We start from the raw sequence: 72089 nt of genomic DNA, 5'->3' as shown, positions 1-72089 counted from the left end.
AAATGCGGCAGGTTGCTGCAGGAAAATGGTGTTGCGATAATCGCTGAGCGCCGTTTGAATGTCACTGTCACAACTAAAGCACGTTTGATCCGTAGAGATGACATGCGGGAGGACGCACCGTAGACGGGCGTCAAGAATCCGGGTAAAAATCATGACGTCAAATTTAACATGGTCAACGGCCGATAGTGTCCAACTCCTTTACCCCCGGACTGCGTGGGGAACGGGATAGGAAGGCTCTCTTTGAAGAGTCAAAATTTATCAGTTCTTGATACGTCGATGTCCGTCATGAAACCATGATGTCGTTGAACAGGTGGTAAAATTACAGCAGAAGGCCGCCAGAACCTGGGGATTCATTTGCCGCTCCCTTACGAAGAGCCGGCCGAAGTGGCCGAGCGGTTCTAGTCGCTTCAGTCTGGAACCGCGCTACCGCTATGGTCGCAGGTTCGAATCCTGCCTCGGGCATGGATGTGTGTGATGTCCTTAGGTTAGTTAGGTTTAAGTAGTTCTAAGTTCTAGGGGACTGATGACCTCAGAAGTTAAGTCCCATAGTCCTCAGAGCCATTTGAACCGCAGTGGTTAGACACTGGACTCGCATTCGGGAGGACGACGGTTCAATCCCGCGTCCGGCCATCCTGATTTAGGTTTTCCGTGCTTTCCCTAAATCACTCCAGGCAAATGCCGGGATGGTTCCTCTCAAAGGGCACGGCCGACTTCCTTCCCCATCCTTCCCTAATCTGATGAGACCGATGACCACGCTGTCTAGTCTCCTTCCATAAAACCAAGCAAGCCATTTGAACCTTATGATGAGCATCGTCGCTGTGAGAATCTCCGCAGCAGCCCTGTCGAGGATTACAGTCAACAAGTGGGGGACGTCATTCATAACTGTGCTGTCTTGTTCCTCTGCCACAGAGAACTGTTTGTAGTGATCCACAAACACACCTGTGATATCTTTCTGAGAAGTCAATCGGCGGCCATCTGACATGTCGGGGGCGTGAGACAGCGTTTTCCGACATTGCTGTTTCTCTCGAATAATACGATGCGTGGAAGGGCGTTCTCTTCGTATCCAGACTTGACATCTCGCACAAGCTATTGTTCCTCAAGCCAGCGACACATAATCGAAATTACCTTCGCCTTAATCTGTTAAATTTCAACATTTCATTGAACATAGGGGGCATGGCCTGAGAGCTCGCCGGGAAAGATGAAAAATTATTCCGTGGTATGTGATCGCCATAGCATTTTGTCGCGACTTTAATTCATCATCGAACAGCATAAAGCAGGCTTGGTGCAGTCGTACAAGCGCCGGAGCGTTGAAGCATATGCTGGGAGGCATCTCACGCAATTGTTCCACTTCGTCTCTATGACATGCCCGCATTCTGCATCCTTGAGATGGATGACAATCAGCTTTCACGGGTCTCGACAGGACCACTCCCTTTGCCACTGGAAGGAAACAGTATTATGGTCGAAGAGGGCTGTAGGTCACAGTTCATCGTCAAGCGTGGCAGTTACAAATCCTTGGGAAACATAGACATGGTCAAGAAGTTCGCTGAATGGCTGGCGACAAACATATATCTAGCCCGATCACCATGCGCTTGGTCAAGTATCGGTGAGGTTCAGTTCGTGCACTATCAGCTTGAGTTCATGACATGAAGTAAAATGGGGATGTTGGTCCTTTTGGCATAACGGGAAATTGAAGTCTCCGCCAGGAATAATATGGTCTTAAGGGCTCACAGATAAAGGGGCGTCCTCTTCTGAACAGAATCACGACCGTTCCCGTCGCTTGGCCATACCCGTGGGAGCGTAAACAATGATGATTCGCACACCATGGAAGGTCACAACAGCACCACTAGCCGATGTTAGGTAAGCCATTTCATCTATCTCAATGCCTTCTTTTAAAAGTATATGGCCGGCCGCGGTGGTCTAGCGGTTCTAGGCGCTCAGTCAGGAACCGCGCGACTGCTACGGTCGCAGGTTCGAATCCTGCCTCGGGCATGGATGTGTGTGATGTCCTTAGGTTAGTTAGGTTTAAGTAGTTCTAAGTTCTAGGGGACTTATGACCATAGATGTTGAGTCCCATAGTGCTCAGAGCCATTTGAACCATTTAAAAGTATATGAGCCGTGGTAAAAAAAATTGCTGTTTTGTGTGAAGCAGTCGCCCTCCGTTTCTGGCGGTGGTGCCGCTGTGGTGATCGAAGTTTTTGGTGTCTCCCTCTGGTTGGAAAGCGGAAAGGTTGCCTGTTCACGTGCATTTAAGGGGCGCTATCAGCTCGGGAGGTGGTCAGTCGGAGTGAGGCTAGGTCAGTCTCGCGTCACCAGTTGCTGGTCGGTCTCTCGTTTGCATTTGCGCGGCAGTTAGTGTCTGTCTGTCGTCGGAGTGCTAGTATGTCCGTCCTTTGGATCAACTTTAAAGCCAGAAAATGAGAGTCTTGCCACTCCGCCAGTAACAGAACTCAGCTAGTGGTCGCCCGGTCGGGGCTGAGTTCCTGCATCTGAGTCTGCGTGTTAGGCCGCCAGTCTGCTCGAGTTGCTCGGGCAACGGTCATTGGTGGTTGGATCGGTCGGTTGGTTGGTCGCGCACTGAGACACGAGATGACGTGTCCACCTTGAACGTCGGCGCATGTGAGGTCGCCACGTGAGTCCAGTGGGCAGCGCCGTTTAGAAAGGGGTAGTGGCTTCGCGGTTCACACGAGAGCAACAGGAGCGAAACCACGACATCGGGCTGGCCGGGGCGAGCTGCGACGCCGTGAGACTGGAGATCGGCGCGCCTTCCTGCGTCCGTTGAAGCGGCTGGCAGTGGACGGTTCGGGAGAGCGTTGGGGGTGCTGTGCCAGGTCTTCGCCAGAAATCGCAGTTTATTAGAAGTCATTGGAGATATGTTGTTTCATTTACTTGTTTTCTTGGTGAGGTCGCCAGCCGCTTGTTTTGGGATCGTCCCACCGTTCTTCTCCGTTTGCCCAACCACGGGAAGGTGATTATTTGTGAATTGGTTGGTCCGTTTTTCCCTTGTGTAATTGGGGAGGTTTAGAGCAATCTGCGGTTCGGGTTGTTTATTAACCCCCCCCCCCCCCCCCGGTCAAAATGCCGTGCGTTAATAGCTGCCTCTGTCATGTTTCTCGGATACGGTGTTAATTTATAGAATTAAGGTAAAGGCCGAATTCCTGAAATATGTTTTTATCTTGCCTATCTTCTTGTGAGGCGGTATATGTGTAATGTAGTGTATGTTGTGCATTTTATATAAGTTTGAATTTCATGGGTTTTATTTAAATAGTTATTTTGATAAAGTTGTCACCCTTCCACCGTAAGAGCCCTTTAAAAAACAAATTGCACTTTTGGTGGCAAATAATTTCTTAGTGTGAGTGTTTGTACCATTTACGTCCCTCTTACGGGGTGCATAGTTAATGTGTTTGTGTGAGTTGTTAAAATTTTTAGTTTAAAGTAATCTGGTGTGTTGCAGATTTGCACCAGTGTAGTTTTTCAGAGGTCGTTGTGACCTACTGTTAAAAAAAAATTTAAAAAAATTTTAAAAATGTTATTCTGCCTCTGAATAATTGTACCTTAATATTTAGAGGATGCTTTCTGATTTTAATTTTAAATCTGTTTTTGAAAAGGCTTTTAGGAATAAAATTCACATTTGTTAAAGGTAATTTTATTTTCCATCAGCTACTTCCTGGCAACTGCTTCCACGCTCACCTAGTGTGATTAAATGTGTTAATGTTCTTGGTGAATCGCTAGTAAATAAAGTAAATTCCTTAAGAAAAGATTTTGAAAGTAAATTCACGGTTCAGTATACCCTCTCCACTGCGATCATGAACACACGGTGTGAGATAAGAAACATAGCTGTACAGAAACCTCTCTAGGCGAATTTAGCGCTGGAGGGCAACATCGAGGTCCGGCGCCCTCAACACTTCACGGAGTAATTGTAGTTTGACAATGATTGAGCTAATCCTGCAAGCCAGTCGCGGAATTGTGGCTGCTGGGACGCTCATTGAGGTAGGAAAAGGAGCAGCGCACAGGAGTGTCATCCCAGCGGGCGGCACATTCCCATCTACAAACCCCGTCGATTAGCAGTTATGGGTCGGAGCAGCAGCATTCGCTGCTTTCACAACAACGAGTGGTGCATCTTCTACACTGTCAGACCACTCAGAACTGCGTGGACTGTGTGCTTCCAACAGAGCGCCTATCGAGTCTGATGGGATTGTGTCTGCGGTGGGAGAGTGGCACAGGCTCAGCTGCTATCCAACGATGATGGTTTTTACCTCCAACGGTGGGGACAGACTTGTGTTTGGGAGGTGATCTCGGTAGGTGCGATCCTCATCGTCTTGAGATCGTGTTCTGCAGGTGTCAGACTGGGAGGTCCAATGTTTCCGACGTCTCTTCGGAGACTGTTGCTTGCGCAAGTGAATTTCAGTGCCCGAGGAGACTTAGGGATTCTGAATATCAGGCTCAAAGGCACCAATTGACATAACCATAGATTTGAGGTCCATCCCCTGCGCCAGAGACTGCTCGCCACCGCGCAGGGCCGACGATGTAGGGAGGTAGGTGCGTGGGGTGGTAGGGGGGGGGGGGGCAAGGGCTTATTGGGGCGGTCGTAATCAGCTCGTCCCCAGGCGGCAACTGTGTGAGTCTGTATTGCATACAGATGGAATCAAGGCGTCCTTGTCGGCCACATCCCAAGCACGTCTTTGGCTGGCCATCATAAATTATAAATGCACGACATTCGCCAATACATAAGTAGGGTGGCACATGTTTGGTTAAATCTATACTGATCTGCCACACTCCACTGACAACCGGATACGTGGTAAATTGAGCCCAATTTTGGGCTGTATGGCTAACACCTGCCTATAGAGGCAGAATTCAGATACAACCACCTCTGACTGCACCTCAAAATGGAATTCAGATACATGTATCGTCTGCAGTCTAAGCCCCTTATGTTCCACAGTTATGTCACCAATGTGTCCATCAGAATGACGTAATTTAAGACCACTTCTAGTTGACCTAGAATCCTGTCACATATTTCTTCATTAATCAGTTTCACATACACCATGATGCTCACTACAGATTAGTGGATGCCAATATCTTCATCTCTGATAAACTGTTAGATTTCAAGTGCATTTGGTCGAGCATTTTCAGTCGAAAAGGTGATCTGCAGTAGCGATTTTCTGTGGGCATAAGGCATTCTCTTGCTAAGAAAAGATAGCCCGTTAACATGGGAGAATCACGTAAATAACTCCATCCACGAGCTGCGCGGTGAAGACGTAGACAAGACGTCCATGCCGCTCCCCGGCCGAAGGGCGACTGACGGATCTGAACCACAGCTGGGGATCCTCCCTGTCCCAGGTAGATAACGTTAGACTGAAGACGTCTGTGGTCCTCCAGCCGCTACAGATTAGCTTGTTTGATTGGCAACCTTATCTGAAATTCTGCTACAGCAAACGATGGACGAGGATAGGGAAATCCGTATTTGGATATCGAAAACAAGCACAAAGTAATTCTGTTCTTCCAGACACTGACAGTGAAACCTACAACATGCTTGGAATATATTAAATTTCATTCACATTACTTGTATACCCTTTATTTACATAGCTTAGAAACGAGTTATTAACACAGATCCGAACACCCTGTCACTTCATATGTCAACTATATTACATGTGATGTCATACGGAATGCACGCTGTGTTCTTCTTCTTTTGTATCTACATGAGGTCGGCATGGTTATTATTGGATTTGACATTGGTAATGTTAGAGGGTGGCCGGATGCCCTCCCTGACGCTATCCCTTTTGCCCCTGAGACGGAATTTATGTACCCTAACGGTTTGGGCATAGTGTTGCCCAGGTGAAAGTGTGCGAATGTTATCTACATGTTTGCGAATCTTGTAACTGAGGCGGGGCGTGGGTACCAGCCTGATATTTACCTAGTTGAATGAGGCAAACCTACTAAAAAGCTACATCCAGACTTGACATCACAGTGATCTTTGTCGTAAATATGACGGACGATCCGATGACGGCGCGCCTTACGCAAAATGCGCAGCTATCCGGACCGGACCTGATACACACTATCCCATCTCTTAATCATAACGGTGAACGTGTCAGTGCTAATGTCGCATGTGTAGTATATAAAGAAGAGTGTATGTTTGTTTGTTTGTTCGCAATTCATACAAATCTACAGTTTTATTCCGATCTTGATGAAATTTTTTGCACACTTTACCTTCAAGATGAGAGGACAATCATTGTCTACATACGATTTCGTAATATGACTTGAAACATATACGTACTTAATACACAAACGTGAATCTCTGAAAGTTCTTTGCCGATTTACTACAAATTTCTTTTTTTTTTTTTTTTTTTTTTTACTTTATTGTTATTTTGACACCTGAACAATCAGGTAGGCTGGCAGCAGCACAATACGCCGCTCTTCAGCCGAAGAGAGTACAAGGAGATAAACAAAGAAGAGACATCACTTAGAAAAACGGCGGGAAAAAACAGGAGACACAAGAACATAAAAGCACAAGAAGCCGTTCACACTTGATGACAATCCACACTACGAACTGTAGACCCGACGCACAAACACTGAAGAAGACGATGGCACTGGTGAACAATGGAGCGTGACGGCGAAACTGAACACTAAACATGACGGCACACACGATACACTGATGGCGGTGATCTCCGGCGCGCGAATGTCCACTGAGCGTGTGCGAGTCCGGGGACCTGCCAAGAGGGGAACAGTGGTGTGGAGGGGGAGAGGGGAGGAAAAGAGGATGCCATGGCTTAGGAGACGGGGACAGGAGGAGAGGAACAGGGGAGGGGAGGCCTGGGGGACGAGGGGGGAGAAAAGGAGGAGGGAGGGAAAAGGGAGAGAAGGGAGGGAGGGTGCCCAGAGGAGTAAGTACAGGAGGAGGGCGGGAGGATCAAAGTTGGTAGGAGGGGTAGATGGAGGGGAGGTGGGCATCATCAGGGAGAGGGAGCTGGCGGAAGCCACCTTGGGAGAGGGTAAGGAGGGTGGAGAGATGGAGACTGGGCGGGACGTGGGAATACAGGCGCGGCAGCGGGCGGGGGTGGGAGAGGATCAGGGAGACGAGCGGGTGAGGAGGATCAAGTTTATGGGAGGTGTACAGGATCCGTATCCTTTCAAGGAAAAGGAGGAGGTGGGGGAAGGGGATGAGATCATACAGGATCCGTGTGGGGGAGGGGAGACGGATGCGATAGGCGAGGCGGAGAGCATGGCGTTCCAGGATTTGGAGGGATTTATAAAAGGTAGGGGGAGCGGAGATCCATGCTGGATGGGCATAACAAAGGATAGGGCGGATGAGGGATTTATAGGTGTGGAGGATGGTGGAGGGGTCCAGACCCCACGTGCGGCCAGAAAGGAGCTTGAGGAGACGGAGGCGGGAACGTGCCTTGGCTTGGATTGTCTGGAGATGGGGAGTCCAGGAGAGGCGACGGTCGAGGGTGACGCCAAGGTACTTAAGGGTGGGAGTGAGGGTGATGGGACGGCCATAGACGGTGAGATAGAAGTCAAGGAGGCGGAAGGAAGAGGTGGTTTTGCCTACAATGATCGCCTGGATTTTGGAAGGATTGACCTTGAGCAACCACTGGTTGCACCAAGCGGTGAACCGGTCAAGATGGGATTGGAGAAGGCGTTGGGAGCGTTGCAGGGTGGGGGCAAGTGCAAGGAAGGTGGTGTCATCGGCAAACTGGAGAAGGTGGACGGGGGGTGACGGCGGTGGCATGTCCGCCGTGTACAACAGGTACAGAAGGGGGGAGAGGACGGAGCCTTGGGGCACACCGGCGGAGGGGAAAAAGGTGTAGGAATCGGTGTTATGGATGGTGACATAGGAAGGACGGCGGGAGAGAAAGGAACCGATCAGACGGACGTAGTTAATGGGAAGGGCGAAGGTTTGGAGCTTGAAGAGGAGACCGGAATGCCATACGCGGTCATAAGCGCGTTCGAGGTCAAGAGAGAGGAAGATTGCGGAGCGACGGGAATTGAGCTGTTCGGAAAGGAGATGAGTGAGGTGAAGGAGAAGATCGTCGGAAGAGAAGGACGGCCGAAAGCCACACTGGGTAACGGGAAGGAGGCGGTGCTGGCGGAGATGCTGGTGGATGCGTTGGGTGAGGATAGATTCGAGGACCTTGCTGAAGACCGAGGTAAGGCTGATGGGACGGTAGGAGGAGACGGCGGACGGCGGTTTGCCGGGTTTAAGGAACATGAGGATACGGGAGGTTTTCCACAGGTCGGGGTAGTAACCGGTGGACAGGACTACATTGTAGAGCCTGGCCAGGGTGGAGAGAAAAGAGATAGGAGCTTCACGAAGGTGACGGTAGGTGACACGATCGTGACCAGGAGCGGTGTTGCGTTTTGTGCGGAGTGTAGCAATGAGATCCAGTGTAGTGATAGGAGTATTGAGGTCCGTGTGTGCAATGTTGTCCAAGTAACTACAAATTTCTATACAATTCCCTAATGAACATATTTTTTTTAAAAAATATGTAGAGCAGAAATATTGTTTCAAACATCTCGAAAAGTACCTGACAGATTTACTTCAAATTTCTACATTCAGTGAAACAGTGAACAAAGTTAATGAAAAATTAAATGCCTAACAAACGAATTATATTGTGGTAAACTGACTGTAGTTATTATCGTGACAATAAATTACAGCGGAGATAGTACCATCAGAAGACACTAGATCGCGGGACGAGCAAAAGCTCGAGAATTTGACAGAAAAATGGTTGCCAACTCTTATTTCCTGATTAGTTGTCGTTGTTACTTATCACATATATCCTGAAGATATCTTATTCCGTTTTTCACTGTTGTTTGTACCACACAAGTGCTAAGGTTCAAATGGCTCTGAGCACTATGGGACTTAACATCTGAGGTCATCAGTTCCCTAGAACTTAGAACTACTTAAACCTAACTAACCTAAGGACATCACACACATCCATGCCCGAGGGAGGATTCGAACCTGCGACCGTAGCGGTCGCGCGGTTCGAGACTGAAGCGCCTAAAAACGCTCGGCCACTTCGGCCGGCCCAAGTGCTAAGGTAGGTCGAGGATATAGTACCAGCAAAAATCACTAGATCGCGGGCAGATCAAAAAATAGAACAGAGCCCGAGATTCCCCGAGCTGTGACGCAAACTGTTCGAACAGCCCTACTTGAAAACTGACTGGAACAATAGACGTTACATTTTAAAGTAATGGCAGTTTCCAATGCGATCATGCGCTTTGTATTCGCTATGAGTATCAACAACGCACAGGGCCCGTCACTTTGTTTGGCAGACATTAATCATCCTGGGCAACGCCATACACTGCAGCTAGTTTTAAATTAAGCAGTCGAGAGCAAGTGCATCCCACCCCACCTGCCGCCGTGTTTCCTCTATAATGCTGTGTTAAGTGCGTGTTCAGTGTTGTGCGTCCCTTGTCAGTGTTGCGAACGGACACCATACTGTCGCTAGGTATGTTTTTAAACTGTTGCGAACAGAAACCAGACTGTCGCCGTGTTTTTTAACTGTGCCTGTCTATTTACTATGTGTTTTAATCAGCGTCATCGACCCTTTGTTTTTATATTCTCTTCGAAATTTTTAGCCTTGTTTCAGATTTAATCTGTGGCCGTTTTATCGCCTGTTTTTATTTTATGATATATCCTAATTTTGTCTATAACTTTTTCTGTAGGCTGCAGAGCGGCATATTACGCTGCTGCCAGCCCCCACTCCCCTCCCCCTGTCCTCCGGAGGGGAATCGAAATCCAGTTAAAGCAATTGCACTTCTGTGTTTAGTCGCGGCTCCTGGAAGGAGAATAACAGTTGAAAAACTACGCTCACCACACCCAAGATAAAAGACACTTTTAAGAGATTAGAAATTTTCACAATAAATGGGCGCATTCGGATGAGTGTGTAAGTGCTTGCGTGCGTGCCTGTGCGTATGTGTGTCTTTGTGGGCGCACTTCCATGAGTTTTTGTGTGATTAAATCAGCAGCCTTTCGATGTGTTTGCAGGTGTCTTCCTTTCTTCTCTGCATCTGTCTCCTCACAACGGAATATGTGAAACAAAATTAATCACTTGTACACCCGTGCTAAATAAATGATCGGCATCACGACATGACGCAGTCTGCAATCCAGAAGGACTGTATGGAAACTGTATTACTGAGCGAGAATGTCTTTCTCTACAGTTCTTATCTCCCTCGGTGTTTCCATTAGCAGTTTGCCTACTTCAGGATACTTTACAGCTGATTACCTACTGTTTCTAGTGAGGGTTTCGATAAACATCCAATACACACCACACTTAAAATCCTTTTATTTATAATTTTTTCCTATATATGACTTACAACATACTATCGTAATATACGAGGTGTAATGGGTATAATTGCAGATATTTATGTTGGTGACTGAAGACGGTGTACTAAACAACATTACATCAGTATTTACGTCATTTGCAGACTAATAATTATAGCTATTACAAGTCACATTGTTTTAGGTTGGTTAGTGGCTCCCAGTGCATGTGACAAGAGCAAGCCATTAGTGTTTATTTTCCCCTGGACAGCAGATCGGGTGTTGAAGTGTAAACACATGGGTACAGAACGGTTAGTCTATACTGACAGGCGTAGTCCACTTAGTGGTACTGTACGACTGTGCAGAAAACATCGTGTGTTAAAGATTGTGACGCATTTATGGGGAGACTGTCCTACACAGAGAAAAAGACAACGGACTCACTGACGTTTGTGCATATTAAGGTACCACACACAAAATGTCTGCACTTATACCTAGTCCAAAGTCGGAGAACAGAGTGTGTTTCTTTCTCTGAAACAAATAAATTCACCGTGCTTCTGTTGTCCATGTCAGTAGCAGAGTGGAGCTGGCATGGTTGCTCATCGCGTTCGATCATCGGACTAGCCACTCTCTATAATTACACTCATGCTCATAAATTAAGGATAATTGCAGAATGTGGTGCCACACAACGTGGCACTACACAAAACTGGCTCTAACAGCATAGGCACATAAGGAACACACACGACACAGATCTGGAAGTCCACAGCATTGGTGATAAGTTGAGAAAACCGTCCGGAAACACATGTGCTACAAAACGACGCTGTTTCTTGCACATATATCTACATCTACATCTGCATCCATACTCCGCAAGCCACCTGAAGGTATGTGGCGGAGGGTACCCTGAGTACCTCTATCTGTTCTCCCTTCTATTCCAGTCTCGTATTGTTCGTGGAAAGAAGGATCGCCGGTATGCTTCTGTGTGGGCCCTAATCTCTCTGATTTTATCCTCATGGTCTCTTCGCGGGATATACGTAGGAGGGAGCAATATACTGCTTGACTCTTCGGTGGAGGTATGTTCTCGAAACTTTAACAAAAGCCCGTACCGAGCTACTGAGCGTCTCTCCTGCAGAGTCTTCCACTGGAGTTTATCTATCACCTCCGTAACGCTATCGCGATTATTAAATGATCCTGTAACGAAGCGCGCTGCTCTCTGTTGGATCTTCTCTATCTCTTCTATCAACCCCATCTGGTACGGATCCCATACTGCTGAGCGGTATTCAAGCAGTTGGCGAACAAGCGTACTGTAACCTACTTCCTTTGTTTTCGGATTGCATTTCCTTAGGATTCTTCCAATGAATCTCAGTCTGGCATCTGCTTTACCGACGATCAACTTTGTATGATCATTCCATTTTAAATCACTTCTAATGCGTACTCCCAGATAATTTATGGAATTAACTGCTTCCAGTTGCTGACCTGCTATTTTGTAGCTAAATGATAAGGGATCTATCTTTCTATGTATTCGCAGCTCATTACACTTGTCTACATTGAGATTGAATTGCCATTCCCTGGACCATGCATCAATTCGCTGCAGATCCTCCTGCATTTCAGTACAATTTTCCATTGTTACAACCTCTCGATGCACCACAGCATCATCTGCAAAAAGCCTCACTGAACTTCCGATGTCATCCACAAGGTCATTTATGTATATTGTGAATAGCAACGGTCCCCGACATCACTGTGGGGTATGATCACCATGCACACGTACACACGCCGCACAACGGGTTGGCATACTCTGGATCAGGTGGTCGAGCAGCTGCTGAGGTATAGCCTCCAATTCTTGCAGCAGTGCCTGTCGGAGCTCCTGAAGTGTCGTAGGGGTTTGAAGATGTGCAGCAATACGTCGACCGAGAACATCCCAGATGTGCTCGATGGGATTTAGGTCTGGAGAACAGGCAGGCCATTCGCCTGATAGCTTCTGTTTCAAGGTACTCCTCCACGATGGCAGCTCGGTGGGGCCGTGCGTTATCATCCCTCAGGAGGAAGATAGGACCCACTGCACCCCTGAAAAAGCAGACATACTCGTGCAAAATGACGTCCCGATACACCTGACCTGTTACAGTTCCTCTGTCAAAGACATGCAGGGGTGTACATGCACCAGTCATAATCCCACCCCACACCATCAAATGACAACCTCCATACAGGTCCCTTTGAAGGACATTATGGGGTTGGTATCTGGTTCCTGGTTCACACCAGATGCGAGAATCACTGTTCAGACTCATCCGTGAACATAACCCGGGACGACAGTTCCAATGCCCATGTACTGTGTTCTTGACACCAGGGCTTACGGGCTCTCCTGTGACCAGGGGTCAGTGGAATGCACCTTGCAGGTCTCAGGGCGACTGAGGATGGCAGAGCGGTCGGTCGGTTACGATTGGCACATTTGTGGTCAGAAGGCCAGGTGCTTCCCTTTCCTTTTTCCCGTGTCAGTTACTTTGATTCGGAAATGTTATGTGGTTTTGATTCCTAATCTGCAAAAGTCCTCTTGTTTCAGCGAATGTTTCTTAATTGCGGTGCTTTTCACGTCGATACACGCGCTCTTTATCACAACAGTTACTAGCCTATTGATTCTATTTGATAGTTCTTCCAAATATTCGGCACTGAGAACTGTGTTATTCGAAAGTCATAATAGTGGCATATTTTCTGTTTGCTTAGTTAGCTCAGTTTTGAAATTTTGCTTCCTTTGCTGCATCTTCAGCATACAGATTTAACCTCGGAGACTTTTTAAATCATTCTTATTGTTAGTGATCGTACTTGTAGAATAGTGTAAAGTGAAGGTCAATCACATTTAAACATACATGCAAACGCATCGTATTTTCATGACACACTGATGGAGTAAAGGCACCAATCTGTAGATAAAGAAGCGTGCTAGCACTGAACATGAGAACAGTGAGTCCATAACGGCTTTATTTGAGGGAAAGAGAACCCAGTATGGTTTTTCGAGCGTCATAGCTATGAGGATCGATGGCCGCTTACTCGCAAGCCACGACTCGTAGAAATTGGTGGGAACTGGGCCTTAAGCACCCACTGTGCTGAATGGCATTCAAGATGTGCTCAGCAGTACTGTGGTCAAGTGACTTGGAAAAACAAGGGGAGAGAGGGGGGCGGGCCTGGGGTATGGGGATGAGAGAAGTACGGTATTGTACAGTGGTGAAGACTACTGACGTTGCTGTGTTCGCAGTATGGGTGCAGATGCTATCAGCCAATTTTCTAATAATATTATTTCGTGTCTTTTGTTTCTGACCAACATTTTCAAGATGTACATAATAGGTTAGGGACCTATTCAGCGTAGTGTCTAGATATATGGGATGTACGTTGTGTTTGGTGGTTAAAGACACTTTCATCTGAGCAAAGTTCTTCTTGATGTTGTACCATGGACTGTATAAAATAAAACATACTTTAAAATATACAAATTATAAAACCGGCGTTTCGGATCTATTACAGTGGCCTTTCTCAGGGCAGAACTGGTTTTACTCGAAGAACGGTGACCCTATTTATTGCATACTAACGGTGTCACTACGTCATATGTCTGGAAATTTATTGCCCCTAAATTTCAGACATCACCTCTCACCGCTGACAACACAGTGGCCGACATCATTCACATAACGACCGATAGCAGCGACGTTTGTCTGGAGTTGTCAATGCTAATAGATAAGCAACAATGCGTGAAATAATCGCAGAAATTAATGTAGACCGCATGAAGAACGTAGCCATTAGGACAGTGCGGAGAAATTTGGCATTAATGGGCTATGGAGCAGAAGAAATTCGGCGTTAAGGGGGCATGGAACAGACGTCCGACGCGAGTGCCTTTGCTAACAGTACGATACAGCTTGCACTGCCTCTCCTAGGCTTGTGACCATATCTGTTGGGTCCTAGACGACTGGAGAACCATGATCTGGTCAGATAAGTCCCGATTTGAGTTGGTAAGAGCCGATGGTAAAGGTCGACCGTGGCGCAGACCCCACGAAGCCATGGACCGAAGTTGCCAACAAGGTACTGTGCGAGCTGGTGGTGGCTCCATAATGGTGAGGGTTGTGTTTACGTGGAACGCACTGGGTCCTCTGCTCCAACTGAACCGATCATTGACTGGAAATGGTTATGTTCGGTTACTTGGAGATAACCTGGCGTCATTCATGGACTTCAAGTTCCGAACCAATGATGGAATTTTTATGGACGACAATGCGCCATGTCACCAGGTCACAATTGTTCGCGTTTGATTTGAAGAACATTCTGGACAATTCCAGCGAATTATATGGCCACCGAGATCGCTCGACATGAATCCCTTCGAATTTTTATGGAACGTAATCTACAGGCCGGCCGTTGTAGCCGAGCGGTTCTAGGCGCTTCAGTCCGGAACCGCGCGACCGCTACGGTCGCAGGTTCGAATTCTGCCTCGGGCATGGATGTGTGTGATGTCTTTAGGTTAGTTAGGTTTAAGTAGTTCTAAATTCTAGGGGACTGATGACCTCAGATGTTAAGTCTCATATTGCTCAGAGCCATTTGAACCATTTTTTGTAATGGACAGGTCAGTTCGTGCACAAAATCCTTCACTGCCAACGATTTCGCAATTACGGAAGACTATAGATGCAGCAGGGCTCACTATCGCTGTAGGAGGCTTCCAGCGACTTGTTGAGTCCATGCCACGTCGAGTTGCTGTACTCCGCAGAGCAAAAGTAGGTCCGTCACGATATCTGTATTTACCCCACAACTTTTTTCACCTTAATGCAGTATATAATACATAGGCATGACGACAGGGAGAGCGTAGAAAGGGGCTATTCGTGAACTATCCATCTAGTCAATGGTTTAAGACAGTCTGAAAATCAGCACTTGGCTTCTGATGAGTCTGCTTTCTTCCTGGTGTGCGCGTAAATGCACTAACAGTCCCTCTGCAGCTGTCACCACAACGTGCCCGGTGAGACTTCTGCCCCGTGACCGCTCGCAGCCCGACGGACTGGGATAGCCGACAACCAGGACGCCTGGAGTTTGTAGACATCCTCTCTATTAATTATTTTAATAATACCTATTATTTTCTCAGCAATTTCAGTATATATTTCGGAACAAAATTCAGATATTTTTATGTCGCTTCAACAAATTACTCTGTCTTCGTCATAAGCCTAGACACTTTATTATCACTGATCATTATTATAAAGCATTAGAAAATGGCCATACATATATCTAATGCATAAGAAGTGTATTACAAAAATTTAATTAATAATGGTTTGGCAGATGTTAACATCTTCGCAGAAGCATAATGTCATGACATGTCCAAAAATGTACGTATTCTATGTGATTATTGTAAACGCACATTGACAGGTTGATAATTTACAGTAAATGAATCACATTTATGTACATAATCAAATAGTTGTGCAAGCAGCAGAGGGCAGCTGTGGCCGAGCGGTTCTAGGCGCTTCAGTGCGGAACCGCGCTTCTGCTACGGTCGCAGGTTCGAATCCTGCCTCGGGCATGAATGTGTGTGATGTCCTTAGGTTAGTTAGGTTTAAGTAGCTCTAAGTCTAGGGGACTGATGATCTCAGATGTTAAGTCCCATAGTGCTTAGAGCCATTTGAACCATTTGCTAAGTCACAAAGCGCTTAGAGCCATTTCTGCAAGCAGCAAGGAAGCATATAAAAAGAAGTTATCTAAGATACACTTGAAAAACGTGGCACGTAGTCCTAATATCTAAACAGAATGGGAAAATTTTCGCATCTTATAAGAGATCCCATACAATCAAGTAGTGTCTGTTTTAAAATGCAAACTGATCATTCAACACATTTTTGAATTTAGGTAGGAATGTTTATATATTTCAAACTAATAATCAAACAGAAAGTACGGCTACAAGGTTTCGGTGTCCTGGCTGCTAGCTCTCCCACTCCGACAGGCTGCGAATGGTTGCGGTGCAGGAACCTCCCAGGGCGTGAACACAACAGCCTAAACAAATAGCTATATAGGTAGGAACGGTCAGTATATTTCCGCGAACACTGGGAACAAAACACGTCTAACAGAAGCCGAGCGCTGATTTGCAGAGAGGTAGAACAGCCACAAGAGAGCATTAGTGTTGTTCGTGTTTAGTGTAGTTACCGGGACTAGTGTATATAACAAACGTGAACATCGTGGTCACCACAATGATGCCGCATACTCGTCTGAGACAGCATTATCAGCACATGACAGGATTTGAAAGGTGCCTCACAGAGGGTCTCCATTTGCCCGTCTGGTCGAATGGTGCAAGATCCACATTTTTGGAGCATTCAAATGTTGAAACGACGCCCCATCTGTGAACAGTACTGTTGCACTGAAATTACGGTTGACACTTTCACAAAAGAGTACCCGTGCAGGAGCATCAACTGCTGATAATGCCTGCACACGCTGTAAGTGGTATGGATACAGCTGGTTCTAGTGTACTCGCGAGACAGTCATGTGGTCAACACTCAGTGTTACAGCTACACGTTTTGTACTGATACTAGGGTCGTCGCCAACTGCATGAACAATTACCGCCTTCCGTTGCGGTGTCCTCGTCCTTCTTGGCGTCCTTCAGACGTGAGGATCAGGCTTAAATGCCCCATGTTCCCTAGGTCGGCGTTCAATGGCTTCAAACGTTTTCCTATCGGTCCACCTCCCTCCTGGATACGCTTTATCGTCAGCTAATCCATACATCAAATGATCTACCATGTCTGCATTTGTGTGTACTGCCATTGCAAGAGCCAAGTCTGTGATCAATTCTACGTAGTGACTCGAGTGCTTGCAACGGCCGTACTGATCCGTGGAACAACTGATGTTACTGTAAACAAGTAATGACGTACGTCGCATGGCAACAGGGACATATAAAACAAAGCACTGGCGGTGCACAACCTAACCAATAGTGTATGTTCCCCATGATTCGAAGGTTCTGTTCTTGTGTGTTACCCATGGTTAATAATTTGGGTGAAAGTAGTTGTAACACGGAAGCAAAGCGTTTCCAGACTCACGATCGTATAACATAATTTCTTTGTCTACTTGTGAGGAATGTGTCCCGCAGTTTGTGCATTATCGTTACACCCTGTATATACCCTACCAGGCTAGGTGACAACACTAAAAACGAACAAACTAATGCACGCTGCTAACCGTTCTACCTGCCACAGAGAGTTCCCAGTCTATAATTATTTACATACCCGCCGATGGAGCAAGCGTGTGCGAAGCTACTTTGCCATCCGTCCATGTCTTTTGGAGGCTTCACTTTTTTTGCCAGGCTGTGTAAATACAGGGTCTTTCTGCTGTCTCTAGCGATGTCGTTTTATGCAACCTGCAGTTTTGTACAGTATTTAGCCCTCAAAAATCACGCACTAGATTTTCATATTCTCTGACCCACTCCGCGAAAAATATTGGTCCTACAGAAAAAAAATGAACGAAACCTTTTTTTAGCAAATATAATGTAGATAAATTTTGTACTGGGCTCCTTTGTCACTATTGGCCGTAGTTTTAGAGTTATTCAAGAAAAACGTACAAAAGTGACCTTGAAACGCACCCACTCCTCCACACTCAGCTCCCATGGCCACTCCCTCCTACCGCTGTACAAAGATTCGCAACTACACAAAGTATTTCGCACATTCGACCGTTTTTGCTCTTTATTGGCTGGCCTTATTACGCCACCGGTTTAGTCGAGCGCATAGAAACGATAAAATTGACGTTTGTGTAAATTTTGCCTAACAATATTGAAGAATTGCGTCGCTGTATTCGTCAGGGCTTCTCACTATGAAATTACTGTGCTCGTAAGGGTCAAAGAAGTTAGTTTTAGCGTAACGTGTACGAAAGTTGTTTTTCTTTCATTAGTCTCACCGGCATGCTTAAATTATTAATGTTAATGAAACAGTCGATTAGGCTGGTGTCGTACTAGCTCAATCAAGAGAGACCCAAAAAAGGAAGAGCGACAATAGTTCGTGTAGTCGGTAAGTTTCGTACAGTGTTTGGAGGGAATGCTATGAACAAAGTACTGGAAATCCAGTCTGATGAGGGACGCGTTTGGGGGTGAAGTTGTGCGTTTGAAGATCACTTTTGTACGGATTTCTTGAATAACTTGACAGATAGGCAAAACAGGAATTGCGGTTTGCATAAAACGACATCGGTATGGGCAGCTGACTTAGCCTGTATGTTTATATAAGGCTCGTGAGCGCAGATGGTATTTTAACTGAACGCTATTCAAAATGGTTCAAATGGCTCTGAGCACTATGGGACTTAACATCTGTGGTCATCAGTCCCCTAGAACTTAGAACTACTTAAACCTAACTAACCTAAGGACAGCACACAACACCCAGCCCTCACGAGGCAGAGTTATTGCCATGCTTAACATTGAAGTGTGCAGTATCATACTTCAGCCCAGTTACATATTTTGCAAAAAATAGTTCAAATGGCTCTAAGCACTATGGGACTTAACATCTAAGGTCATCAGTTCCCTAGACGTAGAACTACTTCAACCTAACTAACCTAAGGACATCAGACACATCCATGCCCGAGGCAGGATTCGAACCTGCGACCGTAGCAGCAGCGCGTTTCCGGACTGAAGCGCCTAAAACCGCTCGGCCACAGCGGCCGGCTACATTTTGCAATCGACAGGCATGTTCCCCAAAATCTTTAGGCTTGTGATCAACCCTGTTTAACCACTAGAAGTGTGGTTACACTACAAGCTCTTTTCATCACATTTTTACTTTCGCAAGCGTAGTCACTGCTTTGAAAGGAACGACTGTGGCCTCCCAGATCCTGGTAGGCTGCACCAGCACTTCCCTCGTGGAAGAAGATGGTCCGCTGATTACACGGCGGCTGCCGCTACCTGCTGCTGCAGCGACTTTCGAGCGCCCAGCTACTGGTTAGTACGGCTATCCATCCCATTTGCAAGTGGTGCCGCTCACCTACCACTCGCCAATTACACAACGGGCCTTCCCGCACTGCACCGTGACTCAGCTGCTGATGCTCCGCTTCGTTAACTGTGGACCATCTCCACTTTCTCTTTCCTGTGCGAAGGAAGGCCGCGGCTCAAACAGACATCTGCTTCATATAATAGCAGTCTAACAATGTACGCATTAAGTTGCAGGTGTTGAGTGCAACAAAGACGGGTTGAGGAAGTATATTAGGGACTGTACATCTCCATGAACTGCTAATTGTACTTCAGCGGTTGAAACGCTGCAAGGCTGGTCACCCTGACGCTTAGTGGGATTTCCTACAGTGTATTCATACCATTTTCGTTCATTTTATGGCCTTTTTTTAAGTTGCTACTACAATTTAAATTTCAGTAACTCAGTTCAAATAAGTTTTTCGCTGTGGATACGAGATATGTCACGCCTTGCGTGGAATATCTCTAAGATGTCACTTAAAAAAATCGCTTTTGTCATTTGAAGCACTCATTTCTTACAGGGAGTCTTCTAAAAGGAAGTTACGCAATAGAATTGCAGGCCAAATAACTTTTAGTGAATACTGCACTACACTGCAAAGCTACACAAATACATGACACTATTTTTCAACATTGTCACCAAGTGTCTGCAGACATAGGTCGGAAAATTGTACCTCGACGATACAAATCCGCTCCTTGATCATGGAACCATTCGAGAATCGCTGTATGAACGTCCTCATCGTTGGAAAATCCCTTTCCCCTCAGATGTTTTAAACCTGGAAATCCCAAGGTGCAAGGTATGGACTTCACACTCAGCATTACCAACGTGTGTGCTGCCTTGGTCAAATTGCTCCCATCTTTTCACTATGGCGGGATGCTACACTGCATTTGGCCCTTATATCGTCAATCTGTGTGCAATTTGTTTTGCCACAGAAATCGTACCATCCCACTTATTTCAACTTTAGATTACATTTCCAGTTGCCATGTCATTTCAATCGCACATTCTGTTGCACCTGTTATACGCTATGTGGTCATAAGCATCCGGACACCCCCAAAAAAACACATTTTTCATATTAGGTGCATCGTGCTGCCACCTACTGCCAGGTACTCTGTACCAGCGACCTCAGTATTCATTAGACATAGTAAGAGTGCAGAATGTGGCGCTCCGCGGAACTCACGGACTTCGAACTGGTCAGGTGATTGGGTGTCACTTGTGTCATACGTTTGAACGCGAGATTTCCACTCTCCTAAACATCCCTAGGTCCACTGTTTCCTATGTAATAGTGAAGTGTAAACGGGAAGGGACATGTACAGCACAAAACTGTACAGGCCGACCTCGTCTGTTGACTGACAGAGACCGCCGTCAGTTGAATAGGGTCGTAATGTGTAATAGGCAGATATCTATCCAGACCATTACACAGGACTTCCAAACTGCATCAGGATCCACTGCAAGTACTATGACAGGCGGGAGGTGAGAACACTTGGATTTTATGGTCGAGCGGGTGCTCATAAGCCATGCGTCACGCCGGTAAATGCGTAAATGCCAAACGACGCCTCGCCTGGTGTAAGGAGCGTAAACATTGGACGATTGAACAGTGGAAAAACGTTGTGTGGAGTGACGAATCACGGTACACAATGTGCCAATCCGATGGCTGGGTGTGGGTATGGCGAATACCCGGTGAATGTCATCTGTCAGCGTGTGTAGTGCCGACAGTAAAATTCGGAGGCGGAGGTGTTACGGTGTGGTTGTGTTTTTCATGCAGGGGGCTTGCACCTCTTATTGTTTTGTGAGGCCCTATCACAACACAGGCTTACATTGATGTTTTAAGCACCTTCTTGCTTCCCACTGTTGAAGAGAAATTCGGGGATGGCGATTGCATCTTCCAACACGATCAAGCACCTCTTCATAGTGCACGGCCTGTGGCGGAGTGGTTACATGACAATAACATCCCTGTACCGGACTGGCCTGCACAGAGTCCTGACCTGAATCCTATAGAACAACTCTGGGATGTTTTGGTACGCCGACTTCGTGCGAGGCCTCACCGACCGACACCGATACCTCTCCTCACTGCAGCACTCCGTCAAGAATGGGCTGCCATTCCCCAAAAAACCTTCCAACACCTGGTCGAACATATGCCTGCGAGAGTGGAAGCTGTCATCAAGGCTAAGGGTGGCCCAACACCATATTGAATTCCAGCATTACCGATGGAGGGCACCACGAACTTGTAAGTCATTTTCAGCCATGTGCCCGAATACTTTTGATCACATTGTGTAGTGCAACAAAACTGTCTGCAGGAAACTGGGAAGATGTGCCCTTTTTTGATACTGTGACACTCGTATTGTGCAATGGTCTTAGTTTGGGACGGAATGAGTGACTCACAGGCTGAGTCCCTATGTATCTTCTCGAGATTAATCCCGCCAGTAGCAATTGAAGTAAAAATCGGATCGTTTCATCAAATGCTGAGCGAGGAAATCAGTTTTGAAAACGTTTCAAAAATACAGTTTCTGTCATGTCAAATACTGTTTTAATCCGATACCACAACATATCCTCAAGCCGAAATTGTTTTTTTATAGTTGATAGCAGAACCCTGTTTCAAAAGTAGTTGTTCTTAGTGGGAAAAAATAACGACATGAAGTGAAGCAGCGAGCATTCTATCAAACAGTGTAATTTGCTGACAACTGCGGTAAAAACCGTTTTGTTTTTTACTACCAAATGGCAATTAAGCAGTCTTTATACTAACAGCAACAGATGAAAGCCACAAAGTCGCGTGTCTTAGTTTACTAGCAGTTTCGACTGTTGCTGACGATCAGTCACATAACGCAGCTGCGACCGTGAAACCACAAGCATTTCCACGGCACTCAGACACTTTCTTTGTGTGAATAGGCCGTAGAAACATTATTACAGCCAACTAGTTAATGTCACGTACCAGCCTCCACAGACGATGTCAATAACACACACGAGTGAAGTAGCATCCCACCCATAAAAAGCCATTTCGAGTCCTGAGTGTTGAAGAAACTACATCGCCGTACTTACCCAGCAGTCAGAGAAAATGTGCTGACTTACATACCTCGATCCTCTGTCTGAGTGCCAATATCCCGGTTTAAATTTCAGACTTCTCCACAGTATCTCACGAATTACGGTCTGTAACATCCTTTATGACGATTCTATCATTGGATCGGAACGTTAAATTCAGTGACCGATTCACATTGTGTGAGAGTGTTGTGTGTTGTTTTGTGGCATAGGGCTCTACTCGCTTCCTTTTGATTTCTGTAATTATATGAAACAACACAGGCAAAACACTACACTGCAAAATCGCACTGGGGCAAAGAATTTCAACACGAATGAAGCTTTATTTACACATTATCGTCGCGCATCGCTTTCTATTCGTTGACCATTCTTCTTGGCGAGTTGACACATTCCTTCCAGGTTCCAGCTTCTCATTCCTCTCTTCTTCGTTGAGGAGCCTGTCTCCATATTCACTTTGGTCATTTCTTATCATCCCCTTCTAGACTGCCGAGTTAGAAAAGTTGCTTTCTTTTCATGGAGTGAATGATCACTTCGGTAACTCTCACAATTTTACATGCTGTTTTATGCTTTGAATGGTCCATCGTGGAAATCACATAATTTCTTCTCTTATTCAGCTTACAACGTACCCACTACTTTTAATAATGAAGACACAATTAACGATGTACCCAGTATGCTGTAGAAAGTAGCTGCCAGGTACACAGTGTGTAACTACTGTCTAATGTATGTATGAAATGGATAGCGGTATGTTGCGAACCTAAACTGGTAACGTGACACAACTATTTTGAATAACAAAACAGATGGCAATTAACAGTCTCCAACGCCTGCACTGCACGAAAATAAGGGAGATGAGAGGGGGCACCTGGCAATACTGTTCTTAACACATTTACTCCGGCGCTCACACATATCATCAGTTAAACAAAATCGAGACACACAAAATAATAATGACCGGTTCAGAACACTTGACGAAATTATTTTTATCAACAATTATTATGGATTACAATCAGAGTCAAGATAGGTACGAAGCCCACGCCTACCACAGTAGTAAAAGTTTATATGCCAACTGGCTCCGCAGATGACGAAGAGATTGATGAAATAAAAGATATTATTCAGATTATTCAGATAGTGAAGGGAGACGAAAATTTAATAGTCATGGGTGACTGGAACTCGATAGTAGGAAAAGAAAGAGAAGGAGACATAGATGAATATGGAATGGGAGTAAGGAATGAAAGAGGAAGCTGCCTGGTAGAATTGTGCACAGAGCATAACTTAATCATAGCTAACACTTGCTTCAAGAATCATAAGCATTTGTAGACTTAGAGATAGCTTTTGACAATGTTGACTGGAATACCCTCTTTCAAATTCTGAAGGTGACAGGGGTAAAATACAGGGAGCGAAAGGCTATTTACAATTTGTACAGAAACCAGATGGCAGTTATAAGAGTCGAGGGACATGAGAGGGAAGCAGTGGTTGGGAAGGGAGCGAGACAGGGTTGTAGCCTATCCCCGATGTTATTCAATCTGTATATTGAGCAAACAGTAAAGGAAACAAAAGAAAAATTCTAAGTAGGAATTAAAATCCATGGAGAAGAAATAAAAACTTTGAGGTTCGCCGATGACGTTGTAATTCTGTCAGAGATAGCAAAGGACTTGGAAGAGCAGCTGAACGGAATGGACAGTGTCTTGAAAGGAGGATATAAAATGAACATCAACAAAAGCAAAACGAGGATAATGGAATGTAGTCGAATTAAATCGGGTGATGCTGCGGGAATTAGATTAGGAAATGAGACGCTTAAAGTAGTAAATGAGTTTTGCTATTTGGGGAGCAAAATAACTGATGATGGTCGAAGTAAAGAGGATATAAAATGCAGACTGGCAATGGCAAGGAAAGCGTTTCTGAAGAAGAGAAATTTGTTAACATCGAGTATAGATTTAAGTGTCATGAAGACGTTCCTGAAAGTATTTGTCTGGAGTGTAGCCATGTATGGAAGTGAAACGTGGACGATAAATAGTTTAAACAAGAAGAGAATAGAAGCTTTCAAATTGTGGTGCTACAGAAGAATGCTGAAGATTAGATGGGTAGATCACATAACTAATGAGGAGGTATTGAATAGAATTGGGGAGAAGAGAAATTTGTGGCACAACTTGACTAGAAGAAGGGATCGGTTGGTAGGACGTGTTCTGAGACATCGAGGGATCACCAATTTAGTATTGGAGGGCAGCGTGGAGGTTAAAAATTGTAGAGGGAGACCAAGAGATGAATACACTAAACAGATTCAGAAGGATGTAGGCTGCAGTAGGTACTGGGAGATGAAGAAGCTTGCTCAGCATAGAGTAGCATGGAGAGCTGCATTAAACCAGTCTCTGGACTGAAGACCACAAAAACAACATAGAATTAGAGCAAATTAAAAAATTCTATATGTAGTAGGTTTTTTTTTAATTTTCCCAAAGGAACATATGAGAAAAACAACGGATCCATTCAGCTTTTAAGAACAGACTGGTCCCACAGTATTACAACACTTATTCAGTTAAGGAAGCAGCTCTCTTAGAACGCATGGAAAATGATGACTTCCGTGATTTTTTCAAGTAAAATAAAAATTACAGCTAAATCTGAAGACATAGTTTTATTGCTTACACTTCTGTCCTTAAGAAACCACTTTTGTGTTCCCACTGGACGCTCCCTGCAACCGCTGGACTAGGTGAAAGAACTCCTTGCAGTCGGAAGACTGGTCATCGGTGGGAATTCTCGAAGCCCCCCTATTGGACGTGTAACAAAATAATTATGTATAAGTTAGCTTCATAATTTCTATCAGCGTACATTGGGTACATGAAAAATTTTAAGTTCTGACAAAATGGTGACGTGCTGAAACAGATGTCATTTTCTTCGCCCACAAAGCAAAGACAAAAATCGTGCGCGGAAAATAGACTTTTGAAGATATCGCAAAACGGCTTCGTACGCAGGCAGCTAATTCAGTTTAGCATGCCATCATCACATTACGATCAAAATCGTATGTACCGTTTTCGAGAAAACGCATTAAGAATTATGGATTACTGTTTCGTAGCTAAGTTAAACATTAGTCAGCGATACGTGGACCATACAGCAATCCTTCCAGATACAAAAGGAGGTTCTCCTCCATCTTCTTTGGGCCATGATGATCCTGCAGGCGTCTTTGGTGGTTCTGCCATCCGCTGCTCTGCTCGCCCAATAAGCTTTTCGAACGCTTTTGTTCAGAATCTGTAACAGGCTGGTCCGTTCTCAAGTTCGAGCACGTTCGTGATTTCCGTAATGCCTGTTAGCCCATCGTTGAAATTACGTGTTGGATATTTTCTTCCTGCTGTAAATGATTTTCAGAGACACTATTTCACAGATCGCCTTGTAACGCGATAACAAAGTTTCTGGTGAATTTGGGACGAATACTACAAGGAAGTAGACATCCCACAGAACATTAAAAAAATATTTTTTTGTCCTGTAACTGACGCGTCACACAACTTCTCTTAGGTAAGTTCATTCAACATTCTTATAACATTGCTTTCGCATCCTTCAACAGTGTACGAATTTACTAAATATAATAGTACGTAAAAATGATTTGGCACTGTGCGTCCTGAGAGATTAAAGATATTTAGTAATAGTGATGGTCGTAACTGATAGTATTGTTCCAGATGGGAAACAATAAATTACACGAGCACAAAATGAAATAATCATACAACTTTTAATGAATACTTTGTGCGAAGTCCTCAATACAGCCTAAAACTGAAAGTACTTATCTTCTGTTTCCATCATACCTGTTGTAAGAAACGAATTTACTACAATTCAGTCATTATTAATCTAGGCACAGCTGGAGGAATTCTAACACGCCACGTAGAAATTCTTGCAGTAGCACACGTTTGATGCTTTCCAGTCTATTCAGCGTGTTATGTGAAGCAATCTTCCTACCATGACCAACACTCCATCGTGAATTCAGAACTGCCTCATAAAAGACGAGTGTCCTTGTTCACAACGTAAGACAGAACGCAAGTTACCTACTATAGTCTCTAATTAATCTCCAGCATATTATATAGTCTTGTCTCTTCAATGATTTCCCTAGCGAAACTCTCTTTGCAAAATATTTACAACTTCAGTTTTTCATTATTCCTGCATACACTACGGTATAAATATTCACATAAATATTTATAGGAAATGTTTTACAATTACAAAAATCGAGTGCTGTATTAATAACTGTATGACAGAAACACGGTAGTTTCGATGGTCACACTCACATACTGAATCTATCACGTTCGCGAAACGCACTAAAATGATTAAATTGCTTATCTAACACTGGAACACTGTTCTTTCACTATTATTGTATGAATCATGGACTAGTTGTCACTCTTTCTAATCAACAAGCGACTTAGTAGCTCCACACTCGCCACTGTTATGCCAGAGTGAACTAGAACTGAACATATGCCTACACTAAACTATGGCTGCAGTCACATCTACGCTTGCAAATAAACAGTAAGTGAGAGCTCGTACACTCACTCATATATAAACAGATACAAAAATAACATTTATTAGGCAGAATGAGATACATATCAGTTCAGGTTTAATTACTGTGTATTAATATTGCTAGTGTGAGTGTAAAATTATGAGTGTTTTAAATGCAATGAATTTATTAGAATCTACTGAACAATTTGTATGCAAATAACTATAAATGAACTGAAACTGTATTGTGGAATAGCTATAACAAAATTACTACTGCTGTGTAAGTATTCGTATATGTCAAATGCTGTTTTCATTAATACATATAGACGCAATGCCACAACTGTATTGACAGACGATGTTAAGTAATTAGTGAGAAATAAAAGAAGTGATATCTGACTGAAAGTAATATCTTTACTTTCTCTGTGATGCATTAAAGAGAAAGTATTCAGTTTTATTATTAACTTATGTAATAGTTATCAATGTTGTGATTTCCTTGCTGTGGAGTAGAGTTTACAACCATCAATGGCCTGTTCTTACCGTATAAACAAACATACATACGCTTGTTGTGAAATGGCTGCCCCCAAAAATGAGCAATATGTTTTTTTCTCTCTCTCACCTGTGACTGCTGAGATGGTGCAAGTTGAGGAAGAAGATTGCTGAACCGAGTCCTGCAGATGTTTCGCTGTAGCGGGAAGCTGTTAAGATGGCGATGAACCCTCAATGTAAACACAGAAAACCGTATGAAAATTATTCTCCTTCCAAACAGCTGCTCCAAAAAATAATATGATATACTGCCTTTATCAGAAAAGTTCCAGGACAGGCTTTTTTAAAAACAGAAAATTGCTGTTGCCAAGTAATGACCCTAGCCCCTATCGAAGTAGTCCCCTTGACTATCTAGTCACAATTGCCAAATTTTCTGGAAGCCTTGGAAGCAAGCAGGAAAATTTTCAGCTACGGTTCTTGCAAGTTCATTAGTCACAGCCCATCGGATGTCTACGACATCCTGAAGAAACTTCCCTTTGTCGCCTTTTCACTCGCGAATATGGCGGATGTGGAATAACAGAATCTCTGGCCAGGTACTTGGTAGCAGATAAAGCGTTATGGGGTCTTTTGCATTGCTATGAAGTAAGAACCCGTCCTGAGAATGCCACAAATCAGGGCGGCGACGTCTAATTGCTTGTTGCAAACGTTTCAAGAGATTGGTTCACGGTTTGGCCTGGAAGAAGCTGTTTGACCTGGAGGAAGGTGAACTATTTCCTTACTATAAAGTATGCGATCAACAGTGTCTTTGTTCTTGTCTTGACTTTTTCCGAGGCTAGTGATCCAGGATTGCGCCATTCAGTACTTTGACGCTTCATGTGAGGGTCGTACTGGTAGCACCAACTTTCATCCCCAGCAATAATCTTTGACAGAAATGTGTGATCACGTCTGGCTCTACCCAGTGGTTCAGCAGAAATTCTTCGTCTTCCCTCTTTCTGTTCGATTGTTAGTGAGTGAGGGACGAGTTTTGCATTAAGTTTCCGTTTTCCTCAATCTTCGCGTAAAATCTTATAACACATATCACGATTCAAATTAAGTTCTTCTGATATAGCACGTGTAATTACATGACGGTCTTCTTGCAATGACTTCCTTACACGCTCCACGTTTGCATCGGTACGTGCTGTAGTCGGGCGACCAGCTCTGGAATCGTCTTGCATGGAATCCCTGCCTTCACGAAACATTTTGTACCACTCGAAAATACGAATTCACGAAAGTGCCTCACCTGCATCTGCTTGCTTAATCATTGTCTACATTCACTACAAGTTTTCCCGAGCTGAATACATCACTAACTTAATGTTGACTTTTTGCTCACAATCTACATCTATTGTGCCACTGTACCTACAGTGCCAAGAACCCGGAGAGTGTGTTGCTAAGCACAGTCCTGCCACCTAATGAGTTTGTGTAGAAACATGGCCAAGGACATTCCAAGGACGCACACATACCAGGCAACGTAAAAACTACATCTGTTCCTGTTTAGTATTGAAAACTCAGAAATAAAAAACCTCTCCTGCCATTTTTCTGAAGCATAAGACACTTCAGGTGAGGTATGGAGTAGGAAATCTCTGAATCATATTATGAACACGCGGTTTTCTAATCCCAAAGATGGATGCTCACATAATGATTAATTTGAATGGTGTGGCGTCAGTTTATGTAAAACTTCTTTCAGATCAATGCGTGCTATGTCTCCCACAGCGAATAATTCCAACAAACAATACGCTGTTCCAAGTCTGATTTTAGTAAACAAAGGTCGGTTAATAGTAATTCTCTATTGTGCCGCTCGCTTCTCCCCTGTAATTCATTGCCTCTCTCTTAGTCAAGATTAGGGCTGCTGTCCACTCCTTACACATCCTCTGCTAATGCAACATATATCTGATGAAAACCGCTCGCGATTCTCGTCCTGTCCATTTCTTGAAATGTTCCTACTCCTGTCGTCTTCTGGTCAGAGCCGCGCGGTCTTAGGGCGCATTGACAAGGTTCGCGCGGCTGCCCCCATCGGAGGTTCGAGTCCTCCCTCAGGCATGGGAGTGTCTGTTGTACTCAGCGTAAGTTAAATTAAGCCGTGTGTAAGCCTAGGGATCCACAACGTCAGCAGTTTGGTCCCATAGGAACTTACCACGAATTTCCAAATTTTCTGGTTAGATCTTCTTGAAAAATCTTCCGTTCTTCAGTCTTCTGCCCCTCCCTCGTCAGACTCAGCTTCATCCTTTAAAACTTCTAAACTGTCCGTTTCTTCTTAAAATGTAATGACTCATTACAACAATGATGTTATGATGAGTCTCTGGAAGAATCTTCGTTTCACTTGTGATGATCTCAGAAACCAATTTATCCAGTTACTTCTCAAAATTATATCTCCATCTAATCTCCCTCTTCTAGTAACTACGCAAATTTACTTGATATACATTTGTTCGTTCCGAAATTTCCGAACATGAACTTCCGAGGACGCGATGCTGGTCAGCAAGGAACTCTCCCTCTGAATTCCCACTTTCAACTGTCCGCAAATCAGTAGTTCGACTCTCCGCTCCACATTTCACCGTCCAAGAGTTAATATCAAGAAAACAACTTCTTTCCACCAAAATACCACTAATAAACCGACATGTCCCCTCTGTCCATCTTTACACTTCAGTCTCCTATCTTCAACAGTTCACTCCTTCTCGATAAAGTTACAGATATTAAAATTTACTCAAGCACTTTCAATGTGCAGCCTAAGTTACATAGAAATTACACGAAACACTACAAAATTTACATTTATACGTATTAATAGTTTTGTCAGTATTAATGCTAGATTTTCTTTCAGTTTGTGGTAAGGTACAAATTATATTACGTCAAAGCTGAATTCATGGCCCATGAATGAAAATATATGCTATTAATGTAGATTGGAGAAAAATCTGCGTTACATTAAGCTTTCTCAGACTGAACTGAATTTATGTTAAAAATATAAGCAGATATTTGTATATAATCATACTAAGTGTAGTGCTTTAACGTCACACTTGCCCCTCTGATATGCTCAGACTGGTGCAGAGCTGTTGCACAGTACCTTATAAAAAAACCTTTCTATATCGTATACGAAGGACAGACACCCTTCTGATCCAGCAACCACTATAAATTAAGACACAAAGGAATTACCGACACTGGCAACAAATTTTTCTGTTGCATATAGATATGAAATATTTAGTTTACTAAGTCTACAAAAAGAGTTTTGATAATTAATATAGATATGTTTTACATTGTTACAGAGTATATTTGAAATCATTGACAAATTATATAAGTACTGAACGTACAAAGGTAGTTATGAATATTAAGAATCAGAAAAAGTGCTCATGCACTGTCAATTCAAATTATTGTTTAGTATAAGTCTTTAATATCTTTTATAAAAAGAAGGTGAGGAATGGAAAGGATAGCATCATGGTTGTAGCACAGTGGGTTGCACATAGCTGCGCTGAAAAGTACGTATCTTTTCACAGAAGCACAACACCAGGTGTGACAATCTGAAGTTCTCTTTTCCGAAGTATTAATCAGTGTATCCAAGACATTGGAATGTAGTAATAATATTGTATGTTGCCCTTTTGGTAGTACATTAGGTACACCAAGCAGTAGGTCCATAATAACATCTCCGTTGGTCAGTGTGGTGGACAGCTTGATATGTCAACACCACATTCCTGTAGAATCCATTATTTGTACACCAACGCGGAATTAGTGCAAAAAATTCAAATAGATGGCTCCATACCCTTGAGGATGGGCAAGATATAGGAAACTCTCATTGATTGGTGATAATTGTGTCAGATGTTGACGGATACATATAGTAGTATAACTTTTGTAAAAATTACGTTATTGACATCAATTCATGGTTATACAGTATAAGCTGAGTTTCTGTCCCATAAAGTATGTAAGTTAAGCTCATATGAGCGTTTCATTTGCGGTTTTAAATAGATATATACTTGATTTGACGTAATTAGTAGATCAAGAAAAATTTTATATGTTACTCATTTATGTGGCTTTTAGAAAGCTTTACATGACAATTTTACAAAATGTTGTGGCGTTCAAAGGCCAAACAGTAAAATTAAAACATTAAGTAAGTGTAACATAGAAATCATCAGTAGTAATGTTATATATTCTTAGCTGAAGAAGTGTTGGCACTCAGTGGCCTTTCAAAATTTCATTAACTGATACAAATGATATACAAATTATTATTCAGAAATAGGTGTTATTACATGTAGCAATTAGCTGCTACTACGTACATATAATATTGTGTAAATGACATGAGAGATACCTAAAATGTATGACATTTAATCTAGTGAACAAGGTGCCTAGCCTAATGATATATACAGGTAATGGAATCTATACATAAGACAAGAACGGAATTTTGCAATATATAGTATGTGTAATTTTGTTTTATGGGCAAGCAATGCGTTGCTTTGGGATTAATGGTTAATTGCTGGCGCATGAGAATATTTGCTTTTGATTTACTGCTGGAAATAAAATGATTAACGTCATTTGTCACTCGTCATGAGTCAGCTTCAGCAAGGTTATCAAATAAGTAAAGTATGTGTGATCACGTTCATGAATGATAGAAAGAAGTAGATAAAATACAAGTAGTAGAACGAGCTTAATAACTGTCTGTAGCATATAAAATAAAAGAAACGTATTTCAAAAATGATTCTGATGACATGAAATGTTATTCCTGGAAGAAAATACAAAGTGGATTATTAAGCTGAAAGGAGAGATGTATGCATATTATGTAGAAAAAGTAACAAACTCTAAATTATCAGCTACTGAAAAATTTTGTTCAATATGAATGTATTCTAGCTGTCTCTCCCAAAAATTTCATTCATTATGCTATGCGATATATGACATACTGTCAAGAAAAAAAGAGTACAGTGTAACTTTCCCATACAAATAAAAAAAATTAAATAATGGTGTGTAACCTTCCCGAACAAATAATGATGTGTAACCCTCCCGAATAGAAAACAAAAAATGAAAATAATTAAATTTGTATAATTTATTTCTGACGTATGAAAACTGATAAATCTTAACTCCTGAAAAACTGATAAATTTTGACGTAATTAATGCTACGCCATGGCCGTGTGAAATCAGTCTGAATTTGTCCGTGAGAAATAAACTGAAAAATTCTTACCTCCTGATGGTGTCGCCGGATAACGCTGTCTATATATCTGCTCGTAAATGGCACAGCTTAGTGCAATGCTGGCCTTTCTTACTAATACTGGATAACATTTGTCTGAGATCTGACTTTACTTAGTCTGATTACTAAAGAGCACGTGACTATGATCTGACAAAAGTTCTGGAATATTTTAATTTAGATAAATGACTGGATCGGGACTGGCAATGACTTAAGGGGAAATTATACTTTTATAGTTGACTGGTAAAATTTTTTACGTTATTGATAAAGATCTACAACCCATTACACAGGAAAATTGAATATATTACAAATCTGGGTCAACTGGTGCCGACGAATCACTAAAGAAAAGATTAAAACAAATTCATATTAACATCTCATACAAGTGACTTAACTACGCGCATGCCAATAAAAATAATAAAATTTACCTAACAATAGATGGTTGACTTAATTACACTGTTGATTTTTCATTATATTAACAATATTCATTTGTTCATCATCATCTCATTCCATGGTATCATTTAGCTGTGCAGCTGATCACAATTATTATTCAGTTCCATATAATAGAATTTTACAATTTGTTCTGCACTGTGACTTTAACAAGGACTGATTATAAACTGCGTTGTACCAGCGACACACTAACTACAACTACACTGTAGCAGCGAGCGACTGCAACTGCGGCAGAGACTGCTCTCACCTGCGACTCTATTGCAGCTCTCTTTTAACAGGGGTAAAGATATTTTATGTCTCGGGCAGCGTCTGTGAATTGTCGTTCTAGCAAGTGAGCAATACATCGAGATTACGTTTGCTCCAGCAGGGTGGTGAACCCCTTACAAACTTTTCGAGAAGAGTCGGACAGCATATTACTTCATCCCACATACATCTCTCGAGGCGCTTCAGTCTGGAACCGCGTGACCGCTACGGTCGCAGGTTCGAATCCTGCCTCGGGCATGGATGTGTGTGATGTCCTTAGGTTAGTTAGGTTTAAGTAGTTCTAAGTTCTAGGGGACTGATGACCACAGATGTTAAGTCCCATAGTGCTCAGAGCCATTTGAACCACATCTCTCGAGAAGACGACGACGAGAAAATTTGAGAAATTAGAGTTAATGCAGAGACTTGTCGACAATCATTCTTCCCACGCGCCATTCGCGAGCGGTAAAGGCTAAGGGGCAATCAGTTGGTAGTAACAGAATTACTCTCCGCCAACAGCGTCGAGTGGCTTGCGGAGCATGATCTAGATGTAGATGCGAAGAACAATTCTCATCATAGATTATCCCTACTGTGTTATTTTAATTGGTATAGCAGCACCCATTACTCTCCCTGTGGGAACATTTCAGCATGTCTACGAACGACAGTGTTACGGAGGAAGGAGCAGCCCGCGCTGAAGCTTCAGGTAGGCAGTTTGGACTACGATCGTTAAACAGACCTTCCCTACGCCTACCTGGACAGTATGGAAAAGCAGTAAAACAGGGAAGGGACCGTGGAACAACAGCAGAAACAGAGAGCTTTCCACATATTCACTTGTACAAGCCACTTACATCTCGTGACAGATTCTCGGATAGAGGAGAACATGACACCCGTAAGTTTTGTTGCAGAGACTTAAATGAGCATCAGTCAGGACCGACATGCATCGTGAGGCCAACGGTTTCCAGGAATCGTGCTCACCTGCCAGTCTCGAGATGTTCAAGCAAGTTTGAAGCACACGCTGTCCTCCTTCTGCCTCAGTCAGATCCTTGACACGGATCGTGGCGCCCTTCTCTTTGCCACCAGTCTTCCTGCTGCCGACATGTGTGTTAAGAAGGACACTCATCCGTCCTCTGTCTCTTCCCGTCTGCAGACACTTTTACGACTGCTCGCGACGTTTAAACAGCCTACTGACACTTCATCTTTCGTATGCCTCCTAGGCGTACGGTCACAGCTGGGGAAACTTCGCTCGCTGAAGCAGGCACAGCTGGTAGGAGAACGGCCAAGCATGCGGAACAGATGACAGTAACGAACCGCATCCCGTCATTTGTCGCTGTCGTACAAACAGGTTTCAGAATTACGGAAAACACACTGTGAAATAACATTCGTAAGTCTGTGGTCAACAAACTTATGTAACTTTTGTGATGTTACTTGGCGTGTGCGGTAGCCAGATAAGGATTACCGGCTCTGAGTTCGAGCCGACTGCAATACTAATCCTGGTGAAGTTGCCGTTCAGGTTGAGGTCTTTCGGGGCTCGGAGCCGGTCTGTGTTCTAGCCATCAAGTTGAAGATGTAAGCTATTAAGAGCAAAAGCTGTAGCCGATCCAGCCACTGACATTCCCACGGAAGCAGGTATCTCAAGAAAGTCGGATTCGGTTCCGAGAGACAGGGTGGGGTGGGGTGATGGGAGGGGGGGGGGGGGGGGGGGGGAGCTCTGGAGCACAGTTGCTACTGTGTCGTCCTGCCCCACCCCCACCACCCTCGTCAAATATTACTTTCTGTCACCTCTACTTTGAACGTACCACAGAAGTGTACGATTTTAATAATAATTCTTTATTTTATTTTTATCTTTTCCAGTTTACCTACGGGGTCGGCAGTCTTAGCGGCCATACCATTCCTTGGAGCCCGCTTCCTGGAAACAATCTGAGTGCACCATCCGTCTGCGTCTAATGTCATGTTCAAGGTTCAACTGTGGTAACATTTTCTAAGTGTTTGCTTGGAGTGTATCTAAAGCGGGATGTGAATACCAGTCTGGTATTTATCTAGCTGACTGCGCGAAACTGCCTAAAAGCCACATCCAGGCTGTCTGGGTCCCCAGCCATCGTCGATAATCCGCAAAGTAGATTCCAACAGGTGCCGGTTCTCTTTATTGAGCTCAGGAAGAATAGAGTTAATAAATTATTAAAACTGTAGCCGGCCGGACAGCCGAGAGTGCAATACTCCATTGTTCCTGGGCCCAAGAAGAAGAACGGGCACGGGATCGAATCTGCTTAACGTATAGACGACGAAAGCTGGGGACCCAGCCAGCCTGGATGTGGTTTTATTAATAATAATAATAATAATAAATACATCAAAGGTGTCAGTGTTCTTCTGCCTATACGCCTGTAAGAACATACGGTGATAACTGCCGCGAGTCTGTTAAATTGCAACGAAAATGCGCCGGCCGAAGTGGCCGTGCGGTTAAAGGCGCTGCAGTCTGGAACCGCAAGACCGCTACGGTCGCAGGTTCGAATCCTGCCTCGGCCATGGTTGTTTGTGATGTCCTTAGGTTAATTAGGTTTAACTAGTTCTAAGTTCTAGGGGACTAATGACCTCAGCAGTTGAGTCCCATAGTGCTCAGAGCCATTTTGTAACGAAAATGCAATGAGGATCGCTATTTATATCCGAAATCTAGATTTCCAAGCATAATAAAAACTAAGGGGATTGCTAATGACCACTGTGTCCCTGTCCTTCCATAAAATTTACGGTCGCTGTGCACAACGGTTCCTGGTGGAATCAAAATTGCTTTCCCTGGCTTCCTCAACATCGTGACCACGGCCGCCTTCTAAAAGTCAGCGACGTGTTGGTGTTGCAAGATGGCATTCGTTATGTGTGTAAGGTATCGTACGGCTCTGTCCGTGAACTCCTGGACGACACTGGGAATGGGTCGTCTGCTCGGTCCTCGCCACGCCACGCCACGTTCGCTCGCCGAAACTGCCATCGCGGCTGTGTTCTCCTGCTGCCAGCGGCTGCCTCGTCTCTTGCAGCGTCTCTGTGAAGCGATACGTTGGCGCCATGGCGAAGTCTCGCTGTCTTCTGCTGTTGATGACTGTCTCTTACTTGATATCCCTCATTCTTATCGTTTGCGCTCCGCACACCTTACAATCATTTACGAAAACATATACTGCAATCACTGTCACGGAATGTCGCGTAATACCATCAAAAATATTTTCCAAAAGTCACTATCACAATTTTATATCTACATCTCGCTACTGAACAGCGTTACATATCTGACACTACTACTGCTCCTAGTACTACTGAAACGGAACTTGTTGTACCGTTCCAATGTTTTATTAAATTGCAAGCACGCAAAAATTATTAGCAAGAGTGTCTTCTCTTGCAGGTAATACCGCATCTGGTGTCCAAAAGGAGAGAATGGACTAAACTGTGTTATTTATTGAATTTTTTCTGTTGTGTGCCACGTTTCCAATTTTCCTTCCCTTTATGCGGCCTGGACGGTATAAATGAGTGAGTGTGTGAACTAGCAGAAAGCTTTAGGCACAGATTGTAACACTGCATGAATGGTCGTTCTGGGGTAGTAGTACCAATCCCCCAAGCGTGAACAAGTTTAGCAGAGACCAAGTTAAGATTTGCGAAATACTCTTCCACCCTGACCTAGTTTTGCTTGTAGTGTCTTTGTGGAACTTTTCTGAATAATCTATAGCAACTGAATGTAATAACCGTGGGTTTAGGTATAATTGTGCGGTTGTATAAAATTACATTAAAGCCAGGTCTGCGCTCCTCTGTCCAATTCCATAATTACGTGGCGAAACTGAACCATGTTAACTAGAGACCGGTTTTGATTATGTATATTGCAAGAGAAACATGACTAGTTGAAGTACCATCGGTACCGAATAAATATCAATTAATCGCTACCCTCGACTGATTATTTACTCCGTCCATCATAAAGAATAGGTGGCAGTCAGTACCACAGTCGAATTCTGGGTCATGAAAGCAAATAAAAGCTATATACTGCCTATTAAGCCCTGTATAGGTGCCTTCTGTAGGGGTTAAAAAAATGCGATGTCTGTTGCGTTCAAATTTTTACCGGTTCGTTAAAACCTTCCGCTAGAAGTTATTAATACCCAGCAATAACTCGCAGGGGCCAGTAATTTCGTGGACCACACGAATTTAAGAAACCATTCACTACAGACGGTAGCTTGCAGGAGCGGTTGGACATGTCAAAGCGACGGTAACCTACCTACTTAGGTAGACTTTTACCACCACCAGTACTGGAAGGTTACGTTGCACTGCTACTACTACTTGTCTAGTACTGCTACTAACACTAATTGTCGCTGCACTGTCATGGTTTGACGCGGTCGGTCACGCATTCTTCTCCCGTGCCACCTTTTACATCTCAAAGTAGCACTCGCAACCTAAGTCCTCAATTATTTTTGGATGTATTCCAGTCTCTGTCTTCCTATACAGTTTTAGCTCCCTCTGGAACCATGGAAGTTATTCTCTGATGTCTTAACAGGTCTCCTATCGTCCTATCCTTCTAAAATACTTCGATCCTGCTGTGTTTCGGTTTTCACGCAGTCCAAGTATCACTACCATATAATGCTGTGTCAGTGCTAGTCTACATTTTATGTCCTTTCCTCGTCCGTCATGGGTTATTTTGCAGCCTAGATATCAGAATTCCTTGACTTCGTCTACTTCGTGATCCCCAACTCTGATGTTAAGCTTCTCGCTGTTCTCATTTCTGCTACTTCTCATTACTTTCGTCTTTCTTCAATTTACTCTCAGTCCGTAATCTTTACCTGTTAGACTGTTCATTCCGCTTAACTTTCACTGAGGAGAGCAATATTGTTAGCGAATCTTATCATTCATATCCTATCACCTTGAATTTTAATCCTGTACTTGGATCTTCTTTTATTTCCATCATTGCTTCTTCGATGTATAGATTGAACATTAGAGGCGGAAGACTACACCCCCGTCTTACACCCATTCTAATCTGAGTATGTGGTTCGTGATCCATTCTTATTGTTCCCTCTTGGTGCTTGTACATATTATGTATTACCTGTCTCTCCCTACAATTTACCCATACTTTTCTCACAATTTCAAACGTCTTGCACCATTTTACTCTGCCGAACGCTTTTTCAGAGGTTGACTGTTACAGCATTGTTATAGCTTCGTAAATCCATCGGATTCCGCAAGCGATGCCGTATACAACACGCCCCTGGTGTTAACAAGACGTGCCCCGGTCTCTAATGGTAATAAAGCATCTGTATACATGAGAGCTGTCGTTAGAAATGTGCACGCCCGTCATAAATCGTGAGTGTTCTCCGTAAACTATACACCTTGCATCTTCCAAAGATGTCTCTTCGCTGTAGTGGAAGCGTACAGAAATGGCGCTGTGATGGTCATAACTGGAATAAATCCTTAACTGCCTTGCAGAGAGCGCCGTTTTCTAGTCAGGGAATTCCTTTCATTAATTCCTATGATCCTTTGATCGCAGCACAGCCAACTCTATCGTCTACAACCAAAACTCTGATATCACTCTCAGATTAAATCTTTAACAGTTCTGGCTCACGCGCACATGGCTGATATGTAACCAACGCAACTTTACACTGTGGGCACGTCCAATAGATCCTACCAGCAATAACTTGCAACAGCTGTCGAGAACAAATCGACCGTCAACTTTGACCCCCGCTTTAAGACTGTTTCACAATGCAAGAGCTAACACAACTGACGAGGGCCACCACCGATACGACTGTCAACTGTGAACCACTACCAGCCTGCAGAATTACAGACCAATGTCTTTAACAACGGTTTGCTGCAGAATCCTTGAACATATTCTCATTCCGAATATAATATATTTCCTTGAGAGAGAAAAGGCTCTGTCGACAAATCAGAAAGAGTCGCTTGTGCGAAATAAGCTTGCCATTTTCTCACATGAGATCTTGCGAACCATGGATGGAGGGCAGTAGGCGGATTCCATACTCCTAGGTTTCCATTAAGCATTTCACACGCAGCCACACAGCTAACTGTTAACAAAGGTAGTACAAGGATAAGGAATAGGTTCCCAGCTATGTGACTGGCTCGAAGGTTTCCTAAGTAACAGAACCGACTATGTTGTCCTCAGCTGCGAGTGTTCATCAGAGACAAGGAGTGCCCTACAGAAGTATGATAGGATCGTAGTTATTTTCTGTATGTGAATGGTCTGGAAGACAGGGTAAGCAGCAGCCGTCGGGCGTTTGCTGATGATGCTGGGGAGTATGGGAGGTTTTAACGGTTCTGTAAAAAAAATGGCTCTGAGCACTATGGGACTTAACATCTGAGGTCATCACTGCCCTAGAACTTAGAACTACTTAAACCTAACAAAACTAAGGACATCACACACATCCATGCCCGATTCAGGATTCGAACCAGCGACCGTAGCGGTCACGCGGTTCCAGACTGAAGCGCCTAGAACCGCTCGGCCACAACGGCCGGCAGTTCCATTATAAAATTATACAGGGTGAGTCACCTAACGTTACCGCTGGATATATTTCGTAAACCACATCAAATACTGACGAACCGATTCCACAGACCGATCGTGACGAGAGGGGCTAGTGTAATTGTTTAATACAAACCATACAAAAACGCACGGAAGTATGTTTTTTAACACAAACCTACGTTTTTTTAAATGGAACCACGTTAGTTTTGTTAGCACATCTGAACATATAAACAAATACGTAATCAGTGCCGTTTGTTGCATTGTAAAATGTTAATTACATTCGGATGTATTGTAACCTAAAGTTGACGCTTGAAACCTCCGGCGTTCAGTTGCGTGTTGTAACAAACACGGGCCGCGGTCGGCGAGCAGCATCTGCAGGGACATGTTTACGATGACGACCGTGTTTACGAGTGTGGCTGTAGTGCACTGTTGTGGTTTGGTCTAGCTGTCGCAGTGTCCGCATGTAGCGCTTGCTGCTATTGTTTTTCTGCATTCGTCTCCGCACGCAGACCAACTGTAATACACCGTGTTACCAGACGTCTGTGGTAGTGTAGTGTTGTAGGAACTGTGACCATGGTGTATTCGAACTCTGAAAAGGCGGAGATGATACTCATATTTGGCGAGTGTCGACGAAATGCAGCTGAAGCCTACAGGGTGTATGCAGAACGGTACCCGGACAGAGAGCATCCAACGTGCCGCACATTGCAAAACATCTACCGCCAACTGTATGCAACAGGTATGGTCGTAGCACGCGAACGGGTCCGTAACAGGCCCGTCACAGGAGAAGCGGGTGCAGTTGCTGTGTTAGCTGCTGTTGCCATGAACCCACACATGAGTACACGGGACACTGCGAGAGCCGGTGGACTGAGTCAAAGTAGTGTCATGCGCATACTGCATCGTCACCGCTTTCACCCGTTTCATGTGTCGTTACATCAGAAATTACGTTACTTTAATCATCGAGTGCAATTCTGTCAATGGGCATTAACAGAGAATGCGTTGCAGCTCTACCTGTTTACCGATGAAGCGGGTTTCACAAACCACGGGGCAGTGAATCTACGGAACATGCATTACTGGTCCGTGGACAATCCTCGCTGGCTGAGACAGGTAAAGCGACAGCGACCGTGGACTGTAAATGTATGGTGCGGAATCATTGGCGACCACCTCATTGGTCCTCAATTCATCGCAGGAGCCCGAACAGCTGCAACATACATCGCGTTTCTACAGAATGATCTGCCAACGTTGCTCGAAAATGTCCCACTGGAAACGCGTCGGTCGCAGGTTCGAATCCTGCCTCGGGCATGGGTGTGTATGATGTCCTTAGGTTGGTTAGGTTTAAGTAGTTCTAAGTTCTAGGGGACTTATGACCTAAGATGTTGAGTCCCATAGTGCTCAGAGCCATTTGAACCAATTTTTTTGAAACGCGTCGACGTATGTGGTATCAGCATTCTGCAATTAACACTAGGCTGACCCTTGACAGGATGTTCGACGGGCGTTTCATAGGACGTGGAGGACGCATAAATTGGCCAGCCCGTTCTCCTGATCTTACACCTCTGGACTTCTTTCTGTGGGGTACGTTAAAGGAGAATGTGTACCGTGATGTGCCTACAACCCCAGAGGATATGAAACAACGTATTGTGGCAGCCTGCGGCGACATTACACCAGATGCACTGCGGCGTGTACGACATTCATTACGCCAGAGATTGCAATTGTGTGCAGCAAATGATGGCCACCACATTGAACATCTATTGGCCTGACATGTCGGGACACACTCTATTCCACTCCGTAATTGAAAACGGAAACCACGTGTGTACGTGTACCTCACCCCTCATGGTAACGTACATGTGCGTCAGTGAAAAAGACCAATAAAAAGGTGTTAGCATGTGGACGTAATGTGCTGTTCTTGTCTCTTCTGTACCTAAGGTCCATCACCGTTCCCTTTGGATCCCTACGTAATTCGGTGCTCTCCTATACACGCGATCGAACAGCGGAGGAGTGGTACTCAAGCGTCAACTTTAGGTTACAATATCTCCGGATGTAATTAACATTTTACAATGCAACAAACGGCACTGATTACATATTTGTTTATATGTTCAGATGTGCTAACAAAAGTAACGGGGTTCCATTTTAAAAAACGTAGGTTTGTGTTAAAAAACATACTTCCGTGCATTTTTTTTATGGTTTGTATTAACCAATTGCACAAGCCCCTCTCCTCACGTTTGGTCTGTGGAATCGATTCGTCAGTATTTGATGTGGTTTACGAAAGATATCCAGCGGTAATGTTAGGTGACTCACCCTGTATATACTCGTATGAGAGAATACTGAATACATTGTTTTCGGAAACTGTCTCCCAAGTTACGTACTTTAGATACCGTGTTCAATTGCTGAGAAAAATTGAATAATGGTTGGCCCCGTGCTGCGCATGCGAACAGTGTCGTGAAATAAAACTTTAAACTTTAAGAAATGGAAAATTTGAAGTAAAGAAAGTGAATCTAATTAAATGCCAAAAGAAACTAATTGTGTGCTCAATGAAATCTGTATAACTAAAACTCAGTACCGAAGTACATTATGAATGCTGCGTGATATGAACTGCGATGTTTGACTTGGAATATCCACAAAAATAAATTGCTGCTCGACTAGGAAGAAAATAAATGTTTCAAATTACCAATACAGTTCGCTGAAAATTAATCTGCTCGGTAGTACCACACGTCACAATCGCGACTACATAGTGTTTGCTCAAGACTGCGAAGTGAGATCTGCCCTGAACTAAAAGTGACGTACCTCTCGCTCAGCATCGTTTTTTTTTTTTTTTTTTTTTTATTGTCTGGAGTTCTGATGTTCTCGGAAGCGAATACAAAACAGCAGATGCAGCAGCTAAAGATAAATAATCTACTGTAAATTCGTTTATCAGAAACAATCTGTATCTTCGTGTGGCGTCAGATGCAATGCAAACATGCCAAAAATGTAAGGCTTTACTATGAATGACGGAGGTATGTATTACTTTAAAGAAAATCGTTTTTAAAAAATCAAACTGTGGTTACTGACAAGAAGATTGTACAACATAAGAAGACCCAAACAATTACTAAATTTTCCCATTACAAAGAAACTACAAACATAGCTTACAAATTCCTCCAAAATCTTCTCCAACAATAAAAAGAACAAGAAAGAATTATAAATGAGTTTCCACGTCCATAATAAAGTATTCCAAGTAGTTTCTCCAAGATTCACAGAAAACAGGTCTCATTCTCTGAAAAACTCAACTCCTCGCTACTATGTATCAAACAAGAATGTCGTAGCTTTACGCAACTGACTGACTAGCAAGTGAACCAGAGATAAAACAAAACACAAAGTCAAGGGTCTTATTCATTACTCATACAGAAAGTTTATTCATCTTTGTCCCAGTACAGTAGAGATGAATTAAATACAATAGCAGTCAACATATGAGAATCTTACAAGGTGTCGTCGTTGAGTGACTGTAGGAGGATACGAGATGACTTAGACAAAATTTCAAGTTGGTGTGATGAATGGCAGCTAACCCTAAATGTAGAAAAACGTTAGTCAATGCATATGAGTAGGAAAAACAATCCTATGATGTTCGAGTGCAACATGGCACAGTCACGTCTATTAAATATGTAGGCGTAATGTTACAAAGCGGTGTGAAATGGAATGAGCGTGTAATAATTGTAGTAGGGAAGGCAAGTGTGGTTCATCTGTAAAGGAAACCGCATATAGGACAGTAGTGCGACCCACTGTGGAGTACTGTTCGAGTGTTAAGGATCCGCACCATGTCGTATTAAAGCAATTCAGAGGTGGGCTGCTACATTTGTTACCGATAGGTTCGAACAGCACGCAAGTATTACAGAGATGCTTCGGGAACTCAGATGGGAGTCGCTGTAAGGAACGCAACTTTCTTTTCGGGGAGCACTTTGTTCAAACGGCTCTGAGCACTATGGGACTTAACATCTGAGGTCATCAGTCCCCTAGACTTGGAACTACTTCAACCTAACTAACCTAAGGACATCAGACACATCCGTGCCCGAGGCATTATTCGAACCTGCGACCGTAGGAGCAGCGCGGTTCCGGACCAAAGCGCCTAGAACCGCTCGGCCACATCGGCCGGCTCGGGAGCACTACTGAGAAAACTTAGAGAACCGGAATCCGAGGCTGACTCCAGAACGATTCTACTACTGCCAGGGTACATTTTGAGTCAGGGCCATGAAAATAAGATCAGAGAGATTATGGATCATACGGAGGCATATAGACAGTAGTTTTTCCCTCTCTCTATTTGCGAGTGGAACAGGAAAGGAAATGGTTAGTTGTGGTACAAGGTACCATTCGCCACGCGCCGTAGAGTGGCCTGCGGACTATGTACTCTCCTGGAAATTGAAATAAGAACACCGTGAATTCATTGTCCCAGGAAGGGGAAACTTTATTGACACATTCCTGGGGTCAGATACATCACATGATCACACTGACAGAACCACAGGCACATAGACACAGGCAACAGAGCATGCACAATGTCGGCACTAGTACAGTGTATATCCACCTTTCGCAGCAATGCAGGCTGCTATTCTCCCATGGAGACGATCGTAGAGATGCTGGATGTAGTCCTGTGGAACGGCTTGCCATGCCATTTCCACCTGGCGCCTCAGTTGGACCAGCGTTCGTGCTGGACGTGCAGACCGCGTGAGACGACGCTTCATCCAGTCCCACACATGCTCAATGGGGGACAGATCCGGAGATCTTGCTGGCCAGGGTAGTTGACTTACACCTTCTAGAGCACGTTGGGTGGCACGGGATACATGCGGACGTGCATTATCCTGTTGAAACAGCAAGTTCCCTTCCCGGTCTAGGAATGGTAGAACGATGGGTTCGATGACGGTTTGGATGTACCGTGCACTGTTCAGTGTCCCATCGACGATCACCAGTGGTGTACGGCCAGTGTAGGAGATCGCTCCCCACACCATGATGCCGGGTGTTGGCCCTGTGTGCCTCGGTCGTATGCAGTCCTGATTGTGGCGCTCACCTGCACGGCGCCAAACACGCATACGACCATCATTGGCACCAAGGCAGAAGCGACTCTCATCGCTGAAGATGACACGTCTCCATTCGTCCCTCCATTCACGCCTGTCGCGACACCACTGGAGGTGGGCTGCACGATGTTGGGGCGTGAGCGGAAGACGGCCTAACGGTGTGCGGGACCGTAGCCCAGCTTCATGGAGACGGTTGCGAATGGTCCTCGCCGATACCCCAGGAGCAACAGTGTCCCTAATTTGCTGGGAAGTGGCGGTGCGGTCCCCTACGGCACTGCGTAGGATCCTACGGTCTTGGCGTGCATCCGTGCGTCGCTGCGGTCCGGTCCCAGGTCGACGGGCACGTGCACCTTCCGCCGACCACTGGCGACAACATCGATGTACTGTGGAGACCTCACGCCCCACGTGTTGAGCAATTCGGCGGTACGTCCACCCGGCCTCCCGCATGCCCACTATACGCCCTCGCTCAAAGTCCGTCAACTGCACATACGGTTCACGTCCACGCTGTCGCGGCATGCTACCAGTGTTAAAGACTGCGATGGAGCTCCGTATGCCACGGCAAACTGGCTGACACTGACGGCGGCGGTGCACAAATGCTGCGCAGCTAGCGCCATTCGACGGCCAACACCGCGGTTCCTGGTGTGTCCGCTGTGCCGTGCGTGTGATCATTGCTTGTACAGCCCTCTCGCAGTGTCCGGAGCAAGTATGGTGGGTCTGACACACCGGTGTCAATGTGTTCTTTTTTCCATTTCCAGGAGTGTATGTAGATATAGATGTAGATAAAGGAGAATCTCGCTCGAGAGTTTTAGCCAATGACAGCAAAGGAATTTTCATACTACTACGAGGGCAGTTCAATAAGTAATGCAACACATTTTTGTTCTCGGCCAATTTTGGTTGAAAAAACCGGAAATTTCTTGTGGATAATTTTCAAACATTCCCGCTTCGTTTCGTATAGTTTCATTGACTTCCGACAGGTGGCAGCGCTGTACGGAGCTGTTAAAATGGCGTCTGTAACGGATGTGCGTTGCAAACAAAGGGCAGTGATCGAGTTTATTTTGGCGGAAAACCAGGGCATCTCAGATATTAATAGGCGCTTGCAGAATGTCTACGGTGATCTGGCAGTGGACAAAAGCACGGTGAGTCGTTGGACAAAGCGTGTGTCATCATCGCCGCAAGGTCAAGCAAAACTGTCTGATCTCCCGCGTGCGGGCCGGCCGTGCACAGCTGTGACTCCTGCAATGGCGGAGCGTGCGAACACACTCGTTCGAGATGATCGACGGATCACCATCAAACAACTCAATGCTCAACTTGACATCTCTGTTGGTAGTGCTGTCACAATTGTTCACCAGTTGGGATATTCAAAGGTTTGTTCCCGCTGGGTCCCTCGTTGTCTAACCGAACACCATAAAGAGCAAAGGAGAACCATCTGTGCGGACTTGCTTGCTCGTCATGTGGCTGAGGGTGACAATCTCTTGTCAAAGATTGTTACAGGCGATGAAACATGGGTTCATCACTTCGAACCTGAAACAAAACGGCAATCAATGGAGTGGCGCCACACCCACTCCCCTACCAAGAAAAAGTTTAAAGCCATACCCTCAGCCGGTACAGTCATGGTTACAGTCTTCTGGGACGCTGAAGGGGTTATTCTGTTCGATGTCCTTCCCCATGGTCAAACGATCAACTCTGAAGTGTATTGTGCTACTCTTCAGAAATTGAAGAAACGACTTCAGCGTGTTCGTAGGCACAAAAATCTGAACGAACTTCTCCTTCTTCATGACAACGCAAGACCTCACACAAGTCTTCGCACCCGAGAGGAGCTCACAAAACTTCAGTGGACTGTTCTTCCTCATGCACCCTACAGCCCCGATCTCGCACCGTCGGATTTCCATATGTTTGGCCCAATGAAGGACGCAATCCGTGGGAGGCACTACGCGGATGATGAAGAAGTTATTGATGCAGTACGACGTTGGCTCCGACATCGACCAGTGGAATGGTACCGTGCAGGCATACAGGCCCTCATTTCAAGGTGGCGTAAGGCCGTAGCATTGAATGGAGATTACGTTGAAAAATAGTGTTGTGTAGCTAAAAGATTGGGGAATAACCTGGTGTATTTCAATGCTGAATAAAACAACCCCTGTTTCAGAAAAATAATGTGTTGCATTACTTATTGAACTGCCCACGTATATACAGCGAATCCTTGCTTGGCCGAAAACAAGCGATAACGTTGTTTCCAGGTCGGTGACACCGTGCCAACTCAGCAAATTGTCACGCTGAAACATCCACCACGTGTCATTCTGCTCAGACTGCAGGTCTTGTGACACATTCCACCATATTACGAATATTCGATATAAATGTCGTACGCTTCTAATAAAATTTTTCTCTGTAGATACCATGACCTGGACCACCTTCCCTCCCCTCCCCCCCCCCCCCCCAAATCACCCTTGGATCCGCGCTTGTTGCTGATGATGCTTGTTGCTAATGACATCTCATTACTTCGTCCAATGACAACATGCAGCCAAGAAATGAGTGTAAATCAGGGAAAAAATAACCAAAACTCTGTAGACCTGGGGAAGAGACACAGTCGTAACTATTCTTGAACGTACTATACAGGGATTACAACAAATCATCTTCATAGGTAGCAGGTAGTATCTTATCGACTGACATAGCTACAAAGAATGATGCCCGGCCCTAAGCAAGGATGCCTTTAACTGCAATTCTTCGCATTCGCCCAACCTGGTCGACAACAGCCTTTCAATAACAGTCATCGCAACAGCATTGTGAACCCATGAGTCCGCAAATTGTACAGCCAAATTTGCACAACATATAAATATCTTTTAGTAACGTTACCTTCGAAAATTTCTTGGTATCTCGTACCAAAACCGCGGAAAATAAAAAGATGCTAGGAAGGCCTCCGCAGTAAGACACATCTGATGCTGGAAACATGATGTGTATCTTTGAAAGCAGTGACCTATAACTCTCTTCTCTTGGATAACATCTAAAGAGAAAAGAAACACAGGTCTGCAGCGAGAGGTCTGGCACAAAAACTTAAAAAATACGAAGCAACACTCGTTACGATAAAACAAGCAACTAAAGTAGGCGGTGACCACTGTTGCTGTAGTCCAATAGTCAGAACAGAGACAGACTACACAGGAATTAGCCTTTTAAACTCTCGATACAAGCTTAATACCAAAATACCCACATCTTGTCACAGCTCAGTCATCGAGAGACAGCTGTACTAGAGAATAAAACAGGTTTTCACTAGGATAAATTCAGTGTTGATAATGTTTCCGTCGTGAAACATTTAGTGAAAATAAACATGAGAAAGGAACCGCAGCTCCTATAATTATACTTAGAGACCACGCCAAACCCGTTGACAGAGTAGTAATAAATAAGTTATGCGACATCATGGACAGAAGAAATGTTAAAAATGTGCATACATGACAGGACCCAGATATGTGCTAAGAGGAGGTCATGAGAATTACTTTCGAAATACATAAACATGATCGTACGCCAAACCTGCTCTATGTCACCAGTTTTACTCAAATTATACATTTACCTTGTCATTCTAGAATGGAAAAGAAAACGTCAGCAGCTATGTTTCGACAATAACATAAATAGCGATGGTTCTGTTTTGATGCTTTTGTTTAACGAAGATTAAGTAATAGCTCCTCATTTGAATACCGTTTAAACAGAATAAACCTACGGAACAGCTTAATTTTGAGTCTTTGCTGCTTAAAAGGGAATTCGTTGCATTGTGTGGTCCATCTCAACTTCGCGGCAACTTGGTTATCAAAACAAAATCTATGAAACAGGTCAGATAGTTTATATTCTTTCATTTCGCACCCCTCGCCTCTTGGAGAATCTAATATTGGAAAGAAATTCGGAAAATGTAGCATGATTTTTGGTAAAATAAGCATAACGCCAACAAACAAATCAAGGAAGGAAAACAGTGCTGTAGAAGAAGGCTGAGACGGCACCGACAGATTTATACGGAGCTGAAACGTCGATCCCCACTAGCAACGGCATAGGTAGAGTTCGGGACACAGAAACGCGATTTCTTCCATCAGTCGTGTGAATGATAAAAAGGGGTGGAAAGAGAACTGAAGATATAAATGAGACAACATTTATAGCTTAAATAAAATCTTATAAAATCGTAATAATTAGAGATGTCACAGTTTTAAACATGGCTGTCTCTCAGCAACCGTATGTAAGATTCACACGGGGATCACACAGCCAAGCGGTTGCAAACAACTGTTTATTTTGCAACCGGTTGGCTGTGTGGTTCCTATGCTGAATTAGAGATGTTATATACTATGTAACAGATGAACGATAAACGTTTGCCAAAATGGGTCTACAGATGTAAGGCTAGAGGGTTCCGCAGAGTGGGTAGACCATTGAGAAAATGGAATGATCAAGTTTTTAGTTCGCAGGAAGTGAAACTACGCAATGCAGATGATGATGATGATGATGATGATGATGATGATGATGAAAACCTGAACCGATGTTTTCCATTGCTAGCTGCCACACAGAAGCACATGTCAGAGAAGATATCTGACTCAGGTGGGGACAGAGATACTGGTTGTGAGAAACTACTGCATACAACCAAACATTGACTGCGCAGGCCTCCTTACCGTGTGTGGCAGATTATAGTTGTGCTAGAGCTCGCGCAAAATATACTGGTGTGGAAAAGTTAAGGACGAAAGTAACATACCTGGGTACATTACGCATCCAACCTCCCGCCATATGGGGGTATGTAGTACACCCAGAAACATCGTCGAACATGAACGTTTTGGTGGTGCAGGTGTAAGGGTGCGAGGAGACATAATGTTGTATTGACGCACTGACTTCGAAGTCTTTGAACACGGTACACTCACCGGTCAACACCAGTGTTAAACTGTACTCGTTTCCCATGTGTGTCTTTTTAGTTACGTATTCTGCCCTGACTTCATTTTTATGGATGACAATAGGTGACCGCATCGAACAGGCAGGCGTAAGAACTCTTGGAACGAGAGGATATTCTGCAGATGGCCGTTGTTCCGACTTAAATCGCTTCGAGCACGTGTGCGATGCGTTGGGGAGGCGTATTGCAGCACGTCCTCATGCACCGACGACCATCCCGCAATTCTCAGCCGCATTGATGGAAGAATGGTACTTCCTACGACAACAAGTCCTTATCATCCTTGTGACAAGCATGAGCGCATGTTACACAGCATGAATGCCACCCGTGGTGATTATACACTCTATTAAGAGCAATGTCCCGCCTTTTGTAATGTCCAGGGGACCATCGCAAGCCACAGTGACTGTAGTGCAATTATTGTCATTAAATAAATGTTTCATTTCTGTTCGTCTCAATGTGCATTTCTTTCAGTTTCTTTCTGTACTACAATTTAGCAGTTCTTTCTGTGTATTGTCCATGTTTCATTGAGTGTTGTAAGATTAAAGTGCCACCAGCCCAGAAACGCATTCTTCGTCTCAGCATTCATTCCGAAAGGGAGGTCGGCTTATTTTGCTGTTGCCTGTTGAGCTATGCTCATCGTCCGTTAGAAATGACCGGCTCAGGCGTTAATTCACTGGTTTTCTTATACACTACTTTAGTCAGACAACTGAGTTATCGAATTATCGGTCGTACTGGAATAATCTGTTAATACGATGGCAAGCTGCAGGTTACGAGTCCTGCTTCAGCTGTTGAACTGGACGTCACCTACTGCGCGCTGGCTGCGGGCAACGAAACCCCGGCCACTACCCTTGTCCCCTCCTTTACCGTGCCGTCTGCACAGGTATGCCACGAGTATATTAACACTCACTCTACCTGTAGTGACTTGGTAAGACAGCCAAGCCACTCGGAGGTAGCCGAAAGGCACGCGTTTAAGCTCACGCAGACTGGCGTGAGGTCTGGAGCAGTTAAGGGAATTAATAGTAGCAAATAAAGTACGTTGTTGATGTAATACTTAACTTTAATCCACAATTGGAGAACATCGCTCCTGATGGTACATGTTTTATAATTCCAATATTAACTGGTAATGGCGCGTTGCTAGGTCGTAGCAAATGACGTAGCTGAAGGCTATGCTAACTATCGTCTCGGCAAATGAGAGCGTAATTGTCAGTGATCCATCTCTGGCAAACTCTGCTGTACAACTAGGGCGAGTGCTAGGAAGTCTCTCTAGACCTGCCATGTGGTGGCGCTCGGTCTGCAATCACTGACAGTGGCGACATGCGGGTCCGACGTATACTAATGGACCGCGGCCGATTTAAAAGCTACCACCTAGCAAGTGTGGTGTCTGGCGGTGACACCACACTACCACCATCGTTTCCCCCTTTTCTTGCTCCGTTTGTGAATGGTGTGTGGGAACAATTACTGCTGGTGAAAATCGGCATGAGCTCTAATTGCTCTGATTTTGTTGTCGTCATAATTTCACGGGATGTTTGTGGGTGAAAGTAAAATATGTACCCTCTGGGAATTTCAGTAACAAAACAATTCATGATACAGATTTCCTTTCTTCTTGTGTTTTCCATTGGAATATGTTGAGCATTTCTGTGACGCTCTCGCTCATACTAAACGATCTCGTGACGAAACGTCCAGTTCTTCTATGAGTCTACCCGGTCGCCCCTAATTATTCAACCAGGTAAGGGTCCAAGATTTATTTGAGTCATCAGTCTTCTGACTTGTTTGATGCGGCCCGGCACGAATTCCTCTCCTGTGACTACCTCTTCATCTCACAGTAGCACTTGCAACCTACGTCCTCAATTATTTGCTGGATGTATTCCAATCTCTGTCTTTCTCTACAGTTTTTGCCCTCTACGGCTCCCTCTAGTACCATGGAAGTCATTCCCTGATGTCTTAACACATGTCCTATCATCCTCTCCTCCTTATCAGTCTTTTTCCACATATTCCTTTCCTCTCTGATTCTGCGCCGAACCTCCTCATTCCTTACCTTATGAGTCCACCTACTTTTCAACATTCGTCTGTAGCACCACATCTCAAATGCTTCGATTCTCTTCTGTTCAGGTTTTCCCACAGTCCATGTTTTACTACCATACAATGCTGCGCACCAAACGTACATTCCCAGAAATTTCTTCCTCAAATTAACGTCCATGTTTGATACTATTGGACTCCTCTTGGCCAGGAATGCACTTTCTGACAGTGCTAGTCTGCTTTTAATGACCTCCTTGCTCCCTCCGTCATTGTTTGTTTTGATGCGTAGGTAGCAGAATTCCTTAACTTCACCTACTTCGTGACCATCAATCCTAATGTTAAGTTTCTCGCTGTTTTCATTTCTGCTCCTTCTCATTACTTTCGTCTTTCTTCAATTTACTTTCAATCCACATTCTGTACTCATTAGATGTTCATTCCATTCAGTAGATCACATAAATCTTCTACACTTTCATTCAGGATAGCAGTGTCACCAGAGAATCGTATCATTGATATCCTTTCACCTTGAATTTTAATTCAACTTCTGAACCTTTCTTGTATTTCCGTCATTGCTTCTTCGATGTGCAGATTGAACAGTAGGAGCGCAAGACTGCATCCTTGTCTTGCACGCTTTTTAATCTGAGCACTTCATTCTTGGTCGTCAATTCTTATTATTCCCTCTTGGCTCTTGTACATATTGTGTATTACACGTCTCCCCCGAAAGCTTATCCCTCTTTTTCTCAGACTTTCGAACATCTTGCACCATTTTACATTGTCGAACGCTTTTTCCAGGTCGACAAATCCTATGAACGTGCCTTGATTTTTCTGTAGTCTTTCTTCCATTATGAATCACAAAGAATTGCCTCTCCCGTGCCTTGACCTTTGCTAAAGCCAAGCTGAACGTCATCTAACTCATCCAAGATTAATGAGCAATAGTAAACAATAGGTTGAAGGAGTGTTTTGCACGCCACTCCTTTCGTTGGTGAATTACTTTTCCTTAAAAGTTTTCCAGTGAACTTCAGTACGGCATCTGTTTTTCCTGAACTTTCTTTACTTGGAATCGTTCTGAACAATTATTCTTGGATATTTTAATCTGATGGCCTGGCTTCGATCAGAAGAGGTGGTATTTGAAGAGATCCAATCTGTGTGCAAAAGTACATAGTTCTCATGACCAGCAAAGCGTCCAATCATTCAAAGAGCACGTCAAGTGTATCACAGTCACACCTCGCATTCTATTAAGTCTGCATCTACATTACATGCTTACTCTTCAGACCGCCATATGATGCACGGCAGAGAGTACCCTGTACCACTGCTAGTCATTTTCTTTCCTGTTCCATTCGCAAATAGATCAAGGGAAAATGGACTCTCGGTATGTCTCCGTATGAGCCCTAATTTCTCTTATCTCATCGTTGTGGAACTTACGCATATGTCCGATGATGGTGGTAGAATCTTTCTGTAGCCAGCTTCAAATGCCGGTTCTGAATTTTTTCGATGTTTTTTGTTGATTCGATTTGGTGAGGATCCCAAACACTCGAACAATACTCAAGAAAGGTGGCACTGGTGTTCTATATGTTGTGTCTAGACAAGACAGCCTAGACACAATGAGAGGAAGCCGAAAGGCACGCGCTTAAACTCACGCAGGCTGGCGTGAGGTCTGAAACAGGATACGTAATGAATGCTATAAAGAAAAGTACGTAGCTTCTGGAATACTTAACTTTAATCCACATTTGTAGAACATCGCTCTTGATGATACATTAATAGAATCTCAATATCAATTGAATACGGCGCCTTGCTAGGTCGTAGCAAATGTAGCTGAAGGCTATGCTAACTATCGTCTCGGCAAATGAGAGCGTATTTGTCAGTGAACCTTTCCTTGCAAAGTCTGCTGTACAACTGGGGCGAGTGTTAGTAAGTCTCTCTAGACCTGCCGTGTGGTGGCGCTCGGTCTGCGATCACTGACAGTGGCGACACGCGGGTCCAACGTATACTACCGGACCGCGGCCGATTTAAAAGCTACCACCTAGCAAGTGTGGTGTCTGGCGGTGACACCACACTATACGTGGTCTCCTTTACAAATGAACCACACTTCCCTAAAATTGGCCGAATAAACCAAAGTCGACCATTTGCCTTCTCCAGTACCGTCATTACATGCTCGTTCCGTTTCATATCACTTTGCAACGCTACTCCTAGATATTTAATCGATGTGACTATCAAGCTGCACACTACTAATACTGAATTCCAAGATTAAAAAGTTGTTTTCCCACTCATCTGCGTTAATTTACATTTTTACACATTTTATTTATTTATTTATTAGCTATGAGATCAGAAAACTGATCTAAATTCCATAATCAGAAGCGGAGGGCAGAGGGCTACGAATCAAGCGCCGTGTCGAGCTCTGTTTGTGACGTCAACCGCGTCAGTTTGGAGGGGCAAGTGATTAGCACAGCACTCTCTGAGGTTAATGTTGGATTTTCCAAGTCGGAGACATTATTCTCTTTCGTATGGCTCCTCAGTTGTCTTCACTGAGATATGTACATTTCATTCGGATCCTCCACTAAAGAAACATCCTTGGCAACACGGGAACCCGAACCCAATTTCCCCATATGGCAATCAAACACACAGACTGGTCAGCTTCAAAGAAGGACTTCTCTTATCAGACTGCTCGCAAAGTATTGTAGATCTACAAATCTCTTCCCACTCGTTCTACGTGAACTGAAAAACTGTTTCTCTTTATGTTTTTCGAGGCTGCTAGGTCTTTATAAACATTTCGTGTGTTGCATCAGGAGTTTTTTCGCTGTTCTAATTCGCGATTCTGCAACAAATCTCACGGCTGAATTTCAGCGCATAACTTCGTTTTGCATGCATCACGATTTGCGAGTGTAGCCGCAATAGCCTTGGAGCGACCATCTGTGCTAATGAAGGATACTTGGTGGTAATTTGCACCCTTAACATCAGCAGGCAACCAAATCTGCTTGAATTGCGACAACAAGCAAGCATTTAAATGCACCATTCATACTGGTGGTCATATATTCTATTTCGTTATGAGGAAATGTTCATGGGCATCCTCAGCTTTGGCAACAAAGCATACTCACAAGATGCATTAGTGAAGTACTTTCTCCCTTTTTTGCCAATAAAAAATTAGTTCTCGTGGGTCGAAACAGGTGTGGAGCGTAATCATATAGCAGATACTGTTTGCGTGAGCTCGGAATATCACGCAACGTTCTTTACGCTCTGGGGCTGCTACGGTTGAGGCGAAGCACTTTCACCACAGAGAAGTCGCCACTCGATGCCTCGGTTTAGTGAATCATGCTGCCAACATCTTTGTGCAAATATAAAACATATATACAGAGCACTTGCCATATCAAAAGTCTGAACTATGATTTAAAATTATGTTACAGCGTCCACATACTTTTCAGTACGTATTGATAAAAAAAATTTGCTTATTAACAGAGATAAAATAGAAAAGAAAAAGGAGTCAACATGGTTTGGGAAGCATACACCTGTAGATTAGGGTGTTTAAGCAACCAAAGATAGAACGAAATCCCATAAAAAGCAAAACATTGCATTGTATATTTAAGGATCTTCACGATATAAAAAAATAGGAGTACTTGTTGCAAGAAGCAACTTCAGTTTCACGAGGTTCCGTAGCAATCGGTTTTCCTGTGCTTTGAAGAAACTGCAGGCAAACAGCAAGTGGTTAATATCACAATACCCCGCCTGTGTTAACTTTGTGACAGTAATTTTTAAGTTGATTGAATGACGTGCTAGATAGGGATATCATCTGTGACAACAATGAAAGATAGCAAGACCAGAGATGATTATTAATGAGAATCCAGCGCACACTAGTTAATTAGTAGCAGCTTGTCTGTCTGTCCGTCTTGATATATAAAAGAGACTAGACGCACGTGTACGCACGCCAAGTATTATCAACATTGCGAATATGTTACGTAAAGGTTGTGTGTGCAAATATATTTAGAACAATCTTAAAAACTTGTTTGAATATTTATTTATCAGATCATTAGAATCTATAGTAACAATTTTGAACTATCGTGAGGACCTTCAAGGACACAAATTATAATGAAGGGAAACACCAACGTGTCAGCAGAGGGTTGAAGAGTTATAAAAAAGTTATTTTGAGAAGAGACATATGAACATTTTTAATTTTTGTATCTAAGTATTCTTGCCGAAATATTACTGCTCAACTTTCTCTTCATTAGCTACGGTGAATGTTCGGATAGCCGGAAACCCCTCCGTTATCCTGTAACATATTGCAGAATAATCTTAAAAAATCATTTACCCCTTTAAATAATATTTCCCTTATCATTTCCAAATCCTTTTTCCTAATAATTACCGTACAACTTGGAGTTAGTTACCGGGCTATCTAGACTCAGACACACCTCTTAGGGCCCAATATTGATACATTCACACAGTGCAAATACACTATCTGAAAATTGCCCCTAATTTGAGAGCCTATGATGGGGAATTGCTGTAAAATCAGTTAATAATTATATTTTAAAAATAATTAATAATGGAAATGTGATGAAGGGAACATCACCTACTTTAAATGAAATTCAAATCAAAATAAACTGGTGATTTATTACAAATGTTCGTCTTCGTACACAAGAAAACAAACGGATTGACAACACGAGTTTAACATGATAGGCTATTAATCAGCACAAGTATGATGTCCAGGGCAGGATAATGGGCTCATGGTGCGCATTCGCTCATCGATGTGAATAAACCCCACTAATCTGAATTTTACTATGCAGTGGTTGGTTGTCCGAACTAAAATGAAAAATCCTATCTTCTTAAGTGGAATCTAACGTCGCTGCGGCGTCGGTGTAAAATGGTAAACTCCCACCTAAGGAGCTGATGCTGCACAGTATGCTCACCAATCACTTGTCGTCTCGATGGACTTGAAAATGTGTACCAACACGAGACCTGCACCAGCCCGGAATCTGTGGATCACGCTAAGTTGTTCGCGCGATGTCCACAAGCAGAGCACCAGACTGATCGTCCCTCAGCAATCGAACACGTGAAGTCGCCTCTAAGACGATCGATGCAAGATTGCCTGTTAACTTACGTCCCTGCACTGGACAGGAAACATCAATTAGACAAGATGATATTTACTTCTGTCCAATGGCATGAAACTGCAATGTTAAATGATTTTCCACAGCCGCATATATGAAGTAGAGAGCCTGACGTCAGAGCATGCCACAGTCTAGGGGGACACATACTGGCGGTAGCCAGTAATGTGTTCCACGTAGATGTCGCGGGACCACTTGATGGTGTCAGATACCATCAGCCGCCGCATCAGTTGGCAAGTAGCGGCTAGCGATGCCTAGGTGCCGAAGCACTGCATCGTTCTGGCGGTCCCACGCCCCCAGACTGCCGACAACCAGGGCGTCGACAGTGACGGAATAGCCGCGAGCGGCTAATCCGCGTGCAATGTCGGCGTACTTAATCTTCTTCAGTTGCCGAGCGTTGTCGAGCGCAATCCGCCTGTTCTCGAAGGGGATCGTCACATCGACGATGGTCACAGTCTTCGCGGCCTCGTCAGTTATTACGAGGTCCGACGCAGCCCACTCTCCTCTCAAAGTTTGTTGCGGAAATTCCCGTCTGACGTCAAGAGGTGATAGGCGAATCAGAGCGTTATTTGTGCAACTCAGCATTTCCAATACACCAAGCGAACGCGACGGTATCTGCACCAGGATCCGTTCCCATAGCAACAGGCGTGACCTCTTCAAGAAAAATGAGTTCCCTCCAGACGTTACCAGGTGGCCCTTAAGACTCAAACACTCTAATCTGCAACGTTGCCACGAACTCCCTTGGCCGAAGTGACATATTTCCGACAACCCCTGCACTTTCATAAGACACAATACTCAGAATCAAGTACGGTAATCACACCTCCAGTCAAGACTAGGAGCAGATAGTGTTAATTTGTTAATAGAAGCAGGCAAGCCAGACGGTTTCTTTATTCTGACAGTGGCAGAAAGGGTTATCATTGACACCTATCCGAAATAAGTGGGAAGGATTTGAGCCACAGTTCTTTCACATTCGTAACAAGGAAATTATCAGCTTCCTGCTCGCCTGAAATTTTCTAAATCAAATCGTTGTTCTAATTACTGATTGTGCCGCAATGTAGTATTGACCTCTAAGAGTGAAAAGTGACAGTACTCTGTGAATTCTTCCACGACCAGTTGCCGCATCCATAATTTGAAACCGAAGTGTTCATTTCAAAGACAGAAACAATGGTCTGCTTCGGCAGCTGATCGACCTCGGCTTTGTAGAACAATCCTACATGAGCTGGGAGCCGTACAAAGGAGATTCTCATACCTTTTTGTCTTTTAGAAATGATTCTCGTATGATTTCCAGTAATTGAATATTCATTTTCCCGTTCCTCTTGGGGTTTTCAGTAGATTGCTACATACTTTTTGAATATGACACTAACAACAGGTGCTGGTGTCCCGCATGATGACCAGATTTGAGAGCCTCTCGAATCGCTATAGCCTCCGCGTTAAATATTGATCAGTATGGTGATGACGAACTGTGTCTACTTACACGTTTCAGCTGGTGGAGCCGGAAGAGGTATACGAGTGTTTCCTGCTCAAAGTGCTGTCCATCAGATGACGGGTCTCTTCATTTAGTTGCATAATTTGTTGTGATATGATCGTACACGTATTCTTTGACCCTGCTAGAAAGGAACGCAGTGGGTGGTAGGTGTTAGCTTCGTTCTGCATACGACTGTTTCGGGAAAAAGAGCAAATGGAATTAGCTTCATCCGGAAGGGCGGTTGCAGCGAGGGGAGAACATCAAGGCAAATGGTACCTTCCAAACCTATGCTGTAAATTTCATGTACGAACAGTTTTATTCTTCGCTCGGAGCAAATGTGAGCTCAAAATCAAGTGAAAAACTGTCAGTAATGACAGCACTAACCCCCCAACTGCAGTACTGCATTGGTTTTTGCTGTATTAGCCTACTGAGGCCAGTGCCAAAGTGAAAAAATTGTACATCAACAAGTCGTTTGAGCGATTTATGTCTGATATGCACTAAACTCGAAGCAAATGAAGAAACTGAGGGGTCATCAAGAACATCGAGGAGACAAAATTTAAAGAATAACGATGATGTGAAAATGGAAAGTTGCAAGACGTTAGAAACGTCTTTAAATTATTACAAGTTTCATTTATTTTCTACATAAAATTCTAAAGAGATGAGTGCGATGCCACAGCGTTATATAAGTAACCTAGCTTAATCGACATCAATAGCCCTAGATGTAAGCGACATTGGGTAGCACGTAGTTCACATAGTCGACATTCAGTTTCTGTTCATACACAATGATTGGGAATAGGTAATTCTTACGTTTTGTCTTTGAGCGTGATGCTCAAGTAGCTGTGTAGCTGTAGCGGCGAACATTTACTTTTTACTCGTGATAGTTCCGTGGTTTACGAGTGCAGCGAAAAATTATGTGACGACGCTACAGTTGCAGAACACAATAAACATCTAACAAGCTTATTTAAATTGTTTTTCTTTTATTTTCTATCTCAGAGTGCCACCCTACATTCTCAATTATTTTATGGGACTATTCCAACCTCTGTCTTCCCCTACAGCTTTTTATCTCTACAGTTCCCTATAGTGCCATGGACGTTATACCCTGATATCCTAACACAAGTCCTGCAATCCTGTTCCTTCTTCTTGGCAGTGTTTTCCATTTTTTTTTTTTTTCCTTCACCGATTCAGCGAAGAACCTCTTCATTCCTTATCATTCCACTTAATTTTCACCATATCAGAAACACTCTGTTTTATTTTTTTGTCTTTCCACAGTCCATGATTCACTGCCATACAGCCGTCCGGAATGGCCGAGCGGTTCTAGGCGCTACAGTCAGGAACCGCGCGACCGCTACGGTCGCAGGTTCGAATCCTACCTCGGGCATGGATGTGTGTGATGTCCTTAGGTTGGTTAGGTTTAAGTAGTTCTAAGTTCTAGGGGACTGATGCCCAAAGAAGTTAAGTCCCATAGTGCTCAGAGCCATTTGAACCATTTTTGAACTGCCATACAATGCTCTGTTCCTTTCTCAGAAATTTCTTCCTCAGATTATGGTCAATGATTTAATGCCCTCTTTGCCTGTGCTAATCTGCTTTACGTGTCCTCCTTGCTGTATTATTTGGCTTCCAAGATAGCAGAATTCCTTTGTCTTCTTCGTGGTACCCCAATTTTGATGTCATGTTTATGGTTAATCTCATTTGTGCTAGTTCTTATTACTTTCGTCTTCATCAGTTTGCACTCATTTCATATTCTGCACTCATTCACTGCTCATTCCATTCAGGAGCTCATGCAACCCTTCTTCACTTTCACTGAGAATACCAATGTCACCATCGAATCTTATCATTAATATCTTTCACCCTAAATTTTAATCTCACTCCCGAACTTCTCTTTTATTTCCGTCATTGCTTCTTTGATATACATATCGAACGGTAGGAGCGAAAGAGTATATCCCAGTCTTACGCCCTTTTAACCCGAGCACTTCATTCTTGGTCTTCCATTCATATTAATCCCTCTTAGTTCGGATATTGCATCTTATCCGTCTTTCGCTATAACTTACTTCTATTTTCCTAAGAATTTTCTCTGTGCTTATCAATGGAATTCCCACTGCAGTCTTAATATTGGCGCCTTTGCTTTTGATTTCACGGAACTTTGTTTCGATTTTCGCATATACTGCACAAGTACTTCCGACGATCTTTTTCTTTTTTATTTCTTCACGTTTTCCTCGGAGCCATTTCATCTTGGCTTCCTATTTATTTATTCTTAATTAATTATGTGTCTGTATTCTTGAATTTCCCTCAAAATTTGTACTTCCTTCTTTCGTCGGTCAATTGAAGTATATCTTTCGTTCTCAATGTTTCTTCGTAGTTACCTACCTTGTACGTATGTTTTCATGTCCAACTTCTGTCATTGCCCTTTTTAGAAGTTTCCATTCCTCTTCATCTGAACTGCCTACTGTGAAATTCATTATCAGTATCTATAGCGTCAGAGAACTTCGAACGCATCTCATCTCTCATCTTTACTTCGGAATTACACTTCTTTGCACACTTATTCTTCCGGACAAGATGCTTTTCATCATTACTTAATTGTGATCTGAGTATAAATCTGCTCCTTGGTACACCTTACTACCCCATATGTGATTTCAGAATTTGTATCTGACAATCATGTAATCCAGTAGGAATCTTCTGGCAGCCCCAGGCATTGTCCAACTATACCTCCTCCTCCTGTTGTGATTTTTGAATAGCGTATTTGCTATTACTAGCTGAAATTTATTGCAGAACTCAATCAATTTTTCTCCTCTCTCATTCCTGCTATCAAGCCCACATTCTACGGTAACTTTTCCTTATATTCCTTCCCCTACAGCTGCGTTCCAATTTCCCCCCCCCCCCCCCCCCCACAGTTGTTAGACTATGGTCTCCTTTTACATACTGAATTACCTGTTCAGTATCCTCACATAGTTTCTCCATCCCTTCATGTAGTGTTTACGCCGTAGGCGCCCATACCTGAACTGTCGTTGGTTTGCTGTTGATGCTGTTGAGAACAACTGTCTCACGAAAATTTGCAATAACTCACGCTCTGGCCTACTTCCCTATTCGTACCGGATCCTACTCTCGTTACACGATTTTCTGCTGCTGTTGATATTACCTTACATTCGTCCGACAAGCAAGCCTCATCTTCTTTTCATTACACTCCATCGACCCCTACTTTATCTACAGTGAACCTTAGCATTTCTATTTTCCGATTTCTAACTTTCTTAACTACAGCCGTAATTTTTCCCGAGGGCATGCAGCTTTACTGTATGATTAAATGATGATGGCGTCCTCTTGGGTAAAATATTCCGGAGGTAAAATAGTCCCCCATTCGGATCTCCGGGCGGGGACTATTCAAGAGGATGTCGTTATCAGGAGAAAGAAAACTGGCGTTCTACGGATCGGAGCGTGGAATGTCAGATCCCTTAATCGGGCAGGTAGGTTAGAAAATTGGATAGGTTGAAGTTAGATATAGTGGGAATTAGTGAAGTTCGGTGTCAGGAGGAACAAGACTTCTGGTCGGGTGACTACAGGGTTATAAACACAAAATCAAATATGGGTAATGCAGGAGTAGGTTTAATAATGAATAGGAAAATAGGAATGCAGGTAAGCTACTACATACAGCATAGTGAACGCATTATCGTGGCCAAGATAGATACGAAGCCCACACCTACTACAGTAGTGCAAGTTTATATGCCAACTAGCTCTGCAGATAACGAAGAAATTGAAGAAATGTAGGATGAAATAAAAGAAATTATTCAGATTGTGAAGGGAGACGAAAATTTAATAGTCATGGGTGACTGGAATTCGTCAGTAGGAAAAGGGAGAGAAGGAAACGTAGTAGGTGAATATGGATTGGGGCTAAGAAATGAAAGAGGAAGCCGTCTGGTAGAATTTTGCACAGAGCACAACATAATCATAGCTAACACTTGGTTTAAGAATCATGAAAGAAGGTTGTACACATGGAAGAACCCTGGAGATACTAAAAGGTATCAGATAGATTATATAATGGTACGACAGAGATTTAGGAACCAGGTTTTAAATTGTAAGACATTTCCAGGGGCAGATGTGGACTCCGACCACAATCTATTGGTTATGAACTGTAGATTAAAGACATTTCCAGGGGCAGATGTGGACTCCGACCACAATCTATTGGTTATGAACTGTAGATTAAAACTGAAGAAACTGCAAAAAGGTGGGAATTTAAGGAGATGGGAGCTGGATAAACTGAAAGAACCAGAGGTTGTACAGAGTTTCAGGGAGAGCATAAGGGAACAATTGATAGGAATGGGGGAAAGAAATACAGTAGAAGAAGAATGGGTAGCTTTGAGGGATGAAGTAGCGAAGGCAGCAGAGGATCAAGTAGGTAAAAAGACGAGGGCTAATAGAAATCCTTGGGTAACAGAAGAAATATTGAATTTAATTGATGAAAGGAGAAAATATAAAAATGCAGTAAATGAAGCAGGCAAAAAGGAATACAAACGTCTCAAAAATGAGAGCGACAGGAAGTGCAAAATGGCTAAGCAGGGATGGCAAGAGGACAAATGTAAGGATGTAGAGGCCTATCTCACTAGGGGTAAGATAGATACTGCCTACAGGAAAATTAAAGAGACCTTTGGAGAAAATAGAGCCACTTGTATGAATATCAAGAGCTCAGATGGAAACCCAGTTCTAAGCAAGGAAGGGAAAGCAGAAAGGTGGAAGGAGTATATAAAGGGTCTATACAAGGGCGATGTACTTGAGGACAATATTATGGAAATAGAAGAGGATGTAGATGAAGATGAAATGGGAGATATGATACTGCGTGAAGAGTTTGACTGAGCACTGAAAGACCTGAGTCGAAACAAGGCCCCCGGAGTAGACAACATTCCATTGGAACTACTGACGGCCTTGGGAGAGCCAGCCATGACAAAACTCTACCATCTGGTGAGCAAGATGTATGAAACAGGCGAAATACCCTCAGACTTCAAGAAGAATATAATAATTCCAATCCCAAAGCAAGCAGGTGTTGACAGATGTGAAAATTACCGAACTATCAGTTTAATAAGTCACAGCTGCAAAATACTAACACGAATTCTTTACAGACGAATGGAAAAACTAGTAGAAGCCGACCTCGGGGAAGATCAGTTTGGATTCCGTAGAAACACTGGAACACGTGAGGCAGTACTGACCTTACGACTTATCTTAGAAGAAAGATTAAGGAAAGGCAAACCTACGTTTCTAGCATTTGTATACTTAGAGAAAGCTTTTGACAATGTTGACTGGAATACTCTCTTTCAAATTCTAAAGGTGGCAGGGGTAAAATACAGGGAGCGAATGGCTATTTACAATTTGTACAGAAACCAGATGGCAGTTATAAGAGTCGAGGGACATGAAAGAGAAGCAGTGGTTGGGAAGGGAGTAAGACAGGGTTGTAGCCTCTCCCCGATGTTGTTCAATCTGTATATTGAGCAAGCAGTAAAGGAAACAAAAGAAAAATTCGGAGTAGGTATTAAAATCCATGGAGAAGAAATAAAAACTTTGAGGTTCGCCGATGACATTGTAATTCTCTCAGAGACAGCAAAGGACTTGGAAGAGCAGTTGAATGGAATGGACAGTGTCTTGAAAGGAGGATATAAGATGAACATCAACAAAAGCAAAACGAGGATAATGGAATGTAGTCAAATTAAATCGGGTGATGCTGAGGGAATTAGATTAGGAAATGAGACACATAAAGTAGTAAAGGAGTTTTGCTATTTGGGGAGCAAAATAACTGATGATAGTCGAAGTAGAGAGGATATAAAATGTAGACTGGCAATGGCAAGGAAAGCGTTTCTGAAGAAGAGAAATTTGTTAACATCGAGTATAGATTTAAGTGTCAGGAAGTCATTTCTGAAAGTATTTGTATGGAGTGTAGCCATGTATGGAAGCGAAACGTGGACGATAAATAGTTTGGACAAGAAGAGAATAGAAGCTTTCGAAATGTGGTGCTACAGAAGAATGCTGAAGATTAGATGGGCAGATCACATAACTAATGAGGAAGTATTGAATAGGATTGGGGAGAAGAGAAGTTTGCGGCACAGCTTGACCAGAAGAAGGGATCGGTTGGTAGGACATGTTCTGAGGCATCAAGGGATCACCAATTTAGTATTGGAGGGCAGCGTGGAGGGTAAAAATCGTAGAGGGAGACCAAGAGATGAATACATTAAGCAGATTCAGAAGGATGTAGGTTGCAGTAGGTACTGGGAGATGAAAAAGCTTGCACAGGATAGAGTAGCATGGAGAGCTGCATCAAACCAGTCTCAGGACTGAAGACCACAACAACAACAACAACAACTTTCCTAGGACGTTGAAATTTCTAACATTCCACGCTCTGACTCGTAGTATGTTACCGATTGGTTGTTTACTCACTCTTTTTCTCTTGGTAGCCTCTATCTTGGCAGTCCCCTCCCGGCGATACGAATTGTGGGCCGATCAGGAATCTTTTGCCAATGGAGATATCGTAATGACATTTTTTCAATTGCAGGGCACATGTCCTGTAGTTACACATCTTGTGTCTTTAATGCCGTGGTCTCAATTGCCTTCTACATCCTTATGCCGTTCATCATTACTGATTCGTCCGCTGTTAGAGTCAGTTTTCCACCTCAAGGACAGAAGATGGCTCTGGAATTCTGTACCTTCCTCCACCCTCCCTGACAAGGCCGTTCACAGAAGGAGGGTACTCCTTATGTCGGGAGTCTTCGGCTGCCATTGCTGATCTTTTTTTTTTTTTCATAATTTAACCAGTGGCTCTGTTCGAACCTGGGACCCAGGAGGTTTTAAGTACCAGTCAAAGACGCTACCCACGAAATAACTTAAAAAGTGGCTCCCTGGAGGAAAAAATTAGTCACCATCAGGAGACAACACGCTGCAACTGTCCGCCAGATGCGGCCTCGTGCAGGTGTGCAGGATAGTGAGGTATCGAAGTGGGATCCTGTGGTGTGCCGGGGCCCTAAGGAGACACCATGTAATTAGCAGACATTTATTTCCCCGGGTTTTACAATCACTCTGTCTTCTTCCAGTGCTGCTTGGCGGTGATGGTGCTGAGCCCTCGTTGCACGAAGCCGGAAGTTATCATATCAGTGCCCGGCGAGTAATCTCCATCTCCATCTATATGTATACTCCGCTAGCCACCAAGCGGTGTGTGGCGGAGGGCACAATTCGCGCCAAAGTCATATTCCCCCCCCCCCCCCCCCCCCTCTGTTCCACTCCCGGATCGCGCGAGGGAAAAACGACTGTCTGAACGCCTCGGTGCGAGCTCTTATTTCCCTTATCTTTGAATGATGATCGTTACAGATTTGAAAGTTCGTGGTAATAATATATGCTCTACATCCTCGGTGAAGATTGGATTTTGGAATTTAGTGAGCAGCCCCTTCTGTTTAGCGCGTCGCCTAGCTGCAAGTTTGTCCCACTTTCTATGAGATTTGTAACGCTCTCGCGATGGCTAAATGTACCAGTCACGAATCTTGCTGTTCTTCTTTGGACATTCTCAATCTCTTGAATCAGACCCAACTGGTAAGGGTCCCATACAGACGAACAGTACTCTAAGACTGGACGAACTAACGCATTGTAAGCTATTTCCTTTGTTGAAGGACTGCATCGCTTCAGGATTCTACCAATAAACCGCAATCTAGAGTTCTCCTTATCCGTTACTTGTGTAATCTGATCATTCCATTTAAGATCATTTCGAATAGTCACATCCAGATACTTGACTGGCGCTACCGCTTCCAAAGACTGATCATTTATTTTGTACTCATACGTTAATGGGGATTTTCGCATTGTTATACGCAGTAGGTTACACTTACTAATATTGAGAGATAACTGCCAGTCATTATACCACGCATTTATTTTCTGCAAATCCTCATTGATTTGTTCACAACTTTACTGTACACCATAGCATCATCGGCAAACAGTCTAAGGCCGCTGTCAATACCATCAACCAGATCCTTTATGTAAATCGTAAAAAGCAGAGGACCTACTACGCTGCCCTGGATCACACCTGAAGTTACTCTTGTTTCTGTTGAAGTTACCCCGTTCAGGACGACATAATGCTCCCCGTCTGTTAGAAAACTTTCTATCCAACCACATATGTCATCGGATAGACCGTAAGCGCGCACTTTTTGTAGCAAGCGACAGTGCGGAATTGAGTCGAACGCCTTTCGAAAGTCGAGAAATATGGCATCAACCTGGGAGCCGGTATGTAGAGCCTGTTGTATAACATGCACAAAGAGGGCCAGCTGTGTCTCGCATGACCGCTGTTTCCTAAAACCGTGCTGGATTCTTCTCAGAGTCTAGAAAGGTCATAATGTCTGAACACAAAATATGTTCCATGATTCTACAAAAAATCGATGTCAGTAAAATTGGCCGGTAATCATGTGCACCCGATTTTCTTTTTATAGATTGCTACGACCTGGGCCTTCTTCCAGTCCCGTGGAACTTCCCACCGTTCCTGTGGGTGCAGACCCTGGCGTTGCCTGAGGTCAGAGCCGCGGCGTTGTCGCAGGAGGGTGCGGCGGCTGGAGCGTCGCTACTGCCCGGCATGGCCGTGGACGTCCATCGGAGCCTCAGCGCTCTAGTTGAATGAAGCTGCGCTTAGGCTCGGCTCCAGAAATATGCATGTCCCTGTTGTCGGCTGTTGAGATGAAGTGTAGACAGGAGACTCAACATGAGTGACACGAACGGTATTCTAAGAGATGGTGCCAGCACACAGCTGGTAAGGCAATAATTGTACTGCCCTAGAATGGCGGTATAGGTGCCGTGCTGCTAAGCCAAACAGTTCGCAGACGGGCAGATCGGTTCCTCATCCACAGATCTGCCCCGCCTTCCTCTTCAGTCAGCCACCGTCGTGGCCGGCAGGAATGTGGCTGCAGAACGAAGTTCCCCCTCTCCCCCCAGTCCGACTGCTACGGACTCGTAGTAGTGGACTCCGAGCTGGCGGCGGCTGTAGAAACTTACGAGGAGAACACGGCAAGTGCCATGAGCCGTGGTAAAAACTGCTGTTTTGAAGAGCGCGCCGCAGCGAGTAGTGTGAAGCAGCCGCCCTCCGTTTCTGGCGGTGGCGCCGCTGTGGCAATCGCAGCTTTGGTGTCTCCCTCTGGTGGCAAAGGGGAAAGGTTGCCTGGTCACGCGCATTTAAGGGGCGCGATAAGCTCGCCAGTCGGTCAGTTGGTCAGCCAGGTCAGTGGCGGCAGTTAGTGTCTGTCTGTCTGTCTGTCGGTCTGCCGTACGTTAATAGCTGCCTCTGTCATGTTTGTCGGATTCGGTGTTAACGAATTTATTGCTTGAAGTGTAACAGCCGAAGTCCTGAACTTTATCTTGCCTATCATCTTAAGAGGCGGTATATGTGTAATGTAGAGCATGTTTGCATCCCTCCTACGGGGTGTTTATGTGCTCGTGTGAGTTGTTAAAATTTTTTGTTTAAAGTAATCTTGTGTGTTGCAAATTTGCACTAGTGTAGTCTTTCAGAGGTTGTTGTGAGCGGTCGTGACTACGGCCGTGTCAAAAGGGGGCGGCAACGTTCTCAGCCTGAAAGCTCATACTGTCAAAACTTTGTTCTTTCTTGCTCTGAATAAATTGTAACTTGATATTTAGAGGCCAGCCGGAGTGGCCGAGTGGTTCTAGGCGCTACAGTCCGGAACCGCGCGACCGCTACGGTCGCAGGTTCGAATCCTGCCTCGGGCATGGATGTGTGTGATGTCCTAAGGTTAGTTAGGCTTAAGTAGTTCTAAGTTCTAGGGGACTGATGACCTCAGCAGTTAAGTCCCATAGTGCTCAGAGCCATTTGAACCATTTTTTCTTATATTTAGAGGGTACTTTCTGGTTATAATTTTAAATCTGTTTCCAAAAAAAAGCTTTTAGGAATAAAATTTCCATTTGTTGAAAGAAATTTGATTTGTTTTCATCAGTTACCCACTAGAAACTACTTCCACGCTCACATGGTGTGATTAAATGTGTTAATGTTCTTGATGAATCGGTAGTAAATAAAGCAAATTCTTAAGAAAAAGTTTTTGAAGGTAAATTCACGGATCATGCCATAACCCGATTTCTCAGAAACGTTGCTCAGGTGGAGAGGGGAAAAATAACGGAAAATGTGTCTCGGCTTATCCGTAGATTGTTTCTGAGAAAACGACGGTCAAAGTGCCTTTTTAACGACTAATTACTTCAACCAAAGCGGTGACATAGTGGCAAGCGTAGTGGATTGACACTTTAGCTCCCCACGTTTTCATCTGTCCACCCATATCGACAGAAGTTTACTATAAAAATCTTTTATATTGAAATGACGTTGTCCTTATTTGCCTACTAATTGTATTTCTGGTGAATGAGTTAAAAAACAATAAATGGATGAGAAAAATTATTTAAAATTCTTTTCAGTGAAATTTCTGTGACGAATCCTGATTCATAATGAATTGCACGTACCAGTTTCAAGGAAACTGATCCGTTATGCGTGGTTTGCCGTTAGATTATTGCTAAGGACTGAAATATTCAGCAATGTTAACGACGCTTCTTTTCCGAGTGAGAATGATACACTGAAATGTCAGTCTGGCAAACCTGCTTTCGCGCGATGCTAGTGGTGTTCGGAATTTTTATATTTAGGATATTTCTACGATAGGTAGCATCCAAGGGCGTGAAACTACTTTTCTAAAAAATAAACATAAGGAATAATATAAGAATTAAATATAAGTATATGAGACTTTAAAAAGATTGTAACTCCCGAAAATAACATACACACATACATTACATAACAAATTTTGGACACTTATGGTGAAACGCAATTGCAGTTTTACAATTAATATAACGCCCTTGTGTTCCGTAACTTGGTAACAAACATGCTTGAAGTAAGCTTCTGAGGACATGGGTAGATAAATGAAAAAGAATAAAAATAAAATAAATGAAAACAATAATCGGGTTTCGAAAACAAAGCGCAAAAGTGAGAAGCCGCGACACTATTCGCTGTGCCACCGTTTCGGCTGAGATTATCGTGCGTTAAAAGACGCATAGAATGCCTCGAAAACATTGACCGTTGTTTCCTCAGAAATGGTCGAATATCTGCGGATAAGCCTTGACGCGTCTTCGCTTACTTTGACACCTCTTTTACTGAGCGAGGTTTCTGGGGAATCATGTTATCGTCGTTAGTTGTATTCATCAGGACATCCTACCATTAGTAGAGCTGACCTTCCATTGGTATCAGTGATGCAGACGGAGTGACTAGAAAAGGAGACGTTTTTATAGCAGTCGATGACGTCGTTCCCCCTTGTGCGTGACCGTATGTGCCCCCGTTTTCTGAGGCTCTCAGCACTCTTGGCTGTCCTAACGTTTAACTTCAGGGCTTCATGGCGTTCCTCTACGCAAAGTTTAGAGCACGAAAGGCGTTCTTGAGTCATCGCTAGGAGAAGTTACTTCACGTAGCTCCGTTACAGTAGAGCGTCGTGTCTGCTCTACACTGTTGTCTAAGTGCTAAATCAGATGTCCCTGACGTTGTCTCTCGCACATTCTGAGCCAATGAGCCCCTGTTTGCTTGTACTTCCATTTTTTCGGATGTTCACATTGGTTAAGTCATCGTTGCATACTTGGCGGACATGCTCCACTTCGCCTCGTCGCAGTCGATTCCAACAGAATTTTATTGCTGCACTCAATCACTGCTCTGCTGTGCAACAATCCTGATACCGTGTAACACGCAGTGTGGCCTTCGTAATGTCCTCAGTTCGGTGAGAAAGAGAGTCTATACGTTTCTAGGTATGTCATATTCAGATGAAGCTACTCACTGATGAACAGATCCCATAGAACAACCAGGCTGAAATGTTGTTAACTGTTACGTTTTACGAGGCGTATTCGGTAAGGAAGGTCCGATTTGGCGCTAAATGGAAACCACTGTGAAAATCCGATGGAACTTTGTACAGTCGTGCTCAAAAGTATCCCAACGACCTGAATTGCATTTCACCTGATTCGCATGCAATCCACATAACGCAGCTGTCTAGCAGGTCCTCTAATCGCTCCTCGGTACACTCGTTTGACCATTGAAAATGGTTCCAACAAGTCACCACTAGAAAACACTGCTCTATATCGCAGTAACTCAAGATGTAAAGTTATACCACAATACTACAAATATCAGGGAACACCTTATCACAGATAAGACTGTCCTTAAGGCTTGTAAGCTCGTATTTATTACAAAAAATGACATACCTGTATTGTTACCACTCTCATTATTACGTCAGATAGGTAATGCATGTAGTAAGTTCATCGTATTCATGATTTCCTCTTCAAAGTAACATACCGTACTTATTATTTAACACAAAATGACATTAAAAATTCAATTATTCACGAGCAGCTAGTTCAGAATATGTATGAACTTCAAATGACACGACGAACCGTCTCGTTCTGCATATGGATTCAAACCAAGGTCATGCGACTAAGCCAAGATTTCGTCACTGACGGAAACTAACAGTCATTCCTGACTATGCATACGGAGAGTGATATACCTTGATTTTAGACAGTATCAGTTAGCAAATATCAACTTTAAATTACATAACGTAAACATTTTTAACGGACAGGAATTTCTACCCAGCATCTATTGTCCCTATTAACGAACTACGAGAGATGTTAAATATTGCTTCTTCGCAAGTAACTTACTTGAAATGCCTTGAGGTAAAGCTTTGTGTTGGACAGGGATTCGAACCCAGAACCTAATCAGATTGTTATCGAAGCACAATCAACTGTGCGTATCGGATTTTCTCAGCAGTAACTAGATGTTTTAACTGAAATGACGAGACGAAACCTTAATTATTTCCTTCCCAGGACTCCAACCCGACTCCTATCGCTGTTATATTCTAGAGAAAATGAACGTTAAATACGGGTTTGTTACACCAGCAGCGACATGTGAGCTTGTTTGAACTAGAAATAATATGACGAAGAGTTCAGTGCTGACTGGGAATCGAACCCCACACATATCGTTGTTGACTACACACAAAAAGAGACGTCAGCTACCGAATTTTTCTCCATCAGAATCCTTGAACTTACAGTTATATCGCAAATATTTCTGTGTCTCACTGGGAGTCAAAAACGTTAGATATCGTTAGTGTTGACAACGAATAAAAATACATTAAAAATTAAAATTATTATCCACCAGCAGGTAGGTGTTCTCATGCTAGAGCTTGATAACACATAATGAAAACTTTAGTGCCGGACCAGGATTCGAACCTATTCACGCGCAATATGTGGAGATGTTGAGGAATCTGCAGTTTTGAACAAACAACAAATAGTAGTCGAGCTGTACTGTCACGAAGGGATCAAATTCCGCGTTAAGGGTCTGAGTTGCATTCCCAGTTCAGAACCAAACTTATCGACATTCAGAAGCTCAAATAGAAGATGGAATAAGCGTCCTGTGACCCTAGATAGCGTTTGTTTTGTCACTAGAAATAAATAACTAGTATAATAAAGGTTACTGGTGATAGTTTCCACATGTCGCCACACTTTATTGTGGTTCAACCTAACGTCTATTTGCTAGAGAAGGAATATCATGATTAATGTGAATTTCAGACCACAATGCCGTTACACCTTCTTCGCTTGGGGTAGCCAGAAGAGAATAGAATCTGTCTCTCCCTATCGAAAATCATCAGTAGGACTTGGAATCAAAACCAGCCCATAAGTATATGAACCTAATATCAATCCAACAGACCACCGAATCCTCTATACATAACGCCACACTGCGTCAGAATTCTGACACACAGGCTCCCTGTAATGGTTTGTAGCATGTTCAGTACATTCATCGCTCCAAAACTGGTTGAGATGGGCGTGTATTCAGTGGCAACAACGATTCCTGTCGTGTTCGGAACCGTTTGTCTCTCTCAAGACGTGGTACTTATATCCGTTCCCTGTCGGTTAGAATCTTTTTATGACCTCTGTTCTCACACCGTGTTACATACCAGTCAGCGTTGATTCACTAATAAAACGAGCAGCTTCTTTCCCCATGCGGTCATGGGTACGTCTCAGCACGACAGCTCCCTTCTGCTGTTCTGTCACGTCTCCTAGTCGACGCACCTACACGTACCTAGCACGACGCAAAGCAGTAGCTTTGATACCATATAA

Source organism: Schistocerca americana, chromosome 7 (assembly GCF_021461395.2).
Source record: "Schistocerca americana isolate TAMUIC-IGC-003095 chromosome 7, iqSchAmer2.1, whole genome shotgun sequence".
Classification (NCBI taxonomy): Eukaryota; Metazoa; Arthropoda; class Insecta; order Orthoptera; family Acrididae; genus Schistocerca; species Schistocerca americana.
Note: the sequence above shows the minus strand (reverse complement) of the source record.